This window comes from Mytilus trossulus, chromosome 7 (genome assembly GCF_036588685.1).
Source record: "Mytilus trossulus isolate FHL-02 chromosome 7, PNRI_Mtr1.1.1.hap1, whole genome shotgun sequence".
Taxonomy (NCBI): Eukaryota; Metazoa; Mollusca; class Bivalvia; order Mytilida; family Mytilidae; genus Mytilus; species Mytilus trossulus.
Window position 1 is genome coordinate 4,155,322 of NC_086379.1, and position 65,423 is coordinate 4,220,744.

Here is a 65,423-nt window from a genome sequence, read left to right on the forward strand (position 1 = left end):
AACATAACATACAAAAAACAAATGACTTTTATTCTGATCAATTCACAGCATGAAAGGCCCCTCTCAAGTATATCAGCAAAATGACGTTCATGCTTAACAATCAAAATCAATTCACAGCATAAAAGGCCCTTCTCATGTATATCAGCAAAATGACATTCATGTTTTACAATCAAAATCAATTCACAGCATAAAAGCCCCTCTCATGTATATCAGCAAAATGGCATTCATTCTTAACAATCCAACTCAATTCACAGCATAAAAGGCCCTTCTCATGTATATCAGCAAAATGACATTCATGTTTTACAATCAAAATCAATTCACAGCATAAAAGCCCCTCTCATGTATATCAGCAAAATGGCATTCATTCTTAACAATCCAACTCAATTCACAGCATAAAAGGCCCTTCTCATGCAGACAATTGGAATTCATTCATTATAATAGACTAGACAATAAAATTTTATGATCATGACTCTGATCAAGGACTATTCCATTAGAGTAATCGTGGGAGGACAGAGGGGAAAGTCATATCAATGGACTTAAGTAATGTGTCATTTACAAAAGTATGTCAATTGATGTATACAAAATTACTACAAAAGAATCAAAGTTGTAGAGGGGTTTGACAGTCCCTTAACACACTCCCACGTCCATTTTGATGGAATAGCCTTAACAAGTGTTTGCTTTACTCCTGTATACATTGAGATACGTGATATTTAAGCTCTTTCTTCCTGTGATACTAGTTATCTATATGTTTAAGGATAGGTGATAACTTCTAATTACTTTGTAGAATTATAGATTATCGTTGATCATCTCAACGAGATTGATTTTCTCGCTTGAGCTGGAACAGCGAAAGTGAGAAAAGCAATCGAGTTGAGCTGACCAATGATAATCTATTTATCGCTATTTTACCTATGACGAGGTTGTCAATTTCATGTCAATTTCGTTAGTAACGCCACGTGCCTGCTTAGTTTCTAGTGATAATTTTTCCATCTCAAGCGAGAAGCATGATATGAAAATTATCACAAAAAAAGATCAAAAGAAAAATGCACAAAATAGCGATAATACACACTATTATGAATAACAAAAAGGGATTTCAAAACATTATGGATGATGCTGGAACCTCCCACTCTTTTTGCAACAAAAAGAACCAGGATGTGTGCAGCAGTTTAACAAAAGTTATTGCAAGCAAATTAAAATATTTCTAAAATTAATAAACTACCGTTTTTCTGCTTTAAAACATATATATATGCATTTGGCTTCACAATTGACATTAAATTGTTTACAATGATACTTGACTGTTCAAACATTTGGAGGTCATTTACACAGCAGGAACTTACTGTAAATTCAGAAATTATTGCGTGCATTTATTATTGCAATTTTGTTTGTTTAGACTTAAATGCGATTTGAATTCTTATGATTTTGAAAAAAATCCTGTATAATTCATATGAAATATTTCAAAATACAAGTTTAAATTATTGCGTTTACAACTTTGTCGCATTTTTCGCAATATTAAAAACCCCACATTAATTTCTCAATTTACAGAATACAAAACTGAAAGATATTTTCACAAATTGAACACACCATTCACTCTTCTTGGCTCTCATTATTCATTCTACAGTATTTCATATGCAGTCTTAATAATAAATTAAAGTTGTTGGCGTTACAAGAGATCTCTATGATAGGCATTTAACAATGAACAGCTTAAGGTCAATTTGCCTTGCACCATATTCTATCAAGCCACAAGTCCAGCATTCTTAGCCATCCCAAAGAATAAACTGTTTGAATCTTTCAGTAAGTTATTTGGTGAATCAAATTCTTTGATGACGCCAGCATCTAATACCATTACCCTGAAAGTAAAATGAATAAGCTTTATAATAAATCTGATCAAACACTTTCCTTGAAAGAATCTGACAACATTCTACTATAACATGTGTTGGGACAAATATTATTCACCAATAAAAAGGCTTACTCTAAATTTTTAAAGGCTTGTACCATTGGAACAAAACCTGAGAAGTCTGAAAAGGTCTTTAAAATATAATTTTCATTAAAAAGATTGGAAAACATGATTTTGCAATGTATCATTTTTCTGAAATAAGCCTTATTTTTTTTTTTTTCTTTCTTATGCAAATTAAAATATATCACATATATATAAAGTCTAAATGCTTTTTTTACAATTTGATATTCACTGTTTATTTTCTATGTTTGGTAATTTATTTTGTCTTCATGTTGTTGCTGTCTCATCAAAGTATACTGGTATCCCTTTATTTAAAAAAAAAACAGGCTAAATGAGACCTAAGACATACTGGTTCCTATTCTTACTTTGTATAATCCATTATGGTATTAAGTCTATGTGCTATAGTCAATATAGTACAATCAGAGAATTCTGTCCTGATCGTGTTCTGTATGAGGTCATCTGTCTCCAAGTCTACAGCTGCAGTAGCCTCATCTAGAACTAGTATTTTGGTCTTCCTCAACAAGGCTCTGGCTAGACACACCAACTGTCTCTGACCAACACTGAAATATAAACAGGATTGATGATGAATCTGATTAAACACAACTAACTCTGCAGAAGACAAAATAAGATAAAAGCCTTTTTACCTGTAAAATAAACAAATATTTGTCAATGAATCGTCTTTTAAAAAACCTCCTCCATTGTTTTTATTTTGATTTGGTTAATTGAATATGGGATCACCCACTTTTATATTCTGACCACTGAATGGTCAATACTTGACTGACCAAAAGCAAATATGTTTCAATTGTCTAAAATATTTTGGGAAGTGTTATCCTTAATTGGCTATGAGCTTGGCTCATTGTTGAAGGCCATACTGTGACCTTTAACTGCTAATTTCTGTGTGATTTGGTCTCTTGTAATGAGTTGCTTCATTGGCAAACATACCACTTCTTCTTTTATAATAACCAACATCTGCAGTTCAAACCTCTGTTATAAAAAAGAAGATGTGGTATGATTACCAATGGGACAACTCCACATGAGACCAAAATGATACAGCTTTCAACAGTGAGCAAAACCCATAACACAAAGTCAGCTATAAAAAAAAAACCTGAAAAGACAATGTAAAACAATTCAAACGAGAAAACTATTGCATTCATGATGATTTTCTTCTTATTGTATATAAGATTTTCTCCCCATGTTTCATACAATCTTACCTGAGGTTTTCACCACCTTCACTACATTCATGCTGCAGTCCCTCAGGTAGGTTACTGACAAAAGTTTTAAGATGAGCATGCTCTAAAGCTTTCCATAGGTCCTCATCTGTGTAGGAACTAAATGGATCTATGTTCATCCTCAGACTTCCAGAAAATAACACTGGATCCTGAAAAAAGAAGAGGTATGACCTCAACTATGAATAAACTCACAATTACACGGATTCCACACAATTGCAATTCCATTAGTGAATTGGATTATCTCCCCCTTGAACATGCTGGGACCAGAATTATCTCCCCTCTATCAGTTGGTCTGAAGAAGTACATAGGGTGGTTCTTATATGCCAAAAATAAATTGCAAAACTTTTTCTTTTACTACTAATTCAAGGTAAACCAGTAATAGGGAGGTGTTTCATACAAATCATAAATACAATGATATTTGATTCTTTATAAAGTATTTCTGAAACAAATGTGATTTCAGGCAGTCCTTTCATTATCATAACTCAAAAATTATCAACCTATACATATTATTGACCTTTGACTTCTGACACTTACCTGAGGTATAATGGTGATCTTTGCCCTCAGGTCATGAAGACCTATGGTTGATATATCTATACCATCTATAATGATGTTACCCTGAGATTTCTCCAGAATTCTGAACAGGGCTAAAGTCAGGGAGGATTTACCAGCACCTGTCCGTCCTACTATCCCAATCTGTAAAAAAAAAAAGTCAAAAATTCTTCACATCATAATTAGTTGTTATGTTCTGTGAATATCAATAAAGTAAATATTTACTATAGGTTTGTATACAGACTTTGGCAAAAACTGTGAAATTAAATATCCATGAAAATACAATGTTTCCACAGTTAACCATGTGGTGTCAATGGCAGGTCTTTGACTGTTTCTATTAAATCTTATTGTTGAGACATTTTTTAGACTACAGTCAAACCTGATTAAACCGGACCCTGAATAAACCAGCTTCCTGTACATTCCGGCCGAAAATGAAAGTCCCATTTTTTTCCCTTCAAAGTCTTTGTTAAAATACCCTTTGTAAACCGGACCCTGTGTATTCCGAATTCCGGTCTAATTATGAAGTCCCAATACTCTTACTTACATTAATTATTACCTGTCAAAACCGGTTTGTCTTATTAATTTAACTGATCGATATGCAATCAAAACATAATTGTTTACTTTATACAATATGACTTTTCAGGATAATTAATCAATTAGTCGGGTGTTAAACTGTGAAGTGTACTTTCAATCGTACAGTAGTGAACTGTATTATTTATTAAAACATTATAAACGTGTCAATTAAACGACAAGACACACCGAATATATCTTGGATTTAACTTACGTTTTGTAACGTTAACTTGGATAAACAAATTTAAATCGCAGCATAAGAAATTTACAACGTGATGTCAAAAACCTGGGTTCCCTGCTGTGAACCCCTAAACAAATTACCTTGATAATGAAAACCACCCAGATGTCAACAATCAATGGGTATAGTAAACTGTACGACAACGTTTCAATAGTGATGAGATAACGTTTGATAATATTCTGGCTTTTTGATCGGCCATTCCAACATTTCAAATAAATGATCAAGGAAGTAAATCGAAACTCTCGTCTCACAATCCAAACAACGCGAGCATTAGGATGCAAATGTAAACAATGGAAAACGAAGTGAAAATATTTTAATTGATCAGATATTCTTTACTATCAAAGAGAACTTTTATATGCAAACTATCGGACGTCACAAGTCATTAACTTCCAGTCGATACGGAAACCTGAATAAACCGGCTCACTGCCTAAACCAGCTCTTTTTCATAGTCCCGTAGCCGGCCGGTTTATACAGGTTTTACTGTATATGGATAAATTAAAGGTTGACGTATGATATTATTGTATTGACCCCTGTCCATTGTGGAAGACTGAAAGTTACCCTCTGTATGTCGCTTTTTTTTTTAAATTTTATGTTGGGTGGTTGTTCCTTTGGTATGTAATCAAATATCTATTTTCATTAAAAAAAATCCGATGTTATATATTGAATTATAAATTACAAAATACTCTTTAAAAGGCTCAAAATTCATTTTTGCTGCTCCTCTTTTGAATAAAATGGCAAATTCCATGTTTGCAAATGGACATAGGCATAAAGTTTGAAATAATCTATGGAAGTTTTATTGAATTATGTCATTATTAATGAAGATTAAGGACATTAGATCACATGGCTCCCCTTTTTTTTTTTTATTAATATAGATATAGCAAAGTCAATCTTTTGCAAAGGGAGACCCAATAGGATATGATATACATGAATACTTTGTCTGCAATATTTGTACTTCTTCCATTTTTAAAATCTTGCCTTTTCAGTTGGGTCTATTTTACAGGATATCCCTTTGAGTACCAGGTCCAGACCTTCTCTATATCTGACACCATAGTCATTGAATTCTACACATCCCTTGTCAGGCCAAGAGGAGGCTGGCTTCTTATCCTCTATCTCCCATGCAGCCTGAAACAGCAGAACATAACCAACATTAGTATTATAAATGGGGAATGTGTCCATTGGACACAGATAATGGCGCTGCTTATTTATAAGATTATAATGGGACATAACTCAAGAACAGTTAAAGTGATATCACCCAAATTTGTACTCAATGTGTTTTGTGGTATACTATTTACCTCTGTAGGAGTTTCTGTGTATTCCTTTACTCTTTCTACAGCCACAATATTTGTCTCTAATTCTGTTGTCATTCTCACTAACCAATTCAATGTTTGTGTCACCTGTAATGGTAGTAGTATATTAATCTCCAATATAAACAGAATTAATACGATATTGGTATCAAATATGAAAAGTGTCACATAAAAACATTAGAAGTAACATTTTTTACTTAAAAATAACTAATATTTTTTTTTAAAAGGTACCAATTAAACACTATAGTTAGATCTTTGAATATTTTTTTTATTGGTACTTATATTGATTTTGTTTCTAATAAATCAAAACTCAACTGAAGATGAATATTGTTATGCAGTTATGAAAAGGTATGGTCCTGCATTTTGTACTTATATTTCCGCATTGCACAAGGTCATTCTTTTCTAATAAAATTGAGAATGGAAATTGGGAATGTGTCAAAGAGACAACAACCCGACCAAATAAAAAAACAACAGCAGAAGGTCACCAACAGGTCTTCAATGTAGCGAGAAATTCCCGCACCCGGAGGCGTCCTTCAGCTGGCACCCATAACAAATATAAACTAGTTCAGTGATAATGAACGCCATACTTATTTCCAAATTGTACACAAGAAACTAAAATTAAAATAAAACAAAACTAACAAAGACTGTTTGTGACCTTCTTTACACTATATCCATTGGATGTGCACAGATTGATACTTTTGTCTGGAAGAACATGATTTATGTATAAGTTGATCCTGGCTTTAAATTAGTATTTAGTGATTAAAGGTTCTCTGTGATAAGTAGTTTTTGCCTTTAGTTTTTATGTAAGTTTTTTTTGGCGTTGTACCAATCTGATGGTCAAACCATTTGCAACTGATTTTATAATTTTTTCCTATGATATATTGCAACACCACTGTCCCAGGTTGAGTGCTCATAAATTTGTACTGTTATACCACTGTCCCAGGTTAGGGGAAGGGTTAGGATCCCGCTTACATGTTTAACCCCGCCACATTATTGATGTATGTGCCTGTACCAAGTCAGGAGCCTGTTATTCAGTGGTTGTCGTTTGTTTATGTGTTACATATTTGTTTTTCGTTCATTTTTTTACATAAATAAGGCCTTTATTTTTCTTGTTTGAATTGTTTTACATTGTCTAACAGGGCCTTTTATAGCTGACTATGCAGTATGGGCATTGCTCATTGTTGAAGGCCGTACGGTGACCTATTGTTGTTAATGTTTGTGTCATTTTGGTCTTTTGTGGATAGTTGTCTCATTGGCAATCATACCACATCTTCTTTTTTATACTAACCTGCTACACTAGCTACTCTATACATGCCTATAAAGTGAGATTCCTGAAATCCAGTGGTTGTTATTGGTTGATGTCTATCATATTAGTTTTTCCTTAATTCTTTTTGTCATAAATCAGGATATTAGTTTTTTTGTTTTCTTTTTAAATGTTAACATTTTCCCATAATGGGGCGGTCCTCTTATAGTGGACTATACAGTATACAGTATGGGTATTTCTCATTGTTAAAACTAGTACAGCTCCCTATGAAGCTTAATATGTTATGTTGTCAGATGAATATAAAAAATTCTTACATTTAAAGCGTAACTTATAGACAATCCAACAATCCCTGCTGTCAGGGTATCTCTTCCAACCACAGCAAATAGACAGGCAAAAAATACAATACAATTACCAACAAACTCCAGTCGTATAGCTAACCATCTGAAAAATAAAACAGGTAAAAAATACAATACAATTACCAACAAACTCCAGTCGTATGGCTAACCATCTGAAAAATAAAACAGGCAAATAATACAATACAATTACCAACAAACTCCAGTCTTATGGCTAACCATCTGAAAAACAAAGGAACATAGCATTTTTTGTATAAAATATCACCTAGCTAATCACATTAATAGTGCATTGGACATATCTTCATAAGAAATTAATCCTTTAATTTTAATTCATTTATAACAGTTTGTTGGTTAAACAATGCATCAAATTTTCATTAAGTCTGGAAAATCATTATTGTTCTACTTGTGTTGTGTTAAATTAAATAAAATACACAAAATTTTCTCAATTGAACAAATATAAATTCCGTCAAAAGAGATATAAAGAAAATATTGTGCTTTATATTTATGATCAAACGGTCATGGCAGTTAGACTAGAGTGGTTTACAAGAAGAACCAGACTTCTAACATGCAATCTTACCCTAAAACAAAGATGGTTGTCTCATACTGACCTGTTGGCTATTACACTGGGAAAATAGCAGATATTATTCTCGTCTACCCTTTCTTCTGACTCTGCAATGAATCTTAGTTGTTGTTGATATGCTCTGATAGTTGTTACTCCTGTGATTGTTTCCCCAAAGTGGGAGTAGATAGGGGATCGACTCACAGACTCTAATCGTTTCAACTGACGAGATGTGGCAACATAAAACCTCTGTAAAAAAGAAATATTTAATTTATAAAATAAATAATTTGACTTTTGCTAAAATCTCAATATGTTAACTTCACACCAAAATTGTTTCTTGCTATAATTTTAAACTAAAATATTACATCATAAAAAAGTATTTTGATACATGAAAATTCAAAATATAATCTAAAACTTTCTCAAAAATTAAAAAATTACATCATACAATATAAAAAGCTTTGATGAATTAAATTCAAAATATAATCTAAAACTATTTCAAAATATGTTTGAATCATGATTTAAATTAAAATAAAGTCCAAATATTTATAAAAATTAAATAATTGCTATTAACTTCACTTTTAATTTATCTTCCTACAATTGTCAATTAATGATAGTTATTTGAATATATATATATTGATGCAGGATAAATTTGGGTTAGTATAAAGCAGCATGCAAAGCTAGGAAAATATAACACAAGCATAAATAGCATGCAAAGCTAGGAAAATATAACACAAGCATAAATAGCATGCAAAGTTAGGAAAATAAAACACAAGCATAAATACAGTGATATACAGTGAGCAGAATAGTGACAAAAGCTAACATATAAAAAAAAAGTGAGAGGGTAAAATATTCTAAAGAAAAACCAAGCAGAGCTAAAAAAAATGCCATTCCAACTTTAAAATAGTATGTACTATTAAGTATTGTAGTAACAACTGTCAGAGTCCATTATATACTGTGTAAAACTCTGCTTATTAATTTGATTGATAAATGGTACAGGAGGTGCGTTATGTCACAAGATTCATTGAAATATGGTCCTAAACTATAAAAAAGAAGATGTGGTATGATTGCCAATGAGACAACTATCCACAAAAGACCAAAATGACACAAAAATTAACAACTATAGGTCACTGTACGGCCTTCAACAGTGAGAAAAGCCCATACCACATAGTCAGCTATAAAAGGCCCCGATAAGACAATGTAAAACAATTCATACGACCATGTTTTACTATGGTCATGCATTTGGAATGGATCGATGAATAAAATATACCACAACTGATTTTTTTAAATAACATTTTGATATCTATGCCAAATAATAACATCTTGATTATTTTTCTCACTGTATATCAGATTAGAAACATGCACATGCATATAAGTAAAATATAACTATGGATGGTACTTAGAAATAATTTGTATAAGAAGTAATTTATCATAGTTTTAAACTGTCTTAGCTTAAATTATATTTTTCAAAATATACTGGATCAATAATTATAATATTTCACAAATCTGGAACAATCTTGCCAAAAAATGGAGAAAATTTTAAAACTTTTTTAGTACAAGTTTTAAATTTCAAAAGTGCCACAAGCAATCAGATGGAAATGCTTATTCTGATGGACACAAAGAGCAAGAATAACATTTCATTTCAAGAAAAGTAAGAAAACCTATTTTTTCAACATGAAAGTAATGATATAACTTGAATGATTCAACTTTGATGAGGTTCATACAATTAGTGTTTCTGTTTGGACAAAACCAAATAGGCAACTGAGCTTGAATCCAAATAGACTTTCCAGACAAAATAAGTGCTTCTGAATTATCCCATACAATAGGTCAACAGGTAAAGTAAAATCATAAGAGTTTGTTAGCATGAAGCAACTGAAAACCCCAAAACAAAGCTGATGTCATATAAAGTTTTCTTTAAACTCTAAGCATATATATTATAACAAACCCTTTTCCTTCCTAAATAACAAAGAAACAATAAATGTGGAAGAAACAAATCTTATCAATAATATAAAGGTTCTGCCAAGTTTTATGACCAATTCCAAGGTGTATCATTGTTTGAGAAAACTTGGAACATATAAAATATATGATTCTATCTTATTGTCAGCTTCGGGAAACGAAAAAAAACCTGTTTCTGATAAGCAATACTTTTGTTGGTCAGAACCCTAACAGGGGATTAGGTATTGATACCTGGATATGATACAAGGGTTCACTTTGATCCCTTTTTCCCTTCATCCCATTTATACCATTTCAATCATATGAATGTTTGAATTGCTGATATATAAAGAAAGAAGCTATCATCAATGTAACTGATTGTTATAATTCTTTGACAAAGTATTTAATATCAAGTGATATAACATTCATCCATAATCAGAGCGGGTCTTAATTCCTGATACTATTATCCACAACTTTATAAAAAATCTAAAAAGAGAGATCAAACTCATCACTTAATAATTGTCTATATATAGAGACAGGAAATGGGGAGTGTGTCAGAGCGACAACAACCCGACCATAAAGCACACAACAGCCGAATATTATATAATGTATATATTTTCTTTCATTTTCTTATTTTAAGGTTTGCAAATTTTCTAATTGGGCTCTTGTGACTTTATGTTATTGTCTGTTAATAATTTCAAAATGGATGGATTTTTCTATCAATAAGATTTTCCAATTACAAATATATATCACAAATAAATGGAGCAGAATTAGTAATTAATTTCATAGGTTGTTTTTTTTAATTAAAAAATTAGATCCTTAAAAAAATCTACAAGAGAACTACCATGCTTTCTAATTAGTGTTCTTATTAATCATGCAGCGAGATATTCGTCTATTTTTCAGCAGACACTTTGACAACATAAGATACAAAATGCTAATTTTAAGCCAAAAAAGCATATACTGAAAATATTTAATTTCTTTACCAGACTTTTTATAAAGCAATAAGGCACAGCATTGCAATTCAAAAGCACCACATTAAATACATTTATTAATAATGGCAAAACACTCATTAGTTAATCAATATTCTTGCAACTGGTCATTTCTGTTCAGTTTATTACAAAAGGTATTGCAAATATCAATTGCTATGTATTGAAATCCAAATTGCTTAGGTGAGACACAAGTCTGACTTTTCTATAATTCAGATTTCAACAGCAAGTATTTTTTAAACATCATGCGTAGACCTGATCAGTTGCTAAGAAATTGGTATGCACAATTGAGTGGCATGTGCTGTTATATTTCTTTTAATTTAAAAGTGGGTTATTTCATTTCATAAAATATTGATATCATTTTGAATTTTTCAGTGTTTTAGCTGTTTTATGTCAAAAAATAAAATTTCTTCACTCAAAATAATCAAAATGACTGGGTGCAAATAATTAGTTTAGTTTTATAAGTGTGTACAACAGCCCTCTAGAGATATAGGCATCTAAGCTAGATTATATCAAATTTGAAAAAAAAGAGAATTACCATGACAAAAAAATATAAAACACCCATTGGAATCAGAGCTATTATAAACAATGGTGTTCCCATGGTAATCACAATCATGGCACCTAACACATTAACAAAACACAAGAACCAATTTTTAAACATTTCCGGGACTTGGATATCAATAGCATCCACATCTTTTGAAAATCTATTTATAATTCTTCCAAGTGGTGTTGTATCGAAAAAGCACATGGGTGATCTAAAGACGCCGAGCAGGAGAGATCGGTGAAGCTTGGAGGTAGCCATGTTGGAACCAACTGCTAAACAGATTCCAGCTAACAACGTGAAGATGCCTGCATGGAAAAATAAAATGTAATGATGTTCAAAACAGAGAAAAAAATCATTATTCGATGATAGTTAATCTTTGTTCTATTTCACATTGATTCAATAATGTCAACCAATTTTTTAGCATTAGTTCATTTCAATTTCAATTCTATCAGTCTTTCATTGTACAAAATTGAAATTTTTATAGCTTTTGTAAAAAGCTTGTCTTAGGTTCCTTCACTTCATGATTACCAGTAGAAATAACTAATGGTGATGGTCTTACAAGCAAACCCTGCATTTCTTTAAAGATGACTGAAACAAGATTCAACCAAATACTGTAAAAAAAACACGAGACAGACATGAAGTAAGACAGAGAGCCAAACAAACATCTAATAAACTAACAATTTGCAATCAACTATGAGACAAGGAGTTCAAAGATTTCACATACATTTAAATATGACATTTTATCCAAGAAATACACAGGCTAGCTACCTGAACTCATAAGAAATAATCATAATAGTATGAAGTACATGTTTACTGAAATGAGGGTCCAGCAAAAAGCTGTATTTTACTTGTTAGAAAGTTTATTGGACTAATTACAAAAACATGAAGAAGAAAAAAAGATGTGGTATGATTGCCAATGAGACAACTCTTCACAAGAGACCAAAATGACCCTTAATCATAAAAATGGAATAGGTAGACAGCTCTCTCACATAGTTTGCCAATGTCAAAAAGACCATTTGCATTATTCAATATTTTGCTTGCTAAAAGAAACATGCTGGAGAAACACATTTAAAGCAAGCATGCTGAATATTTTTAAGCCTTGGTCATGATGATGTTAAGCTACAAGCACCATGTTAGAAGTTATTTCAATTACTGAATCAGTTAGTATGATTAAAGGAGATGTGAGTAATATGACCATGAGTCTGTGACACAACACAAAAACAAAATAAGTCTTCTAAACAACTGTCGTACCGACAGGGCCAGAGATAAAAAAAAATCTTTTTTTTTAGTCCAAAACAGGTCTTTAACAATAGGCATGTCAAGTTTGACATTGTCCAAACTAAAGTCTTCAACAATAGGCATGTCAAGTTTGACATCATCTCAAGTCTTTCAAAGATTTGATTGATTATTGGTGTAAAATGCCAATAACAGCAACATTCACTAATATATGACCTCTGTCAGTTTTTACAGGTGGATTATGAAAGGTTGCCTAGTGACAACAACCTCTGGCAGAAAAACTAACAATACTAGTTGATTCAACTTGAATTTCAAATGCATTTACCAAGGCCAGTTAGATAGATATAAATAATTTCAAAATGGGTTCCTCGTGAAATTAAAGAGACATAGAATGACTTTCAATGAGACAACTATACACCAGAGACCAAAGCAGCTATTGGTCATTAAATAAGGCCTTCAATAATGAAGGAAAACCCTTTACTCAAAATAAACTATAAAAGAAGGTAAGAATGTGATGATTGGTCGTAATAATGTTTTTTCCTGAAGAGATTTATAACACATTTGAAAGGTATACACCAAAAGTGTTATAGCCATTATTCTACATTGATACTTGAAGTGTTTTATTTTTTTGCAATGCCACTAGGTATTTAGGATGTGGATATAGAAAATAACATTCAAATTCAGGAAATAATTTTGACTAAAAACCGTAAATAAAATAAATGTTTATAAAATAAAATATACAAAAGATCAGGAAGGGCATACATCAGCTAAGCATTCAAGAAATGTCTATATCTAACCAAATGCTGATATTTGTTAAGAAGCTGTACATGAGTGCAAATAACATCCACAGCAGCATCTGATAAACATTTCTTAAACCAAAAAGAAATTGTGGAAAATATGAGTAGCAACACAATTACCTCTAAAAGATTTTATTTATTTACAAATCAAAATATGTCATTTTCCTTTTGATATCTAATATATTATCAAGAACTAATAAAATTATAGAAAATCAATTGCAGTCAAGTGCAATTTTTATTAAATGATGAAAACAACTAACTAAGAGAACTAGTTATGCTGATCCTTTAAAAGATTATCAACTTTCAATGATATTTTTAAACATCTTGTAAATTCCATTCAGTAATCTATCCTTTTTTTATTTCCTCTATTTTCAAATTTATACTTGTTAGTAAATCAAATGCTACTGAAGAGTTCATGAAAAGGGAGATAACTCTTACAACAAAGACTACCTGAATGATAAAGTAGACAACTCCAAAAAATGGCAGCACTGTTGCAAATAAAGGTGTAGTGTAAATGACCACACCCAGATTTGAAAAGGTTTGTAGAATCACATTCAACATGGATCTCATTGTAAATGGCACCACAAGGTCAATTTCTAAAATGTCAGCCGTGTATCTGTTCATGATACGCCCCATTGGTGTCTGATCAAAGAATGACATTGGTGACCGAAGCAACACAAACAGCAGACGACGATAAAACTTCCTGGAGGCAATGACTCCACCAATGGCCATCACATAGGCAGACAACATTACCAAGAGACCTGTGAGAGAAAAAAAAGGCCTGATAAAGATGCTGACCTAATTTACATCAGACAAATATATGTATCTCTTGGGTGTTAGCCTTCCTAACCTTCACAGTTCAAGCTTACATAAAAGTCTAAATACCTAGACAAAACCAGATAATATAAATAATAGAGAGCTATGGTGAAGTGGTTAGTGCATATGAGTCCAAGCACATAGGTTCCTCGTTTCTATCCCCATTACAGGGAGAAAATTTCAGGGACTGAATTTTCAGCTCTCCTTTTATCCCATTTGAGAGTATAGTCTTAGGACACAATGATAGTCTGTTGGAAGGGGATGATAAATAGTTGAAATACACATTAAGAACAAGCAACATCTCTTCCACTTAAAAGACGATTTTGTAGATTTTGAAAAAGAGCAGGCTAATGCCGCTACAAAGCAGCTCTAACACCAGCAAAGTGGAAAGGAATAAATATAAATTGTAATAACTTGTTTCCAAATCCATTATAAGTAAATAATGTTTAAACTAACTAATAGAAACTATTTCAGCAAGTTAAGAGAGACTGTTTTATTCCTGACACCTGGTTTTTTTAAAGACAAAAAAAAACTCTAAACCTTTTTTAAGGTACTGTTCTGTTAGTATTTCAAGTACAGGGATCAAATACACAACACAATAAAACATAGGATTCAATATGAAAGAAACCAAGAGTTTAAGGAATGTATTTTGGAGCAATGAACTAGTACTAATGGATGTTACAAAAATGTTTAAAAAAAATCATAGTCATATTTGCTTATTCAAAAGAGGTTCAGTTTATATGGTAAACAGAAGTAGAAAATGAAAAGAAATGAATACATGTCATGCATGTCAAACTGTGTCACACCATATAGTATAACCAGAAAAGCTATGACTTGTAGAGAAAAATGTGACCAAATTAGGGACAGATGGAGGTGGAGAAATAGACAATCAAATTGCCCTTCTCCAGAACAGTGGTATAAAATGACGAATTTTCTTACATATAGCAGACATTTTACCTCAAAATTTACCCTATGCAAACATTTCAATGTATTGCTCTGGGCTATGTAACTACAAACAAAAAGTGACCTATATACATTTATGTGCAATTTGGATATTTAGAGAAATGTTGGCATAGTTATGATAGGGGTCTCTGTGTAAGAATTACTAATTCCATGATACATTATATCAAATTTAGAATTTCAATTATTTTCAATGTCCATTTCTTCATAAACATGCTATTTCTAAATTTATCAAAAATTGGGTTCCAAAATTACTTGTACTGAACATGCTTCAATAACAAACATGAGAAACAGTATCTGCCTGGCTGCTTTGTCCATACAGAGAATTAATCAATTTCTTTAATCTTGCTTTCAATATTTTCATTAAGAATAACTGACAGATAGTCAGATTAAAAGAAAGATAACATAACGAAAGAAAATATTTGTTTGTTCATTGTTTTTGAAAATCAATGTGATCAGTCATGACATATGAAGGTCATAGAAAAAATCCCTTTATTTTAACTTCTTCAGAAATTGCAGTTGATTGACTGTATTATTGTTGGAATGCTATAATGGAAACATTGATAGTTCCTTATTTCAAGGCATTGAACAAAAAATTTGTTTATGTGCATATTAAACAATGGACACAGATAAATTCATAACACAATTGTGTTTTGATTATGGTGATGTGTTTGTAGATCTTACTTTACTGAACATTCTTCTTGTTACAATTATCTCTATCTATAATGAACTTGGCCCAGTAATTACAGTGGAAAATATTTTCTAAAAGTCTACAAATATTTATGAAAAATGTAATAAATTGACTATAAAGGGCAATAACTCCTAAAGGGGTCAACTGACCATATCGGTCCTGTTGACTTATTTGTAAATCTTACTTTGCTGAACATTATTGCTGTTTATCTCTATCTAACAGTATCTATAATATTAAACAAGATAATAACCAAAAACAGCAAAATTTCCTTAAAATTACCAATTAAGAGGCAGCAACCCAACAACAGGTTGTTCAATTCATCTGAAATCCGGACGCAAAGTGATGAGAAAAGCTCACTTGGCCCTTTGGGCCAGGTGAGCTAAAAGGGATTTAGAACCCTCAAGTAGGCATCATTAGAACTAAATACATAAATTGCTAATTCATATTGAATTACACTACAGAAACATAGAGAATCACAACACATGTATATATAAAGCTAATGATATTGCTGCTGTTATAATAACTACCACATGTTAAACATGCTAAAGCCTGGATGAGTTTGGTCTGAGTTTGATATTTGTTCACTGAAAATACTGTATATTGTTGTCAGTCTTTACAGACTTTTAACTTTCTGAGATAAGATACTAAATTGAGATCTTGAAAACCTGAAGTGGTTTTGTTTAATAAAATTTTCACATGTTTTTTGATAGCATGAAAGTTCATGATCTTAAAACAAGCAGCAAACAATTTCCTTGCTACACATCCTGGTACCTTTATCATCAATTCTGATCTCAGTTCATACAGTCAACAGATATAAACCCTTGGAAACCAGAGGAATATGTGAGGGGAAACAAAAGTGTATATGTATCTAACACAAATACTACCATTCAAAACCTGCAAAAATTGAGGGAGGAATAAAATCGAACCTGTACGAAAATATATAACACTGCTAGAGGAACAAGAGGAGCGAAAATCAACGGTGTAACGACTCCTATCACTACTGGTACACTGATACACTTCAAAAAGCAACCAAACCAGGATTTCAACTTGTCTGGTAGGACTGTATCTATCACGTCAATATCTCTACTAAATCGGTTGATGATTCTGCCTGTAGGAGTTCTGTCGAAAAACATCATTGGCACTTGCATAATTCTGTGTAGAATGCCAAAATGCAATTTCCTTGATGCTTCAACACAGGCAGTATGGTGAATCAGGCCCTGAAGTAAAATGGCAAGACCTGGAAACAGAATTATTATTTTGTGTGAGCATTCCATCAAAATAGAGGATTGAAGACTGACTGCATCAGTGCACTGTGACATTTGACTTGAGCTAGCTACAGCCAAATAAAGTATTTAACATAAACACAGTACTAGTTACTTACTACTGACAATTACAGCATGCAAACTAAAAGTGAGGACAGTTTCAGAGTGCTGATGGCTCATGGAAAATAGAGAGACAAGGAATTCATTTATTTAAATCCAATATTCAACATTCTTTAATATACAGAATGTCAATATAAGATTAAAAAAAAAATAAATATATATATAAGATGTGGTATGATCGCCAATAAGCCAAATATCCCACAAAAGACCAAATGACACAGAAATAAACAATGATGGATCACCTTAATGCCTTCAACAATAAGTTAAACCAATATATGGCATTGTCAGATTTAAAAGGCTCTAAAATGACCAAAATTAATCAATTCAAACAAGAACACAAACTGCCTGATTCAAATATAGTATGAAAAAAAGTTATGATATACAGCAACAAACGACAACTACTGAATTACAGGCTCCTGACTTGGTACAGGCACATATAGAATGTGGCGGGGTTAAACTAGTTCAAAGTGGCCAACCCTAGCCTGGGACAATGGTGTAACAGTGAAATATAAAAACAAAGATTAAGTCAATATTTTTTTAGAATTAAACATTATGTTAAATATGCTAAAGAATTTCATCAAGCAATTATCAGTATTTAACTGAAGGACCACCTGATTGTCTTGAGGTTTAGATGTAAGTGATTTTAAAAAATCTTGCTCATGGTCAAGCACAAAAAAAATATTGAGGACAAACAATTTGCCTGCCTAGCAGTCTAAAGATACTCATATTTTTTGTATGAAATCTCTTTTGTCTTATTCAATATGTGCTATTACAGATTTCAATTAAATAACTTAGATATTGTCTTCAACTAAACACACAGTCATGTAGAAAAAAAATTGTAAACCAAGGAATGAAAATAAATTGGTAGGAGGTACCAGTGTAAACATACATGAAACAGCAACAGCAAAAACATTTTTCTTAACAAGCTAAAAGACAACCTTAATGACACTCTATACATGTACTAAATCAATGCGAATTACCAAGTATTTTTCATTGATATATGATTTAGTCTATTTTCCAAATAGGTGCCTTTGTTTCCAATTGTTTGTTTTTAATTTTAAACCTTATCTCCTTTCTGATCAACAATTCTTTGTGAGTAGTTATATATCTATTTGAGAGGTTGAATTTCTACTGATGATAGTATTGAAAAATTTATAGTTTAACATTTACTCTAGCCAACCAGCACTACACTGTATTTCAGGGAAATAAAACAACAATGACAGCTTCCACATGCATCCCACATACAAGTTTTACAAAGACAACAAATAAAGTCTTTAAGAAAATTTCAAAGTCTCATAATATAATGTTTTGTTTTTTTTTGTTTTTTTAATAAAACAGCAATAATGGCCATGTGACTCTTTAAACTTTTTTTTATTTTGATATAGATAAATGAAAATTTGTTGCAACCAACTTAGATGAATAATATTCAGTCTCTTAAATGTAATTTCTATAAGGTTTCAAAAAATTTCAAATGTCTACGCCAAATGAAAGAAAGGGGCTAAAAAATATTGACCCAACCAATAAAAATAGTTTTTACAAGTAAAGTCTAGACTTTAGATTGATTTTCTTTTGAAATCTAGTTCTTTCCATATCCAATTTTCAGATACGTTTTAAGATACACACAGGTGGTATTCATAATAATTTAACACAAAAAACAAATACTAACATTAAAGGGAGGTAACTCTTGCCTTTATGGACAGACAACTCTGCACATTTTACCTGGGCAAAATAATAAACAATAATAGCTGGAGGAATTGTTGTGAGAAAAAGAGGGGTACTGTATCCAACCACGATGGGAACAGTCAAAGTCTTCAAGAACTGGAAACACCAACTCCTGAAGTTCCTTGGGAGATTTATATCAATCACGTCTGTGTCGTGAGCAAAGCGATTTAGAATTCTTCCAACTGGTGTGGTATCAAAGAAAAAACTTGGAGCTGCCAATATTGTTGCGAGTAAGTGACAATGGAGGATTTTTCCAGCATAAACACCAGCAAGATTGACAGTGCAGCCTATAGCAAATACTGCACCACCTGAAATTTCAAAATGTATTTAAACAAAGATCTTGTCTTATTTTCTGATGTAAATATTCCACCAAAGAACAAAACTATCATTTGCCTCAATTATCTAATTATCTCTATATCAGAGAACAAACCAACATATAAAAATGAAAACTATATCTCAAAGGGAGCTTACTCTGTGATTCAGCTTTTAAAAGAAAATATAACGTTATGTGGTTTTCCTTAAAAAAAAATTGTCATGTTTATAGACCTAGAGTTCTTGAAATCTTTTTGCCCTGGTGGTTCTTTATGAAAAACTACTAGTCAAATGTGAATGCTTGAAGCAAATTTACCAAAAACATGTGTTAAAGGGATACTTCCTGCATGTTGGCACATGTCCAGTGCTTGGTAAAACGATACCCTAAAACTGTGTATAAGTGTGTATATCTAGGTTTAAAAAAGATGACAATTTCTTATAATTTTTAAAATCCTGAAGCAAATTCAGATTAGACAGATGAACTGATAGTCTGATGGGAAGAATAGGGGAGTATAAAGAAAGAAAGAGACAGAGAGGTTTATATGTCATATGATTAAAAACAATCAGATTTTTAGTTAATGTCAATGTTTTTGAAGGATGAAAATCTAACCATTGACCTACAAAATTTGGCAATGTGACAGTGTGACAAACAATTGGTGCACTTTAATTCAGTGATTTTTACAAAGATGTACCATGCCATTCTCAAGTGAGTGAACATAATAAATAAAACAATATATAAGTTGTGTAGAAATTCTGAGATTTTACTTTTTGAAAATTATTGAACCAAAAATTATGATTAAGAAAACACTTCTAATGGAATTTGTATCATATAAATATGCACTTTTTTATAAAATGAAGAATTTCTAGTCATTATTTCTTTGATAAGAAAACAGCACTGTTTAAGCAATAATAATTTTCTTCTAAAAGCATTATCAAACGTAAAGCATGAAGCTATCTATGAAGCATCTAAAATATCAAGACTTCTACAGAAAGATCAGAAAAATAAACAAAACAGCAGATATTAGTATAACAAAACACACAACAGTTAGACTCCAGAATAAGATGCAAAAGGGTCCAAAAAGATTCAGACCTGGACCATGATGTATAGGACCGTCAGTGGGAACAAAACCGCCAAAAACCAGGGAGTAGTGTAACCAATTATTAACGGCACGGAGACCACTCTCAACAGACAAGCTAGCCAGGATTCAGCCACTCTTGGTATGACTGTATCTAACACATCTATATCTTTACTGAACCTGTTCATAATCCGTCCTAGAGGTGTCGTGTCGTAAAATGCTATCGGCACTTTCATTGTGTTTTGTAACATGCCAGCATGTAATCGCTGGCCCGCCATTACATTACCAACATAAAGCATGATAGAAGATATAACAATGAAAATACCTGAAAATAAATAGTTCTGATTATAATCTGTAAAAGCTGGGTAATACACAGTCTACAACAACCTACCTCTAGACAATGACCAGCTTACTTGGTCATGTGACCTGCTGATCTGATCATGTGACATAAAAAAAACATTGCTACATTTTATAATTTACTTATATCTACTATTCTTGTACATGTTATAAGTAACAATACCCAATAGAAAAACATGTCTATAAATAGTATCGATTTTTGGCATAAATAAAAAATATTCATTAGGATTGATAGTTATGATTAGAAAACTGCCAAACATTTAAATAATATTAACTGAACTCAGAAATTATTGCATTCATTTATTATTTTTTTTTTTTTTTGATGAAATGGACAAAAATGTAAGATTAATAATTGAAACTTCACAAAAATCTGCATACTCATGTTTGTATCAAATATCATAATGTGAGTTCTTATTACAAATATGTATTGTGATACTAATCCAGTAGCATTGTTGCCATTTATAAAACTTAGCAATAATTTCTGAATTAACAGCATTTCATGTATATAAAATGGCAATCAAAGAAAATAACTTTGAGGATTTATAATTGCCACTTGTTGAATAGAATTAAGAAAAAAGTATTGTATTTATTATACTTTATCAGGAAATGCTGTGATTAAAGAATAGATTACAAAATTAAAGCTCTGTTTATTGGGTTTCACATCAGTTCATTTTTCACATTGTTATGCAAAAAAAAAGTGTGTTTGGGGTTTCCCTCCACAAAAATTATAAAATGCCAATGTTTGGTTTTTTTTTAATCACAATCTTGAGTATATTGCATTGACTAATAACCATATCTAAATATTACAATCATCTGAAATTAGTAAGTTGTAAATAATCCCATGTGACATTTTTTTTTATCAATTCTGCCTCAAATTTTGATGTTACAAGCTAAGGGTGTTCCATTCAAAATAATACGTGGGACCCGGGTAAAGCACTTAAATATATCCCCTAGGTATAGGTGTTTTTGTTAAGTAAAAGTGTAAATAATCATTTTAAAATTCCATCAACGGTCATCCCAATTCCAAAGACCCTTCCCTTGGTACATGTAGTAATAGAATAGCCCTGTAAAGTTACAATGACAGATATGCTGGAATCTTTTTTTAAAGCAATTCTCATAAAATGTTAGGGTCTGTCTTCAAATTTGGATTATGTAAGGAAACCCTACATATATTTTTTACCAATGCAATAAATGAGTAGAATTTTTTATAGCTCATGGTCCCTACCTTGGATGATGCCAATAAGACCGTAGATACCAAGTCTCAGGTCCCTTTGATCTGTATCATATGTTCCATTTACTGCTGTCGTGTTGTCGTTACTCCACTCAGCCAGCCATATATTAGAGTAAATACTGGCAGCATTATATAATATGTAGAAAAATATAATAAGCATACTCAGTAGTAGTCCTACAGATCTCAGGTATGCCATAAATACATTCAACTTAACCTGAAATACAGCAATTCATCAATAGTAGTATTAAAACAATATATTACAAAAAGTTGTAATATTAGAGGCAGGTTTAGCTAGCTATAAAACCAGGTTAAACCCTCATATTTCATCAGTATGTCAGTTGTTTTGCAGCTGTTTGATTGGTTGATATTATTGAGCATTTGATTTTGTCAGGTTTTGTGGAATTTATGAATTTACATTGGCCTTTGATATAAAGGTATTTTTGTAAATACATTTTTTAATCAATGTCTTATCAAGAGGATGAAGCTTATTCACAGAACGAGCTTAACCTTGACATTTGTTTATTTGCTTGTCCAAGGTCAACAACAGGCTGAACAAATTCTGTTTAATACATGTTTGTGTTGATGTTTCTTTATATTCACTGGTTGAACGTTGTGATATATTTGTGATCTGATTATCTCATACAGAACTTGTATAAACTTGATTGATTGATTGATTGATAGCTGGTGCTTCAGAATTTTTCTAATTCAACATCTATGCTTGCACCTAATTCTACCTACCTTCCCAGTCTCTACACCTTCAGCTTGTATCAATTTATCTTCCTTTTTCTTTTCTTTGACTTGTTTTTTCAATTTCTCATTTTCAGTGTCAGCAGCAATTACTGACTTCTGTTTCTTAGGTGCCATCTTAGATGTCAGCGCTCCATGGGAACCCTTCCAGGAAGTGCTTAAAGTATCTGACTTTTGACCTTCAGACATTTCAGATTCTGTCCTTGTTCTCTGAGAAAGAACAGACACTTGCCTACAATAACCAAACAAAAAACATTCAAACTTTTATCAATATGAACTGTAATCAAACAATTTGCTGCATTCTGGGTAATATTTTCCAAATCTGACATCAAAACGTTGCAATTGGCTAAAAACATCTCAAACAATGAAAACACAACCAATGAAATGTCCTTATTTTCATCTTGGTGAACCAACAATGAGTGACCAGTATTTTCTAAACTAGAAAATTAGTTAACCCTGACATTACAAAAATGACAAGACAGATACTTGTCAAATAAATAAATTTACAGTCCAGCCCTCACACGTTTGTTTTAAAGGAATAGCACATAAATATGGATTAGCCTAATGTCATAAATTCACTGTAAAAGAAAATTAATTGTCTCCTGCTTAGATGAAATATGAATATTTCTTAGACAATTAGACACTTTTAAAACAGAACAAAAATTGTAAAGACAGCAAAAGTTTTTTAAATGCCAACACTTTGATATTTCTTTCCTTATTTTTTTCAAAAATGATGTTGCCCTTTTTACAAATATATGACATGCATGACAAGTCACATATATCCTAAATGGAACAATTCATATTATTGAGTATAAATCTGAACTACAAATATTAAAATGGCAAATTGGAACCAATGAAATATTCTGCGTTAGTCAACATCACTCTGGGTTATGGTGAACAAACTTCAATTAGAAACGGATATAAATGTACTGCATTTAAAAAATTGTGCACATAAATCTGATTTAAATGCAGCAAATTACTTTTTTCTTAATCTGTTTCTTTATTTCCAGTAAACAATTTGCAATAATCTTTGATTGATGCAATCAAATATTGCAAAACAATAATGTCTTCTTTAAAGTTATTTCCATACAAGAATGTTTTCCTTAAAATAATTTCCATACAACAGTGTTTTCATGCTACTAAAACAAAATAACACCAAAAAAATGATAATTGATAAATACCCTGTCACATTAAAAAAAGAAAATGGGAGAATACATAACTCCTTAGAAGATGTTTTTCTTTAATACTAGTATTGTTTTTTTCTATAGTATATGCACATTTACATTTTCTATTGTCACTATAATATTCAAACTAAAAAATCAATGGTCTATGGTTAGGGAAAACAAACTAAATCAAAAACAAATCAAATTAAATACAAAAATGATATGATATGATAATGTTTCTGTGGTTGTGAATTGGGAATCATAGATACCTCTCTATATCTGTTTCCAATTGGCTATATAAATTAAAGTATAGATAAGATTTTTTTCATCAGACACAGGTTATTACTGTCAATTCAGAAATTAATGGGAGGTTTAAATATTGTGAAAAATGCAACAGAGTTGTAAACCATTAGTTTGAGCTTGCATTTTAAAATATTTTATATGAATTTAACAGGATTTTTCTCAAAATTGTAAAAATTAAAATTGCATTTATGTCTAAAATGACAAAATCACAATAATAAATGCACGTAATAATTTCTGAATTTACAGTACTTAATTGAGACAAAGGAGAGATTTTTCATTTGTTTCACTCAAGTTAGAACAATAGAAAATGGAGTCTCCCTGAAGACTGCTACCTTGTAAACTGGCATGATAAAAATCTTAATCAATTTATGTCATTGTACAAAGCAGGGTTCATATTCATTTCCAATTGTTAAAGCTGTTCCTAAATTTGATGTACGGGGGCATGCGAGGTAATTTTCCCCGACCAAATCACTCAAAATATAAAATTTCACTTTACTACTTTTTACAGAAAATGCAACCACCAATATTTAGTTAGTTTGAGTGTCTCCCTTCCCCCTCCAAGATCAAACTTGGATCAGCCCATGGTACTTTCTTGTCCTGATAAAACATGTAATACTTGCTACTGAATGTAAAGGTACCAATTCATTGTTGGCTTTTTACATCTCTTCCTGACCAATCAATGTACCATGACACATACTTACTGTTTGAGTAATTTAGTCTTATTGTCGTCCATTACATTCTCTAACTTGTTAACCATATCTTCAGCTATTTGTAGATCTGTAAATAAAATTAACTGTATACTCTAAATTCTGAAATTATGGAGAATAAATCTCTTGGGGAAGTATCTTAATTTTAAAAACTTGTAAAAATGTCCTACAAGAAATGTAGCTGTGAAATATCTTACAATTCAATTTTCTATATACTAGTTAATATTTTCAAGGGACATAATTTCTTTAACAATAGTTCATCTGTGCTGATTGTCTAAACAAGTTTAATACCTTATTCATCTAAACACATGCTAAATATATTGTATTACAAATTTACATATTGATTTAATTTCAGATGGGCATAATTCTAGTAAAAAAAAGATGATAGGTGATAATCTTCCAATTCATTGCTGATAAGATGCTTTTTTGAAGGCCATACAGTGTCCTATAGTTGTTAATTTCTGTGTCATTTGGTCTCTTGTGGATAATTGTCTCATGAGCAATCATACCACATCTTCTTTTTTATATTTGATATAAAATTTATAAAAAAAACCTGGCAAGAATTGTATGTGTATATGCAAATATATAATAATAAAGTACATTCAAGTGAATACCTATGAAATAGGTTTTTATTTGGCATTTTAATGTTTCATTTTCAATTTCTTTGTATTTTACACTACCAAAAACAAATGTCAACTTTAAAATTTAATAACTAATTTTCCTGCATCATACTTCACCTTCAATTTCATCTTCTAGATCTTCTATTTTTAATTCTTCATTGAGATAATTCTTGAGAAACTCTGCAAATGCTCCAGCATGGCTGATAAGATCGCTGTATGATCCCATCTCACTTATTTTACCATCCACTAAGGTTATAATTATATCTACTTTAGATAGGAAACTGATTCCATGGGTTACCAAAATTCTTGTCTGGAAAAAAAAGAGAAAATTGTATTAGGAGAAAAGTTATTTAACTCACTAGTTATATACATGCATACTTTTAAAAGGGCTATACCAAATTGATTGATGGGGGGCTGGATGACAATTCTTTAAAAATTTCATTAGTAATTATTTGAAACAAAATGCCTGAAAAATCCAAGGAACAGAATTAATTGACATGAAACTTAGAACTATTCCAGCAGCATCTCTTCGTAAATTTTACGGACACGGTCACAAGTTGGTTGACCTTAATGGAATAACCATTTCACAGAATGTGACCTACCGAATTATACTTTTAATCAGATTTGTTATAACATAAGTAACACGACCGGTGCCACATATGCAGCAGGATCAGCTTACCCTTCCGGAGCACCTGAGATCACCCCTAGTTTTTGGTGGGGTTCGTGTTGTTTATTCTTTAGTTTTCTATGTTGTATCATGTGTACTATTGTTTGTCTGTCTTTTAATGTTTAACTATGGCGTAATCAGTTTATTTTTAATTTATGAGTTTGATTGTCCCTCTGGTATATTTCATTTCTTTTAGTAAATAAATGACCAAAACTGATATTTATAAAAGCCATCATCAAATAAACTGTGGTCACTAGTTACCTTATTTCTCAGAAGTCCATTTGGTCCCAAAACTTCATCAAAGATATGTTTTCCAACATGAGAGTCAACCGCACTGAGAGGGTCGTCAAGGAGATACACGTCTGCATCCTGATAAACAGCTCTGGCTAAACTGACTCTCTGCTTCTGTCCTCCACTCAGATTTATACCCTGTAAGAACCAAAATTGTGATTGTGATAGGATAAAAATATTCTTGTTCTAAATTTGTTGATGTTTGAGTGGGCAATTGAATAACTGGATTATCAAGTTTAATGTGTCAGCTAAAACTGAAAATGTGAATGAACTGCTAATTTCAATTAGATATATACTCACTCAGTATCATGGGCACTGAGTGAACGGATTAAAACAACTAAACAGAAAAGAAAAGTAAATTATAAGTACAAGAGATGAATTCTTTTATTTTCATGGATACCAATTTTTCGTGGATAAGGGAAATCTTATAGGTTCGTGATATTTATTTTTGTGGTTTTATAATATCTGCTAGCAAGCCTATAGTAAATTTGTCATTTGCTGAATATTTAATTTCATGGTTCACCCGTACAAACCAAATCAACTAAAATTGGTATCAAACGAATAATATAATAATAAATCCACAGTATAATAAACAACTGTACGTCAATATCACCTGATAATTTAATAATGAGTACATCACAACAATTAGGGCAAAAGTCACAAATTAATATATGGAATTTTACCTTTTCCCCAATTTCTGTTTGATCACCCCCAGGTAAGATCTCCAGATCAGGTCTGAGTGCTGTGCCATCTACAACTTTATCATATTCACTCTGGTTTAGATTTTTACCAAATAAGATGTTGTTTTGAAGAGTTGTGTTTTGAATCCAGGCTTGCTGGGCAACATAAGCCATACTTCCCTGAAAAAACAAAATCATTTCGTGAATTATTTCATTTTCAATGCAACTAAAAGACGCTTTGTTTAAAAAAAACTAAACTCTACAGAATTTCTGAAAATGAACATATTTTATTACTGCATGGGTCCTGAAATGGTCATAATTGTCAGACATGACAAAATTTGAAATCAATATGTTCTTAAAGACAAATTTGGATTAGGACAAATTATATTTTTTTGCAACAACAATACGGTCATTATGTTCAAATCAGGTTTCTTAATCACCATTTTGAACTTGTTTTTCTTTTGTTGTCCCTTTCCTGTAACAAACCTGCCAATCCAGTATAGTATCATAATCCTGATCCCCATAGAAAAAATATTGGCTAAAGCAAAGACAATTGTCAATTCTGATTTAATAAGTAAAACTCAATTTAATTCAAGTAAATAAAATTAATCTGTCACTAGGAAAAAACATTCTTTATTTACTATGTAAAGCACACACATGAAATTCTCTTCTGCAGATAAGACCCATTTCATTACATTTTCTGTAACCATTTTTTGGTAAATAAACAAACCTTAACATTAACTTTTCCTGATATAGTGTCCATTTCTCCCAATATGGCTGACAGAAGTGATGACTTTCCACAACCCACCTGTCCCACTACTGCCACCAAGGAACCATCAGGGATCTCGATAGACATCCTGAAATATAAAAAAAGATATGTTATGTTCAGATGAAAACTATTCAACTGATGAACACATTTTACTTCTAAGTTCTACAGTTGCTACAAATAATTCTGTGGTGATTATAATATTGGGATGCCCTACAAAAAGGTTATTTTTGATGAAAAAGACAATCTTTTTTAATTTCTATGGATTGTTTATATGCAGCATTTTCTGAAATCCCATTTATTAACCTCAAATTTTTGTCCATACATCAATAAGAGTTTCAACAAAGATATCTTTTATTGCCTAATGCTTTATATGCATTTGTAGATTCACCTATTTAAATTTTGATTTTTTTTTGGTGCTTTTAAACAAGTCTGCAATTCAATTGTTTTTCTGCGTTTGTTTCAACTTAACCAATGATCTTAAAGGGACATGATAACTACGAGATATGCAAGAATTAAAGTTATGATTTTTTTTATCATGTTCAATCATTAATAAAATAATATTTTGCTTTTAGCCAGTTTGGTTTAAAATCAGTAAACATCAATCTGACAGCTAGCCCCTCTTTTAACATATATAAAATATCTGATGTTAAACTACATCATAGAACGACAATACAACTTACTCTTTCAGTGTGGCTGTAGAGTCTTTCTCCCATGAGAATACTCCTTTCTCTATGGTAAACTACATTATAGAACTACAATACAAACTTACTCTTTCAGTGTGGCTGTAGAGTCTTTCTCCCATGAGAATACTCCTTTCTCTATGGTAAACTACATTATAGAACTACAATACAAACTTACTCTTTCAGTGTGGCTGTAGAGTCTTTCTCCCATGAGAATACTCCTTTCTCTATGGTAAACTACATTATAGAACTACAATACAAACTTACTCTTTCAGTGTGGCTGTAGAGTCTTTCTCCCATGAGAATACTCCTTTCTCTATGGTAAACTACATTATAGAACTACAATACAAACTTACTCTTTCAGTGTGGCTGTAGAGTCTTTCTCCCATGAGAATACTCCTTTCTCTATGGTAAACTACATTATAGAACTACAATACAAACTTACTCTTTCAGTGTGGCTGTAGAGTCTTTCTCCCATGAGAATACTCCTTTCTCTATGGTAAACTACATTATAGAACTACAATACAAACTTACTCTTTCAGTGTGGCTATAGAGTCTTTCTCCCATGAGAATACTCCTTTCTCTATGGTAAACTACATTATAGAACTACAATACAAACTTACTCTTTCAGTGTAGCAGTAGAGTCTTTCTCCCATGAGAATACTCCTTTCTCTATGGTAAACTACATTATAGAACTACAATACAAACTTACTCTTTCAGTGTGGCTGTAGAGTCTTTCTCCCATGAGAATACTCCTTTCTCTATGGTAAACTACATTATAGAACTACAATACAAACTTACTCTTTCAGTGTGGCTGTAGAGTCTTTCTCCCATGAGAATACTCCTTTCTCTATGGTAAACTACATTATAGAACTACAATACAAACTTACTCTTTCAGTGTAGCAGTAGAGTCTTTCTCCCATGAGAATACTCCTTTCTCTATGGTAAACTACATTATAGAACTACAATACAAACTTACTCTTTCAGTGTGGCTGTAGAGTCTTTCTCCCATGAGAATACTCCTTTCTCTATGGTAAACTACATTATAGAACTACAATACAAACTTACTCTTTCAGTGTGGCTGTAGAGTCTTTCTCCCATGAGAATACTCCTTTCTCTATGGTAAACTACATTATAGAACTACAATACAAACTTACTCTTTCAGTGTAGCAGTAGAGTCTTTCTCCCATGAGAATACTCCTTTCTCTATGGTAAACTACATTATAGAACTACAATACAAACTTACTCTTTCAGTGTGGCTGTAGAGTCTTTCTCCCATGAGAATACTCCTTTCTCTATGGTAAACTACATTATAGAACTACAATACAAACTTACTCTTTCAGTGTGGCTGTAGAGTCTTTCTCCCATGAGAATACTCCTTTCTCTATGGTTAACTACATTATAGAACTACAATACAAACTTACTCTTTCAGTGTAGCTGTAGAGTCTTTCTCCCATGAGAATACTCCTTTCTCTATGGTAAACTACATTATAGAACTACAATACAAACTTACTCTTTCAGTGTGGCTGTAGAGTCTTTCTCCCATGAGAATACTCCTTTCTCTATGGTAAACTACATTATAGAACTACAATACAAACTTACTCTTTCAGTGTAGCTGTAGAGTCTTTCTCCCATGAGAATACTCCTTTCTCTATGGTAAACTACATTATAGAACTACAATACAAACTTACTCTTTCAGTGTGGCTGTAGAGTCTTTCTCCCATGAGAATACTCCTTTCTCTATGGTAAACTACATTATAGAACTACAATACAAACTTACTCTTTCAGTGTAGCTGTAGAGTCTTTCTCCCATGAGAATACTCCTTTCTCTATGGTAAACTACATTATAGAACTACAATACAAACTTACTCTTTCAGTGTGGCTGTAGAGTCTTTCTCCCATGAGAATACTCCTTTCTCTATGGTAAACTACATTATAGAACTACAATACAAACTTACTCTTTCAGTGTGGCTGTAGAGTCTTTCTCCCATGAGAATACTCCTTTCTCTATGGTAAACTACATTATAGAACTACAATACAAACTTACTCTTTCAGTGTGGCTGTAGAGTCTTTCTCCCATGAGAATACTCCTTTCTCTATGGTAAACTACATTATAGAACTACAATACAAACTTACTCTTTCAGTGTGGCTGTAGAGTCTTTCTCCCATGAGAATACTCCTTTCTCTATGGTAAACTACATTATAGAACTACAATACAAACTTACTCTTTCAGTGTAGCAGTAGAGTCTTTCTCCCATGAGAATACTCCTTTCTCTATGGTAAACTACATTATAGAACTACAATACAAACTTACTCTTTCAGTGTGGCTGTAGAGTCTTTCTCCCATGAGAATACTCCTTTCTCTATGGTAAACTACATTATAGAACTACAATACAAACTTACTCTTTCAGTGTGGCTGTAGAGTCTTTCTCCCATGAGAATACTCCTTTCTCTATGGTAAACTACATTATAGAACTACAATACAAACTTACTCTTTCAGTGTAGCAGTAGAGTCTTTCTCCCATGAGAATACTCCTTTCTCTATGGTAAACTACATTATAGAACTACAATACAAACTTACTCTTTCAGTGTGGCTGTAGAGTCTTTCTCCCATGAGAATACTCCTTTCTCTATGGTAAACTACATTATAGAACTACAATACAAACTTACTCTTTCAGTGTGGCTGTAGAGTCTTTCTCCCATGAGAATACTCCTTTCTCTATGGTTAACTACATTATAGAACTACAATACAAACTTACTCTTTCAGTGTAGCTGTAGAGTCTTTCTCCCATGAGAATACTCCTTTCTCTATGGTAAACTACATTATAGAACTACAATACAAACTTACTCTTTCAGTGTGGCTGTAGAGTCTTTCTCCCATGAGAATACTCCTTTCTCTATGGTAAACTACATTATAGAACTACAATACAAACTTACTCTTTCAGTGTAGCTGTAGAGTCTTTCTCCCATGAGAATACTCCTTTCTCTATGGTAAACTACATTATAGAACTACAATACAAACTTACTCTTTCAGTGTGGCTGTAGAGTCTTTCTCCCATGAGAATACTCCTTTCTCTATGGTAAACTACATTATAGAACTACAATACAAACTTACTCTTTCAGTGTAGCTGTAGAGTCTTTCTCCCATGAGAATACTCCTTTCTCTATGGTAAACTACATTATAGAACTACAATACAAACTTACTCTTTCAGTGTGGCTGTAGAGTCTTTCTCCCATGAGAATACTCCTTTCTCTATGGTAAACTACATTATAGAACTACAATACAAACTTACTCTTTCAGTGTAGCTGTAGAGTCTTTCTCCCATGAGAATACTCCTTTCTCTATGGTAAACTACATTATAGAACTACAATACAAACTTACTCTTTCCGTGTGGCTGTAGAGTCTTTCTCCCATGAGAATACTCCTTTCTCTATGGTAAACTACATTATAGAACTACAATACAAACTTACTCTTTCAGTGTAGCTGTAGAGTCTTTCTCCCATGAGAATACTCCTTTCTCTATGGTAAACTACATTATAGAACTACAATACAAACTTACTCTTTCAGTGTGGCTGTAGAGTCTTTCTCCCATGAGAATACTCCTTTCTCTATGGTAAACTACATTATAGAACTACAATACAAACTTACTCTTTCAGTGTAGCAGTAGAGTCTTTCTCCCATGAGAATACTCCTTTCTCTATGGTAAACTACATTATAGAACTACAATACAAACTTTCTCTTTCAGTGTAGCAGTAGAGTCTTTCTCCCATGAGAATACTCCTTTCTCTATGGTAAACTACATTATAGAACTACAATACAAACTTACTCTTTCAGTGTGGCTGTAGAGTCTTTCTCCCATGAGAATACTCCTTTCTCTATGGTAAACTACATTATAGAACTACAATACAAACTTACTCTTTCAGTGTGGCTGTAGAGTCTTTCTCCCATGAGAATACTCCTTTCTCTATGGTAAACTACATTATAGAACTACAATACAAACTTACTCTTTCAGTGTAGCAGTAGAGTCTTTCTCCCATGAGAATACTCCTTTCTCTATGGTAAACTACATTATAGAACTACAATACAAACTTACTCTTTCAGTGTGGCTGTAGAGTCTTTCTCCCATGAGAATACTCCTTTCTCTATGGTAAACTACATTATAGAACTACAATACAAACTTACTCTTTCAGTGTGGCTGTAGAGTCTTTCTCCCATGAGAATACTCCTTTCTCTATGGTTAACTACATTATAGAACTACAATACAAACTTACTCTTTCAGTGTAGCTGTAGAGTCTTTCTCCCATGAGAATACTCCTTTCTCTATGGTAAACTACATTATAGAACTACAATACAAACTTACTCTTTCAGTGTGGCTGTAGAGTCTTTCTCCCATGAGAATACTCCTTTCTCTATGGTAAACTACATTATAGAACTACAATACAAACTTACTCTTTCAGTGTAGCTGTAGAGTCTTTCTCCCATGAGAATACTCCTTTCTCTATGGTAAACTACATTATAGAACTACAATACAAACTTACTCTTTCAGTGTGGCTGTAGAGTCTTTCTCCCATGAGAATACTCCTTTCTCTATGGTAAACTACATTATAGAACTACAATACAAACTTACTCTTTCAGTGTAGCTGTAGAGTCTTTCTCCCATGAGAATACTCCTTTCTCTATGGTAAACTACATTATAAAACTACAATACAAACTTACTCTTTCAGTGTGGCTGTAGAGTCTTTCTCCCATGAGAATACTCCTTTCTCTATGGTAAACTACATTATAGAACTACAATACAAACTTACTCTTTCAGTGTGGCTGTAGAGTCTTTCTCCCATGAGAATACTCCTTTCTCTATGGTAAACTACATTATAGAACTACAATACAAACTTACTCTTTCAGTGTGGCTGTAGAGTCTTTCTCCCATGAGATTACTCCTTTCTCTATGGTAAACTACATTATAGAACTACAATACAAACTTACTCTTTCAGTGTAGCTGTAGAGTCTTTCTCCCATGAGAATACTCCTTTCTCTATGGTAAACTACATTATAGAACTACAATACAAACTTACTCTTTCAGTGTGGCTGTAGAGTCTTTCTCCCATGAGAATACTCCTTTCTCTATGGTAAACTACATTATAGAACTACAATACAAACTTACTCTTTCAGTGTGGCTGTAGAGTCTTTCTCCCATGAGAATACTCCTTTCTCTATGGTAAACTACATTATAGAACTACAATACAAACTTACTCTTTCAGTGTGGCTGTAGAGTCTTTCTCCCATGAGAATACTCCTTTCTCTATGGTTAACTACATTATAGAACTACAATACAAACTTACTCTTTCAGTGTAGCTGTAGAGTCTTTCTCCCATGAGAATACTCCTTTCTCTATGGTAAACTACATTATAGAACTACAATACAAACTTACTCTTTCAGTGTAGCTGTAGAGTCTTTCTCCCATGAGAATACTCCTTTCTCTATGGTAAACTACATTATAGAACTACAATACAAACTTACTCTTTCAGTGTGGCTGTAGAGTCTTTCTCCCATGAGAATACTCCTTTCTCTATGGTAAACTACATTATAGAACTACAATACAAACTTACTCTTTCAGTGTAGCTGTAGAGTCTTTCTCCCATGAGAATACTCCTTTCTCTATGGTAAACTACATTATAGAACTACAATACAAACTTACTCTTTCAGTGTGGCTGTAGAGTCTTTCTCCCATGAGAATACTCCTTTCTCTATGGTAAACTACATTATAGAACTACAATACAAACTTACTCTTTCAGTGTAGCTGTAGAGTCTTTCTCCCATGAGAATACTCCTTTCTCTATGGTAAACTACATTATAGAACTACAATACAAACTTACTCTTTCCGTGTGGCTGTAGAGTCTTTCTCCCATGAGAATACTCCTTTCTCTATGGTAAACTACATTATAGAACTACAATACAAACTTACTCTTTCAGTGTAGCTGTAGAGTCTTTCTCCCATGAGAATACTCCTTTCTCTATGGTAAACTACATTATAGAACTACAATACAAACTTACTCTTTCAGTGTGGCTGTAGAGTCTTTCTCCCATGAGAATACTCCTTTCTCTATGGTAAACTACATTATAGAACTACAATACAAACTTACTCTTTCAGTGTAGCAGTAGAGTCTTTCTCCCATGAGAATACTCCTTTCTCTATGGTAAACTACATTATAGAACTACAATACAAACTTTCTCTTTCAGTGTAGCAGTAGAGTCTTTCTCCCATGAGAATACTCCTTTCTCTATGGTAAACTACATTATAGAACTACAATACAAACTTACTCTTTCAGTGTGGCTGTAGAGTCTTTCTCCCATGAGAATACTCCTTTCTCTATGGTAAACTACATTATAGAACTACAATACAAACTTACTCTTTCAGTGTGGCTGTAGAGTCTTTCTCCCATGAGAATACTCCTTTCTCTATGGTAAACTACATTATAGAACTACAATACAAACTTACTCTTTCAGTGTAGCAGTAGAGTCTTTCTCCCATGAGAATACTCCTTTCTCTATGGTAAACTACATTATAGAACTACAATACAAACTTACTCTTTCAGTGTAGCTGTAGAGTCTTTCTCCCATGAGAATACTCCTTTCTCTATGGTAAACTACATTATAAAACTACAATACAAACTTACTCTTTCAGTGTAGCTGTAGAGTCTTTCTCCCATGAGAATACTCCTTTCTCTATGGTAAACTACATTATAGAACTACAATACAAACTTACTCTTTCAGTGTAGCTGTAGAGTCTTTCTCCCATGAGAATACTCCTTTCTCTATGGTAAACTACATTATAGAACTACAATACAAACTTACTCTTTCAGTGTGGCTGTAGAGTCTTTCTCCCATGAGAATACTCCTTTCTCTATGGTAAACTACATTATAGAACTACAATACAAACTTACTCTTTCAGTGTAGCTGTAGAGTCTTTCTCCCATGAGAATACTCCTTTCTCTATGGTAAACTACATTATAGAACTACAATACAAACTTACTCTTTCAGTGTGGCTGTAGAGTCTTTCTCCCATGAGAATACTCCTTTCTCTATGGTAAACTACATTATAGAACTACAATACAAACTTACTCTTTCAGTGTTGCTGTAGAGTCTTTCTCCCATGAGAATACTCCTTTCTCTATGGTAAACTACATTATAGAACTACAATACAAACTTACTCTTTCAGTGTGGCTGTAGAGTCTTTCTCCCATGAGAATACTCCTTTCTCTATGGTTAACTACATTATAGAACTACAATACAAACTTACTCTTTCAGTGTAGCTGTAGAGTCTTTCTCCCATGAGAATACTCCTTTCTCTATGGTAAACTACATTATAGAACTACAATACAAACTTACTCTTTCAGTGTGGCTGTAGAGTCTTTCTCCCATGAGAATACTCCTTTCTCTATGGTAAACTACATTATAGAACTACAATACAAACTTACTCTTTCAGTGTGGCTGTAGAGTCTTTCTCCCATGAGAACACTCCTTTCTCTATGGTAAACTACATTATAGAACTGCAATACAAACTTACTCTTTCAGTGTGGCTGTAGAGTCTTTCTCCCATGAGAACACTCCTTTCTCTATGGTAAACTACATTATAGAACTACAATACAAACTTACTCTTTCAGTGTGGCTGTAGAGTCTTTCTCCCATGAGAACACTCCTTTCTCTATGGTAAACTACATTATAGAACTACAATACAAACTTACTCTTTCAGTGTGGCTGTAGAGTCTTTCTCCCATGAGAACACTCCTTTCTCTATGGTAAACTACATTATAGAACTACAATACAAACTTACTCTTTCAGTGTAGCTGTAGAGTCTTTCTCCCATGAGAACACTCCTTTCTCTATGGTAAACTACATTATAGAACTACAATACAAACTTACTCTTTCAGTGTGGCTGTAGAGTCTTTCTCCCATGAGAATACTCCTTTCTCTATGGTAAACTACATTATAGAACTACAATACAAACTTACTCTTTCAGTGTAGCTGTAGAGTCTTTCTCCCATGAGATTACTCCTTTCTCTATGGTAAACTACATTATAGAACTACAATACAAACTTACTCTTTCAGTGTGGCTGTAGAGTCTTTCTCCCATGAGAATACTCCTTTCTCTATGGTAAACTACATTATAGAACTACAATACAAACTTACTCTTTCAGTGTAGCTGTAGAGTCTTTCTCCCATGAGAATACTCCTTTCTCTATGGTAAACTACATTATAGAACTACAATACAAACTTACTCTTTCAGTGTGGCTGTAGAGTCTTTCTCCCATGAGAATACTCCTTTCTCTATGGTAAACTACATTATAGAACTACAATACAAACTTACTCTTTCAGTGTAGCTGTAGAGTCTTTCTCCCATGAGAATACTCCTTTCTCTATGGTAAACTACATTATAGAACTACAATACAAACTTACTCTTTCAGTGTGGCTGTAGAGTCTTTCTCCCATGAGAATACTCCTTTCTCTATGGTAAACTACATTATAGAACTTCAATACAAACTTACTCTTTCAGTGTGGCTGTAGAGTCTTTCTCCCATGAGAACACGCCTTTCTCTATGGTAAACTACATTATAGAACTACAATACAAACTTACTCTTTCAGTGTGGCTGTAGAGTCTTTCTCCCATGAGAATACTCCTTTCTCTATGGTAAACTACATTATAGAACTACAATACAAACTTACTCTTTCAGTGTGGCTGTAGAGTCTTTCTCCCATGAGAATACTCCTTTCTCTATGGTAAACTACATTATAGAACTACAATACAAACTTACTCTTTCAGTGTAGCAGTAGAGTCTTTCTCCCATGAGAATACTCCTTTCTCTATGGTAAACTACATTATAGAACTACAATACAAACTTACTCTTTCAGTGTGGCTGTAGAGTCTTTCTCCCATGAGAACACTCCTTTCTCTATGGTAAACTACATTATAGAACTACAATACAAACTTACTCTTTCAGTGTAGCTGTAGAGTCTTTCTCCCATGAGAACACTCCTTTCTCTATGGTTAACTACATTATAGAACTACAATACAAACTTACTCTTTCAGTGTGGCTGTAGAGTCTTTCTCCCATGAGAACACTCCTTTCTCTATGGTAAACTACATTATAGAACTACAATACAAACTTACTCTTTCAGTGTGGCTGTAGAGTCTTTCTCCCATGAGAACACTCCTTTCTCTATGGTAAACTACATTATAGAACTACAATACAAACTTACTCTTTCAGTGTAGCTGTAGAGTCTTTCTCCCATGAGAACACTCCTTTCTCTATGGTAAACTACATTATAGAACTACAATACAAACTTACTCTTTCAGTGTAGCTGTAGAGTCTTTCTCCCATGAGAATACTCCTTTCTCTATGGTAAACTACATTATAGAACTACAATACAAACTTACTCTTTCAGTGTGGCTGTAGTGTCTTTCTCCCATGAGAATACTCCTTTCTCTATAGTAAACTACATTATAGAACTACAATACAAACTTACTCTTTCAGTGTGGCTGTAGAGTCTTTCTCCCATGAGAACACTCCTTTCTCTATGGTAAACTACATTATAGAACTACAATACAAACTTACTCTTTCAGTGTGGCTGTAGAGTCTTTCTCCCATGAGAACACTCCTTTCTCTATGGTAAACTACATTATAGAACTACAATACAAACTTACTCTTTCAGTGTAGCTGTAGAGTCTTTCTCCCATGAGAACACTCCTTTCTCTATGGTAAACTACATTATAGAACTACAATACAAACTTACTCTTTCAGTGTGGCTGTAGAGTCTTTCTCCCATGAGAACACTCCTTTCTCTATGGTAAACTACATTATAGAACTACAATACAAACTTACTCTTTCAGTGTGGCTGTAGAATCTTTCTCCCAAGAGAACACTCCTTTCTCTATGGTAAACTACATTATAGAACTACAATACAAACTTACACTTTCAGTGTGGCTGTAGAGTCTTTCTCCCATGAGAACACTCCTTTCTCTATGGTAAACTACATTATAGAACTACAATACAAACTTATTCTTTCAGTGTGGCTGTAGAGTCTTTCTCCCATGAGAATACTCCTTTCTCTATGGTAAACTACATTATAGAACTACAATACAAACTTACTCTTTCAGTGTGGCTGTAGAGTCTTTCTCCCATGAGAATACTCCTTTCTCTATGGTAATGGTATGTTATAGAACTACAATACAACTTACTCTTTCAGTGTAGCAGTAGACTCTTTCTCCCATGAGAATACTCCTTTCTCTATGGTAATGGTATGTTATAGAACTACAATACAACTTACTCTTTCAGTGTAGCAGTAGAGTCTTTCTCCCATGAGAATACTCCTTTCTCTATGGTAATGGTATGTTATAGAACGACAATACAAACTTACTCTTTCAGTGTAGCAGTAGAGTCTTTCTCCCATGAGAATACTCCTTTCTCTATGGTAATGGTATGTTATAGAACGACAATACAAACTTACTCTTTCAGTGTAGCTGTAGAATCTTTCTCCCAAGAGAATACTCCTTTCTCTATGGTAATGGCATGTTCTGTAATACAAAATACAGATAAATAATTACCTTGATATAGTATGTTAATTTATTTTATTGGAGAGCATCCTGGTCATCAAAAAAATAATAAACCAATTTCATGATGTATTCCTGCACAAATTCATAAACATGTGAGAAATAGCTCTATAAATAGATATAGGAAGATGTGGTGTGAGTGCCAATTAGACAACTCTCCATCCAAATAACAATTTAAAAATTAAACCATTATAGGTTAAAGTACGGCCTTCAACACGGAGCCTTGGCTCACACCGAACAACAAGCTATAAAGGGCCCCAAAATTACTAGTGTAAAACAATTCAAACGGGAAAACCAACGGTCTAATGACTACAAATGACTACATAAATTAGGCTTGTTTGGAATGTTTTACATTCTCATTTTGGGGCCTTTTATATCTTACTATGTGGTATGGGCTTTGATCATTGTGGAAGGCTGTACGAATACCTATAGTTGTTAATTTCTGTGGCATTTGGTCTCTTGTTGAGAGTTGTCTCATTTGCAATCATACCACATCTTCTTTTTTATATATAGATACAAAAGAAAGTGGAAATTTATATCCCAGTATAAAATTCAAAACTTTAACAAATGGTGACCCTCTTATTAAGCATGTCATGCTTAGGAGTCATATCAAGAGCTATAGTGCAGTAAGCATTTCCAGACTCTTGTGCTATTTTCTTTATATTAACTGCTTGTCAATCAAAGCCTGAAAGGCTGTAAAAGCAATTGCTGCCATGTTTATGTTTTGGGGACTTTTTTTTCATCCACATATATTTAAGAATTAAACATGACAGGAGTGTTGTCTAGTGAGAATTAAGAAGGTTTTAACTTTATATCAATTAAAGACTTTAGCAGAAAGTCATTTTGAATATGTTTTATATTTCACAAGGAGACAACACGTTTACCAGGCTAAAGTTGGGGTCAAATATACATGTGCTGAAACATATAACTCCAAGAGAAATTATAATGGATTATCCCCTAGTAGTGTTTGTAACTGGGCAATAATTTCCTTTATTGATTTAATTTTCATAATTAATTTAAATTTAACACTTCAGTAAAAACATTTCAACTTTCCAGACGCAAATGTTGAAAAACGGGAAAGAAACAAAATATTTTACAAGACATAAACATGTAAAAAATAAATATATATTTCAGCTGACCAAAAATATTTTCATAATGTTACTTTGTCATCATTTCTTAAAAACTAAGTCCCAAACATTATTGCTCAGTTGATATGTGTCATCCTCATGCGGTACGAGATAACTATAATTCTCGTGCAATCCCGAAAAGAGGGGCCATCACAGACAAACATGACATTAAATCGTCATTAAACGAACAAGAACAAAAAGCTCTAAGTTGCTTTGATATTTATCCAATTTTCAGGAAACATTGTGAAAATGATCTTCAATATTTCGAAAACATGTGAAATAAAATTGCAAACACGGTGGACCGTCGAGGGTCAACAAACGTAGTAGACTCGTCCATTGGAAAGACGAGGATAATGGTTTTATCATTTGTCATGCATACCCAGTTTTGAATATGATATCCAAAAAGGATGTACTTTTTTTAATCTATGAAACTAGAAAATTCCAAATTGTAAATATCTCTTCATCTGGACTTAATTGGCATCTATCACGTTTGGACGGGTCCATTTCATTAGTAAGGTGATCGATAAATCTTACGGAGTTATGACAAAAAAGGAAAACAAACTTATTGTTATGTGTTTTTAACAAGGGTTTCGTTCCTCTAAATTGTTTGCGCAAACAAATCAACAAAATAGGTCAGTTAACTTTGTCTATTTTTAGATTACAGGTAATCATTTGACACTACGTATAACCTGATAACCTGTGTAGTGATTTTGATTTTACGATAAATTTATGAATGAACGACAATTTTATGAATGAACAAGAGCACCTGACCTCTTTCTAAAAAAACACCAATTAAACATATAAAACGTATGCTGAAACTTCTTAAATCCACTAACGTTTTTCAAAAGTTTCAAGCTATGTATTGCATTAGAAAACATACATTGGTGTTTAAGAATGACAGACCAGGAGCCTGTTTAACAAAATACTATGGCTTGATCTGGGCGGAGTCTCTGATCTGGGTCACAAAGATGGCCATACGCGACGGCATGAAAGCAATTGCTTTAAAAATCAGAACTTTGTATAATATCTTCAAATACTGCAAAGAAAAGAAAAGATACATTTAATAGAACTTACTAGCATTGATATCCCTTGAGAATGCACTGTAATCTAACTCATCATTGTTAAGGAATGTCTGTATTCTCTTCAATGATACACTTGCCTGGAAAAAAAGAGAAAGTCAATGTATATCTTGTATATATCCCTAAACTTTATTACTTATTTAATGTTTATACACAACTAGAGGCTCTAAAGAGCCTGTGTCGCTCACCTTGGTCTATGTGCATATTAAACAAAGGACACAAATGGATTCATGACAAAATTGTATTTTGGTGATGGTGATGTGTTTGAAGTTCTTACTTTACTGAACGATTTTGCTTCTTACAATTATATCTATCATGAACTTTGCCCATTAGTAACAGAGAACTATATTTGGTAAAAATTTACATAAATTTACCAAATTAATGAAAATTGTTAAAAATTGACTATAAAGGGCAATAACTCCTTCAGGGGTCAATTGACCATTTAGGTCATGTTGACTTATTTGTAGATCTTACTTTGCTGAACATTATTGCTGTTACAGTTTATCGCTATCTATAATAGTATTCAAGATAACCAAAAACGGCAAAATTTCTTTAAAAATTACCAATTGGAGGGCAGCAACCCAACAACCAGTTGTCCAATTCATCTGAAAAATTCAGGGCAGATAGATATTGACTTGATTAACAATTTAACTTCTTGTCAGATTTGCTCTAGATGCTTTGGTTTCATAGTTATAAGCAAAAAACTGCATTTTACCCCTATGTTCTATTTTTAGCCGTGGCCGCCATCTTGGTTGAATGGCCAGGTCATCGGACACATTTTTCAAACTAGATACCCCAAAGATGATTGTGGCCTAGTAGTTTCAGTGGAGATTTTGTAAAAGATTACTTAGATTTATGAAAAATGGTTAAAGATTGACTATAAAGGGAAATAACTCCTAAAGGGGTCAACTGACCATTTTGGTCATGTTGACTTATTTGTAGATCTTACTTTGCTGAACATTATTGCTGTTTACAATTTATCTCTATCTATAATAATATTCAAGATAATAACCAAAAACAGCAAAATTTCCTCAAAATTACCAATTCAGGGGCAGCAACCCAACAACCGATTCATCTGAAAATTTCAGGGCATTTAGATCTTGACCTGATAAACATTTTTACCCCATGTCAGATTTCCTCAAAATGCTTTGGTTTTTGAGTTATCAGCCAAAAACTGCATTTTACCCCTATGTTCTATTTTTAGCGGTGGCGGCCATCTTGGTTGGTTGACCAGGTCACGCCACACATTTTTTAAACTAGATACCCCAAAGATGATTGTGGCCAAGTTTGGATTAATTTGGCCCAGCAGTTTCAGAGGAGAAGATTTTTGTAAAAGATTACTTTAATTTACGAAAAATGGTTAAAAATTGACTATAAAGGGCAATAACTCCTAAACGGGTCAACTGACCATTTTGGTCATGTTGACTTATTTGTATATCTTACTTTGCTGAACATTATTGCTGTTTACAGTTTATCTCTATCTATAATAATATTCAAGATAATAACCAAAAACAGCAAAATTTCCTCAAAATTACTAATTCAGGGGCAGCAACCCAACAACCGATTGACCGATTCTTCTGAAAATTTCAGGGCAGATAGATCTTGACCTGATAAACATTTTTATCCATGTCAGATTTCCTCAAAATGCTTTGGTTTTTGAGTTATAAGCCAAAAACTGCATTTTACCCCTTTGTTCTATTTTTAGCCGTGGCGGCCATCTTGGTTGGTTGACCAGGTCACGCCACACATTTTTTAAACTAGATACCCCAAAGATGATTGTGGCCAAGTTTGGATTAATTTGGCCAAGTAGTTTCAGAGGAGAAGATTTTTGTAAAAGATTACTTTAATTAACGAAAAATGGTTAAAAATTGACTATAAAGGGCAATAACTCCTAAACGGGTCAACTGACCATTTTGGCCATGTTGACTTATTTGTAGATCTTACTTTGCTGAACATTATTGCTGTTTACAGTTTATCTCTAACTATAATAATATTCAAGATAATAACCAAAAACAGCAAAATTTCTTTCAAAATTACCAATTCAGGGGCAGCAACCCAACAACCGATTGACCGATTCATCTGAAAATTTCAGGGCAGATAGATCTTGACCTGATAAACATTTTTACCCCATGTCAGATTTGCTCTAAATGCTTTGGTTTTTGAGTTATAAGCCAAAAACTGCATTTTACCCCTATGTTCTATTTTTAGCCGTGGCGGCCATCTTGGTTGGTTGACCAGGTCACGCCACACATTTTTTAAACTAGATACCCCAATGATGATTGTGGCCAAGTTTGGTACAATTTGGCCCAGTAGTTTCAGAGGAGAAGATTTTTGTAAAAGTTAACAACGACGACGGACGCCGGACGACGGACGACGACGGACGCCGGACGCAAAGTGATGGGAAAAGCTCACTTGGCCCTTCGGGCCAGGTGAGCTAATAAAAAAAAATTTAAAACTGTTAATTCACTTATATTTTAGGGTATCAATTTCCATGGATTAATGAAAAAAATATTTTTGTGGATCTTTGACTTTGTAAATTTGTACTTCCTTGAATATCTAATTTGTAATTTGCTTTATCCACAAACTCTGCAAATATTAGTATTCATTACAATAGTTATTTTAATTTATTTACCATACTTATACTTATAAAAAGTATTTCTTTATACAATTTTAACTTTTACACTTGACTATAAAAAGTCTATATTCTTTAATATGTTATCTCATCCAAAATTTTGAATTTTATGCATTAAAAGCATATTCTGTTTTTTATGTATATTATTTTTCAACTTCTCTGTAACCTTTGTACTTGCATGGTTTTATGAGAATAAACTATCTATATATCTATTAGTAAAAAAAACTCATCATAGATAAATCCACAGTAAAAGAAAAGAAAATTAATGCCCAAATGGTGTTGGTAACACTTATCCAATTTCAACAAACCAAAGACCCAATGCCCCTTAGGGACAACATCAAAAGATCAATGTAGGATAAAAAAAAACTTTAAATTCAGAAATTATTGCTTTCATTTATTATTTCCATTTTATCATTTTCAACTAAAATACAATTTTTATTTTTGCAATGTTGAGAGAAAAATCCTGTTTAATTCACCTAAAAAATTCCAAAATGCTAGTGTTTAAATCATTGCAATCATAACTCTATTTGCATTTTTCGCAATAATATGAATATCACAATAATTTCTGAATTTACAGTATATCAAATAGTTGGGGGGGGGGCTTGGAATTACTGCAAGATATGTTCATTTGATATCGATTTTACATATATCCATATTGGTCAATCAATTTTTCCCAAATTAAGTTTAGAGGCGGTGGGGTCACAGGGAGTCAGTGAAAAAACTATGTGAATTAAGTTTTTTTTTATCCTACATTGAACTTTTGATGTCGACCCTTATTTCACACAGTAATGTTATGAAAAGCTGCTTATTAATCACCTATTTGTTGGCTCACTCCTTCATTTTTGCACAGAGGAAAATTCTATTTACAACTTAAAATTCCTGAGTATATGAAGTCTGTGTATTTTTAAAAATACATTTTATTTTGAAAAAAATATAACTCAAATAATAATAACTTAATGACTTACCTGCACTAACATTGAGATGACCTGAGGCAACATAGACAGGGGGAATCTCAGAATGTTAAACAGAGAGAGTGAGACAAAAGCCTTGTCAGCATCCAGGATATTACCTGGGTCAATCATTACATACACAGCAAATGTCACCAATGACACCTAAAAAATACATTTCACAAATTCTTAAGTAAAGTCACAGAATTTTTGAAAATTGTTAAGAAAAAATTAATATACATTTGACTTTTGTTGGGAGTTAAATACTAAATTACTCCTCTCAGTTAAGAAGGTATCTAACTTTATTTTTTCTTAAATTCATGCTCCAGTGAGCATATCAAAATGTTAACTTGTCTATCCAGAATGGAAATTTTTACAACTTAGCCAAGGATAAAAGAGATATTGAATACCACCACAAGATGTCAGACAAAGGGCTAAGCTTGCTGGTCTGATATTGCCCTACAGCTGAAAACATGGGTCATAAAAAAGTCTTGTTATTTCATAGCATCTGTATATTTTTCCTAGTATTAGCTAACTATCAATGATACAGCCATCGCCCATCAGGGAGTCTGTGTATTGATTGTGTTATTTGATATAAAATAAATTCCTTTGTGCAAGATGGACGTTAAACGGTTATTAATAAAAAGCATACATGTTTATCAGTATTAAATTAACAAATGCCTTTTAGTTTTTGGTATCTATGCTGTTAAGTTTCTCTCTCATTAACATATTAACATACTGTATACCAACTTATTTTCGCGAGCGATTTATTTTCGTGACATTCGTGAGTAGACATATAGCGCAATTTTATATGAATCGTCGCAAATATGTTTAACTTTGATCTTTACTTATCAAACTACATCAAGTAGATAAGAAAATCGCGAAATTAAGTAGCCACGAAGTGGACTAGAAATCGTAAAACGCGAAATAAAGTATCCACAAAGAAATAAGTTGGTTAACAGTTTACATATCACATTTTGTTAATAGAAACCTATGATTCATTTCTAAGATCATGAAGATATCATTTTATAGGTCTTTTTTAATCCTAGGACAATCTTACCAAGAATGGAGCTGTAGTCCATGTAAATGATACAACAGCGTTAAGATACGCCATTCTCCTCAGGACGACTAATTCTTTGTTACGTATGTCTAAAATCTGCTTCTCAAATGACGGCTCCCAGGCATACAGTTTAAGAACCTAAAAATGAAATAAAAGTTTATAATTCAAAGCTCACTTTGAAAAAACATTTTAATTGTGATAAGTTATTATTTTTCGTTTCCTTTTATTCCATTATCTATATACCTAAATACAGGCCATATATACAAACTAGAGTAAAATGCCACTTGATTTGTCACATAAAATGTTGTAAGTTTTCCTTTATTTGAAAAGTAAAACTCTTGAGAGTACTAAAATAGGTCAATGTAATTCCCTGAACTCTTTTTGCAGAATTATACCAATTTTTTTTATTTTAAATTAATCAAGATTTTTAAATCATTTCCAATAAAATGTGAATTTATCTTTGTTTTTCTGTTCTTCAAATAAACAATTCAATAAATGTATTTAAATGGCTGACTTTCTTGGTCCCATCAATCTAGATTTAGGAATTCTGGTTATGATCTGGCATTTCAAAGATTTATTTTTATTACAGTAAACAAAATATTATATCATATATTTACTGAGGTCAAAGCTAGAGGTTGGTATAATTCATTTTGTGGTATATCATAACAGAAATTGTGTTTTATCAACATGTATATAATATTACTTATTTCATTCTTTACTTACTTTTATACCATTTAATACTTCATTCATCAGTTTAATTCTGGAATCTTTTAATCTCATTTGTTTCATCTGGAAAATATAAGTTTATCTTTTTGTTAATAAAATCCTTCAAATTCAAGCAAAATTACCAGTGAACATACTTCTGTTTGAGTCAATTCGTGTGGAAAACACAATAAGTGATACAAAACTGAAAATAAAATTTCAATAAAATTTTAAGCATAAGTTTTGTTTCCTTTGTGTATTTTATTTATTTATGACGCTGCTGAAATGTTCTGAGAGGTACCGATTTTTATATTTTCTATATCATGAGTGTTAGATTACAATATTTCATAAAAGCATGCTTTATGGTCAATCCCATGAATCTTGTTAATGATTTACATTACTCATATCTTAATGTTTTAATTTTTTTTCAAAGAATTTGAGGTTGATTGAATTCTTTCCTTCAATTTATTTATAATTTTGTAACACTACATCAAGTTTTCAAACACTTTCACGAAACAGCCATCATACCTGTAAATCTCTTGACTTTTTGGCAATGACTGCATTAATAGGAATCAGTAGCACCATAACACCAAACCCTGCCAAGATGGACGGTCCAAGAGTCTGCCACAGGAAGTACAATGACAGAGCAATCTGAAATGGTCCAGACCAGATAGTGTGGAAGTAGGTCATCAGGTCCATAAACCTCTGGGCATCGACGGCCATTAAGTTTACTATTTCTCCAACAGTAGCAGTTCTTCTGGCAGAACTGGATAACTTCAACATCTGTAATTAAAACAAGGTAAATTAATACATGTATATCAGAAATTCTGTCTTAATTTTTCTTTACCCTATGAATACACATTATAGCTATTTTTCATTGTTAATGGACATCACTTATGCTCATGTAAAATTAAGACTTCACAGTATGTATGATGTCAATTGTTGAAAATACTGCTTTCACATGTCACTAATTCCCAAAATAATTTCTTTCATTTTCGAGGATATTTGATTTCATATTTTTTTTTCAAAATCTACATACAACCTTATAAATGTAATTTGTTGAACATCTACATTTGTGTTTCATCTGTACCCACATACTACAAGAAAAACTGGTACCAAAGAACTATAATGAATCCATAGTATAGAATCCAGGTGCAGGAGTTTCTTGACGCATTGAAGACCCATTGGTGACCTTCTGCTGTTGTCTGTTCTATGGTCGAGTTGTTGTCTCTTTGACATATTCAGTATTAGAGATTAGTGGGTTTTTTCCTACACAGCTACTTTCGCATAGGTACTATTTCTGTACTAAAAATCTGTAGTACTGGAAATTTACTTTTAATATTCAGTACTATTTTGTCACTTTGAAATTATTGTAATATTTAGGTACCTGTATTTTACAGTACTTGATTTGTACTTAAAATTTAGGTACTACGGATTTTTGGTTACTACCCTTGCATTTTCAGCATTTTGAAAGTTTTTCTATTTCAAATCTCTTAAAATTATGACTTTCAAACATTGAATATTGTATTATTTCTGTACCAAAATATTTAGTACAAATCAAGTACTGTAAAATACAAGCACCTAAATATTACAATAATTTTAAAGTAAAGAAATAGTACTAAATATTAAAAGTAAATTTCCAGTACTACATATTTTTAGTACAGAAATAGTACCTATGCGAAAGTAGCTGTGTATACTGTTCTATGTGAAAGCATTTAAAAAGACATACCTTGTTATAGACAGCAGCTATAATGGACGTCCTCAATCTCATTCCAACCAACTGAGCACCATGAAAGTATTGATGTAAAATTAACGACTGTACAACAGCAACAAGAAACATTAAAACACTGTATAAATATCCTCTCCATTCATACTCTTCCTTGTCTTTGGTAAACCGAATTAATAATCTGAAAATAAAAAAGTAACCATGACAACATTTAATGTGTAGCTAAAAAAAAGTAATGTATATGAGCAGGCAAGAAAATTGTGTTCAATTTTCTTTATTTTTGGCAATGTATAATATGTACTTTAGCATTCATAAAATTTTCTTTATTTTTGGCAATGTATGATTGAGAAAATCACTGTTTCATTTTATTTTTACATTTGATAGAAACAAGTATAATATGCATATAATATTTTTAGCACATACAATTTATAACTTTACAGTTTTAAGAATATTCACTATCAATATTTTCCTATCATCTCATTTTTATTTACCTTAAAATAAGTGGACTAATAAACTGGAGTATATCAAATAACAACTTGTAAAATGCATGTAAGAGACAGATAGGTCCAAACACTTTGATGAAGCAGATTAGAAGTTTCTTCTCTGGAGGTTTGTTTGCTCCATCTTTGACCTCGACCTCTGTATATAATTGTCCATCTTCTGTTCTTGTTTTCATTTCAATGCCATTGGTGTCAGCCACCTCACCATTCTCAGGTCGTCTCTGATTTTTCCTGCAAAAACAAAATGGTAGACTTGTACAATTTCAATTAAATATAGTTCCATTATCCTTAATGTCAAAACAGAAATCTATAAAATAAACTTAAAGGAGCTTTTTTTAATAATTATAAACCTGTCAACAAAGTTTCCTGAAAACTGCTCAATCCGTTTTTTGAAGTATTGTCCGAAAACTAGAACATCCCCATTTTTAAGAATGAAGTCTCATAACTAAGAAATATAAATGTAAAATTTTTAAAAGATCAAGGGAGTTTACATCAATAGATATAACAATTCACAAAAATTCACCAAAGTTGGTTTAAGCTTTTTTGAGTTACTATCCAACACATAGAGGATAGATAAACAGACAGACAAAAGTAAACCATAATACCTACTGTTAACGGGCGTACATATAAATCAAGCTATCTGGTAAACGTGTTCTTTGTTGGTCCAAGTTTTTCTTCAGTGTGGTCTATTGAACTGTTTTTTGTTTTTTTTTAAATTCCAGGGACATTATAAAATTGAGAATGGAAATGGGGAATGTGTCAAAGAGACAACAACCCAACCATAGCAATAACAACAACAGAAAATCACCAACAGGTCTTCAATGTAACGAGAAATTCCCGCACCCGGAGGCGTCCTTCAGCTGGCCCCTAAATTATGGTTGTAAATTTCGAATATGATTGAAAAAAGAGATTTTTTTATTTCTTTTTTGTTCCACCCCTTTTTTCACTTCTGCTGTTAACAATTTATGTCACTAGTACAGCATTCTAGTGAAGTAGTCAAAAAGAGAGGTTTTTTGTTTGTCACTTTGAGGCTCAATTGGGATAATGACACAGATGTCACACTGTTGCAAGTAAAAATATATATTCATCTTATTTTCTTTCATGTATGTCTTCCTTTTTTATCTTGAATGCAGTAACTTACTTTTCTACTCTTTCTTCTTCTTTCTTCCAGTATTTTTCAAATCGAGGAAACACGGAAGATGTGTTGTCATCGTGATTTAATGACCAGAGATTCTCCCTCTTTATGTCACGTTTATATCCTTGTACGACCATACTGAAAAATAATATATATTTGAATGACATGAATTTCTAAACCTTGATTGTCGACAAGTTCCACATAAATTTATTTCTTTTGTGGCTGTCTTAAATTTTGACTAGGAGAATTCTGATAAATATGAATACTGTGGATTCATTTATATTCGTTGGATACCAATTTTCGTGGATTTTGTGGGTACAGGGGATCCACGAATTCAAATGTTCAACGAATAACAAATTTTCTAAAGTAATGGGTGAAGACTTCGTTAAAACAACGAAATTAAATATCCACGAATATGTAAGATTTCCTCAAACCACGAAAATTGGTACCCACGAAAATAAATGAATCCACAGTACTACTAAATAAATTTTGACCAAAAATGGCAGTTTAAATCTCAACTATTTATTTACTATATAAAAATGTATATAAATACAAAATTTCTTTCTACAAAAAGTCTTTTAAGAAATACAAACTGCTCATTCAATATATTTACTACACTGCATACAATGACAAAGTACTTACGAATTAAACCACCAAAATATTAATCTGGATAAAAATGAAGATCTTTCTTCTGGGCAAGGATTCTAAAAAGGAAAAGAGTAATATGATTTAAAACAGTCAATCTTAATTTTTTGAATGTTTGAAAAGGAAAAAGTAGGCATTTTAGCGTAAGTTTTATAATAACACATTTTTCCAAAAAATATTTTAGTTTACTGCAGTATACAATACACTACAGTCAATCCTGCTACAGATAAAGAAAACTTCTATTTAGGAAAAATCTGACTTGTTTCTTTATTCCCGTGATATAGCCTTGTTTGTGCTTATGCGACGTAAAGTAACCAACAATCAATCAAACTCATCTCTTTACGTCTCACTGTAATAATGCATTTTTAACTTCGGTTGAACGGTTTGCACTGGATTCCAATCTTAAGGTGGTACCTAACACTTCAGGGAGATAACTCTTTAAAATCGTCTAAATGTTTTAATTACATTGTGTTGTGTTGTTAAGGGAATATTTAAAACCTTCTCAATGATCAAAATTGGTGTTTGTCAAACTGCTATATAACCAGTGTAATATTTCTGACTATACCGTTGGTTCCAAATTTATTTATTAAATTTTTATGTTTTTGTTAAAGGGTCAAAGTAAATACATTATTAAAATTTTATGAAAATTAAACGAGCCAAATTAATTTTCGTGAAAGTGTTTGGTACCACCTTAATTGACTAGGATTGTGAGCTTTCCTACCAAACGTTCTCTCAGTGCACTCTAACTTCCTCAACCAATAACAACTGACCACCACAAAATAGCACAAAAGTTTGAATAAAAACCAATCAATCAATTGAAAGGTCACCTCTATTATAAGGTCATTTTCTCTGGTTTGTAGGTTGACCATTATATTAAGATTTGACTGTAGTTCACGAAAGTATATAAATGATTTGTGACTTACCTCACTTTGACTAACTTGATATATACCATCTCCTCCATCTACTAATGCTGAAAAAACTAGCTGTACAACAACTAACGGAAAATACAGGAAAAATATAACAAAACGGAACACATCTGATACCCCATCCTGAAAATACAAAACACATGGAATAAATATCATATACATCAGATGTACAGTATTGAAAGGAGAAGAAAATATGGCAATTTAAGAATACAGGAAAATTTTCATTTCCATGATTTCAACAGACGTGTTTATGTTTTTCTTTCAATTTATGTATTGCACACTATGCGATTAGATCAATAAATGAACAAAGACACAAAATTCACATTTAGACTCACAATATGACATAATCATATAACAAGTTCTACAGAAAGCCGTTAGTTTTCTTGTTTGAATTGTTTTACATTGTCTTATCAGGGCCTTTTATAGCTGACTATGCGGTATGGGTTTTGCTCATTGTTAAAGGCTGTATGGTGACCTATAGTTCTTAATGTTTGTGTCATTTTTTGGTCATTTGTGGATAGTTGTCTCATTGGCAATCATACCACAACTTCTTTTTTATATTGAACTTGTTTTGTAGACTTTTTTGTCATTTTTCACCATGGTTTTATGGGTTTCTCTAATTGTCGACAAATTTTGATTTTCCCTTTGTTATTTTGTGCCTCATACAATATATATGGTAATGTTCTAGATAATAACCTTGTTGATGCTTACCTTAACAGCTGCTCTAACTAACGACTGGAATGTAAATATTCCTGCTATAAATAGTAACAACCAGAAAAACAACAAAAATCCAGAAGAAAATACACCTCTTCTTCGTTCATGATGTATCACTAATACTGTTAATATCTGTAAAATATAATATCAATTATTAACCAGAATGCATTAATGTTCTGAAATGGTGAATACAGAGATGCAACTTATTGTCAGCCCTGTCAGACCTGAGGGGCAGAATTTCTGCAGGTCAGGCAAAACTTGTTGCTGTGCAGGACCTGATGGCTGGCAATATTCTAGTCTTCTTGGGTCCCCCAAAACTTAATTCCCTGTCTGTCCTGGTAGAGTATTTTGTTAATAAATTTGTGATCATCTCAAATAAAGGTAAATTTCCTGTTCCCTCGCTTTTTCTAACTTCAAGAACCAGTATTTCTGCCCAGTGATAGTCTTTTCATACCATGTCCATCACGCCCCAAACCCTTCTGCGTATTTCCTTCATGTTTCTGGTTTTAGAAATTCTTTCTTCAGGAAGGAGGTCTATTAAGCATAGTTGATAAGTTTAGGAAATATGTCATGGCTGAGAAAATTTGTAAGCGGGTCTCATTTGATTTTTGAGTGAAAATAGAGGTCCGGCAGAAATGTGATGGGTCTGGCAAAACTTGGTACCATGTAGGCCCCAATGTCTGACAGGGAAAAAAAAGTGTTTGCATCTCTGTGAATAAGACAGGCATACAAATGAACTGTTTGCCCCAATAGATTTATAGTTTGACATATATATAGTATTACCATTCTAGTGTTTCTTTTATGAAAACTGACCTCTTAGAGGTTTTTTTTAGTTTTGAGAAAGCAAGTCTCTGTATAAATGTATTCCCTCATCTTTTTACTTCCTATTTGGAACTACATGATGTGATACGATTAAATACAGATTGAGTGTTTATGCTTTGCATAATACAAGGGCCTGAAAACATTCAGCTTTTTTTTACTATTAAGTTTATTTCATGTTAGAATTCTCCAGATTTTTTTAACTACATGTATCTACATTTTTTTTATGGACGTAATAATTATCAGAATCAAAAGTTTCTTTGTTAGGAAAGCATAAATGCAGGGTCTGTATTTATTCATATTGCTTAAAAATTTACATTATTGTAATGTTGGATTGTTTTCCCATTAACAGTACACATCTTTGCTATTCTAAGTCAATACTAACCATACAAAGACATAAAATTAAAGGTGATACAAAATCTACTGTTGGCACTAAATCTCCAGTGGCTAATTCATGTATACTTTTCCCTATATTGGCTACAGCTAACAGAGCTATTAGTATAGATAAAATCTGAAATGTAAAAAAACTTAGTTAGTCTCAACTAGCATGACTAGTAATTCATGCAAAATCTCATCCCTCTATTTTTTAGTAGCATGCTAACAAATTGTGTTTGAGGCAGGGTTTCAAATCCCTGTTGGTTGAAATCATTGAATGTCAAATTCAACAGTTTTGACTTACCAGTTACTTAGAAAACTTAGTTTACTGGTACATACATTTCATAAGTGGATGTTTTTAAGTACTCTACAAAGGCAGGGTTTTATGAGATTTGAATCTGGGTTTACGTAATAGAGAATGATGGGTTAAAAATATAGAGAATAGAAAAAGAGGGGTCACTGATCATTTACGTTCACAATCTGCCTTCGAAAAAGGCAAACATTTTTGTAAAGGTGCTTTTTTTCTGTTGAACTAATAGGAGAAAATGAAAAAAGAACTTAATTACAGAAATCGCTTAAATTTTACAATTATTTAGTTAATGTATAGCTTATTTGAAAACAATAATAAAAAATATAGGTCACCAATGAGTCAAAAAAAATATTTTTATTTTAATGCCAGAAAATAGCATTATTGCACCAAAGGGAGATAATTTGGAGCTTTTTCAATGATATAAACATTTTAAAAGTCATCTGGGGCCAAATCAAAACGATTTTTTGGGTTAAATTTTGTATTATTTCATGTAGAAATAACTACTTGTGTAATAAATAAAATTTGTTTTGAAAAAAACAAATGTTTTATTTTTTGCTGAAATTTTTGAACCCGCGAGCCTCCTTAAATATAAAGAATAGAGAAAAATGGTATCTTTAATAATTAATCTCCAATAAAAGTATCCACTACCGATATGAACTGATGTGATTTAGAGGTTACATGTATGTTACATTACAGACTTCATACTGTATAGACACTTGTCTATTGATGATGAACATATTTTGTCCTCTAGCTCTTTTTAATTTTTGGTGAAGTTTGGTTGCCGCTTAGCTTGTAGACATATTCACATCTATAAGAAAACACCTCCTTATTTTAATGTTCCAGTTTCTAAAATTGAATAGATATAGGAAGATGTGGTGTGAGTGCCAATGAGACAACTCTCCATCCATTGAAGGCTTTTTTAAAATTATCATCTACTCACTGTTTTTCCTATATTAAGCCATGTAAATGGCAAGGCAGGAACTTGGCTTTTACTCAGCTGGAATATACGTATTGGAGTTCCTAAGACTAGAATGGCACATGGTATCCATAAAATAACTGTCTTCTGAAAACAGGGTGAGAAGTCTGGATCCACAGTGTTCCATGTTTCATTTAAAGCCTGAAAAAATCATGACATTATATGTGAATTTGAATGCTCCTTATTTGAATCATAATACTGCTACATGTTTGTAGTTGGTGTTAGGGTTAGGTATTGGCTAGTGTTGATGTCCAGTGTACATATTCTAGCTAGAAACTAAGAACAGAGTGGCAGTCTTAGAAAAAAGTCACCTTAGTCATGTTAGTACAGCAATCTTTTTTACAACCAAACAAAACATGCAAAATAAAATAAAATTACTTAAACCCTTTCACTAAAACCAATGTGACTTCGGACGATGACGACAACGATGCCAACGTCATAACAATATACGACCGCAAAAATGAGGTCGTGTAAAAAGTTCTCACACGAAATGAGTCCCAATTAGTCTAGAATAAACACAGTATTGAAATCATGAATCCCTACAACAAGGTTGGTCAAAATAAATTTGTACATTGGCTTGATATGGGAAAGTTACAAGGACACATTTGGTTCACATTTGAAGACAAAGGAACACAGCTTTAATGATGATGGTCAGAGCATCCATTTATTTGGTTTAGTATAAACACTGGTGTCAATTGACTATAATCTGAATTTGGTTAGGTCCGCTAAAACAGTAAAATAAAGAGGACCCATGTCAGCATGTGTTTTTGAAGTTTATGTCATCATGACCTTTACACCTGTAGTATCATGCTGCAGGCAGTTCTGTTGTGTTATCTAAGTATTAATTATATATTTATAAATTGATTATCAAAAATTCATTACCCAAAAGATGGAAAACGATTTAACAAACAAATTATATAATCTGTTTCCAGAAAAGAGGCGGTAATGATTTCTCTGTTTTCCACTCTTGAAAACATGGGATGAAAGTGTGTTTGTCACAATTTCGTCATGATCGTAAAGTATATCAACTTTTCGTATTGCATAATGTTATTTGTGTCCTACTTACCAAAAATGGAGAATCACAAAACCCTGTGTCACTGTCCATTGTCATTTTTTGTCAACTGTTGATGAAAGTGAGATTCGGCATTTTCCAAAGGAAGTTGGAGGGTGTGTATAAAAAATTATCGGTTCCGGACTCACAATTCCGATTTGCGTGTGAAAAAATAGAACAATTTATCTATTAAAGATCTCATGACAACCGGACGTAAATTGTGTTAAATTTGAGTGTGGTACATTGATTTTCTTGAAGTATTGTTATTCTGTATATCAAATTGAAGGAAGTATAAAATAAGTGGTTATACTCTTATAAAATTTATTTGACTGATGATCACAGATGATAAAATTAGTGTGAAAGCGGCATAGTTTTATACTATATCTATCCACATCGGTCACTTTCTTGGAATTGATAGTAAATAGAAATACAAGTTATTTGTAGTATATGTATGTTCTCGTGATACAGAAAAGCACGAAAATAAATAATTGAAACTAATAGAAAACGAAAAAATAACTGATATTGAAAAAGGCCCCCCGGGAGGGCGAAAAAAACCTGTCCTGTCCCAAAGTACCTAAGTGTGAAAGTGGATGAGTCAACTTGAAATCGTTGATGTGACCATTATATGATAACAATTAACTTAAATGAATAACTATGAAATTATTGGCCGAATTATTATAATGCCTAACAGACATCAGTTTGCAATTCGATCTGACACCTTACAAATAAAAATAAGAAAATATGGGATCATTGCAATCTGATGAGTAAACTTTTTACTGAACAGAAAACCAAAATCGTGGCCTTCAACATGTCCAATGCCTCCTCAGTTTAAACCATCATCTCATTGAGAAACAGGACAATGCAGACCATCAGAACAGTTTTGAGACCTCCGCCGTTATCATGCTTGATCTGTTAATCATTTACAGACAACGTTAATCGTTCGATTTCTGAAAGGTATTTTCGAACGCGTTTTATTTCAACTTCGGTTTTGGGGGAAGTTATAAGCAAACGCGAAAGTTTTGGAATAAGTTCAAATAAATAAAACAAATTCATGATTTGTAGATCTATGATATTAGTCTTTGTAGTCGTGAGGAGAGATTGATTAAGTAAGACATATATGGAAAGGGGGCCCGGCTTATTTTGAAAATGTTCTAGATCAATTTGATCAAATTTGAAAATATAACTGACTTACACTATATGCAAAACAGCTTTACCCTTTTCCCTGTTGACTTAATTTGTTTTAATGCACCCTTAAAATAAAAATAAAATAACAGTCCGAAATTGCCATTACTGCTTGGGGTTTAGTTTCATGATAAAGACCGCATTCAAAAGGGAAAGTGAGGAGCGGAATGAACTTTCATACTATATGAAATCTCTGCTGATATTGACAATTTATTAAAAATGAGGATTTTGAAATCAATTGCTCATTTCATTTTAAAAATCGTAAGAGTACGGCGGAACCCACTATGTGTTGCCTTCTTTTGTTGTTTGTCGCAGGCTCAACAAAAATGGTTGTGTCTAAAACTTTAACTGGCTGCAGACTGTATGCTTTGGTGGACCCAGGAGGGGGGTTTCAGGGGTTGGAACCCCCCTTTTTTGCCGATCAATGCATATATAGTTGGACCCCCCCTTTTTTTGCCCTGGGTTGGGAACCCCCTTTTTAAAATGGCTATTACCGCCCTTGGTATGTAATGTTAACTGGAAGAAAATATAAATCCATTTATATAAGTAATATTAATGAAGAACAGGAAATAAAGTTTTACAAAATTTCCTATTAGATGCTATAACTTTTTATCATAAACAACATACAAGTTTCTGTCCAAGTTTGGTACAGATCAAGGATATTTTAAGAAAGTGATTATTATTTTTTTTTTTAACTAAACCATGCACAGAGTGAATAAATTTGGAGAATGTAGGATCGATTTGTCTCGCTATTCTACAAAGTTTAAAACAGGCTCCACAAAAATATATATTACATCATTATCTATATGTTTATTTATTTATTTTTAGGATAGTAAATCCCAATCAGAGAATTGTGATTGTCGATATTACAGTAGACATAGTTTTAATTGTTTGAAAAACTATAAGTCCACTCCTTTTTTAAGTCTACATGTGTAATCTATAATTGAGTTTTTATTGATTTCAAGAAAAAGATAGATCAGACAAATGTAGATTATTTCGATACGCGGTTTTATTTATCACGGTTATATATGTATGTATGTAACCTAAAAATGCTTGAGGACATCACAATAAAAATAGATACATGGTACGTAACACCTTTCAGGACCAGCTTGTCGGAGTTGGAAATGATTTGACACTGTCATTCTAAAATGAGATAAAAGTTTTAAATTCCGCCATGTAAAATTTTAGTAGTATTTGAAGGAGTGTGACATTCTTTACATTGTGACGTATCCGGACTTTAATTTTGGTCTAAATATATTTTAGCAACAAGTGCAAAACTATTAGTACTGAAATAGGTTTATAATGTTTTAAATTCACGAGTTTGTAGCATCGATGTGACAACTTTTAGAAAGGAGGTTCTATTCTAAATATAGTAAAAAGTAAAACCTTTTTTTTTATAATACTAACATCCAACTCACATGTGACAGTGGAAAAAGCAGCTTCGTTTATTATTTTGGCCTTTAATATAAAATTCTCAATTTTGATATTTTAGACTTTAATTCTCTGTGTTTTGTGATTTATTTTATTTTATATTTTTGTTTCTATTTACATTTCATATACAGGACTTAAAATCAACATGCTTTGATATGCAATCTAATTCTTAGTTCGGACATTGAGTGACATGTTTTAATATGTTAGGAAACTAGTGACATTGTACCGTATTCATAATGTTTGTTCTTAATATATTCTTCAAGTTCTAAAAATAATTTAATCTTTGTCAGTGAAAAATATTACTCAAATTAACTGTTATTTGTTATGTCTATACTTGTTAATTCAATTGTGTATAAATACTTGTTTATAATTTCTATAAGCAAGATTTGGACTTAGGTCTTTACACTGAACATCTGTAATAAAAGTATTAGTATTCCATGCTGAATTATTGGTTTATTCATCACTAGTTCCAGAGTCTCAGTAGTTATTTTCACCAGAGTTTCAGTATTAGAGTTCTTATTGCTATTCACAGCAATTATTCGTTGTGTGATCAGGTGCATCATACAGTTTCAGTAACAAGAGGCCATTCAGTCAGGCTCTTGTTACACGACCCCACAAGTCATCCTCGTTTCCCCGATGACACATGCACGCAAGTTGTCTCTGCTAAGACACTATATATTATGTGATATTGAGGAATTATTTCTTATAGAAACAAGTCAGTTTTATAACATACTGTATAGTGTATTATAGAACGGACCAATCTAATTAAAATATAGATATCCGATGTCGTTATACTTTAGTATGTATACACGGTAGGTATAGTGTCTGGCTGGGATCGTGGTTTTTCGAGTGATTTGGTCCATTTTTTTTTCAAGTGTAGTTCGGGCTTTTTCGAGTGATAAAACATGCGATAAGTTCAATTAACGGATATTTCGTTATTATAAAAGTTTTAACATTACTACCCATCTTATATTGAATACTATATTATGTTTTGATCAACAAAGAAGCCTTGTATTTTATAAACACAATCAGTTTTTGTTATTAACATGTGATATCGTGACACCAAATCGCCTGCACTGCAGCCGTCCCGCTAGACCACACGACCACCACGGCTCTACAAAAAAAAGCTTTCAGTGGCCGTGTGTTACCTTTCCTCGTCAGTTTTAATCTAGCGGCGTACTACAGTACATGATACATAAGTCATGGAGATGTTTTAGTTACAAATCAGCTAAATTATCTATAGTAAAGTATCCTACAAATTAATGTAAGATACAGTCACAGAAAATACTTATATTTATAAGTAAGTCTGAGTCAGTGAAAACTCTACAACAGATTTATCCATCGGATCGCCATCAATGATGATGTACACAGTCATGTTTCACCATCATTGATGGCGATCCGATAGATAAATCTGTTGCAGAGTTGTCACTGACTCAGACGTACTTATATATTATAATTCAAATTCGTAAGTATTCCGCAGAACACAGTGTCTCTCCTACGTTTGCTGTTAGACGCAGGCTCAACAAAACTGGTGGAAAAATGTTTTACAATCATCTAGATGCTATATATATATCTCAGTTTGATTGTTTGAAGCTTCTGTCTAATTTTGGTAAAAATCCAGAATGGAACAGGATTATGAAATCAATAAATGTTTAAAAAAATTTAACTGCAGACTTATGTAATTTTTAGCTGGCATAATCATAAGTCCAGTAAAAGAAAAGTACGGATAATTAAACATGATTTTCTTCTACAAAATCTACTTCTGGATACTACCTTATGATCATAAACAAGATTATGTCCAAGTTTGGAAGAAATCGACCCCTGATAGTTTGAGAGAGTTCTTAAATTTCAAAAACTTTCACCAAAGAGTGAATATTTGTGGATGTCGATGCCGACGACGACTACGATCACCGAATGTTTGACCGCTTTGCCTCGTTTTTGCGAGAAAAGTTGCATACTCGACAAAACTGTAGCCGATGTGTATCATGTGTAATGTGTGCGCTAGAGAAAAGCATTTGGTCATATTTTTTATAATAGTCACCTGCAAGGTCACCAATTGTTTTTTACTTATTTGTTATCATCAATACATTTAAGCAATGCCATACCACCTCTCAGACTGGTGTAAATTGTGAGTGATGGGCCAAAGGAAGGTAGAGAAAGTGCACAACAGGCTTCTAGAATAGAATTGGTTCACCAAATCAGGTTCAACAAACGGTCCATACTCTACAACACATTGCTGGCAGATTCCATCATTAAGTCTTTCAACAGAACTTAAAAAGCAACGTTTACTCTGAACAGTAAAGGAAGTGATTCATTACTTTTTCTCTTGTCAAAATTAACAGCCATGTGTTGCCTTTTTAACTTCTAGAACCTACATTTAATCGTAAAGGACTTCCTAATTCAAACATTTTGCAGATAACTTCATGTCCAAATTCAGACTTGAAGTTGGTTCTTAATTTTTGAAATATATAAAAGAAAAAAACACATATCAAATAAACATACGAAAATATGAAATCTTTTAAAAATACATAAAAAAACACGATAACCAACACGAAATGGGACCATAAACTAAGGGAGCTACCATTTGATTTTTATGGGGGGGGGGGGGGGGGCTAGGATGGTATTTAAAAAAATAGGCAGGACAGGCGTTTTGAGTAAAAAAAAAGGCAGGATGAGACACTTGCCAAAAAAAAAGTCAGGATAAACTAAACAAAAAAATGCAGGACCGAACAGAGTGAAAAATAAAAAGGCAGGACAGAGATTACAGCTAAAACAAAATGCAGGACAACATTTTCATCCTAGCCCCCTTAAAAATCAAATGGTAGCTCCCTTACAAAAAAGATCGAATTTTACAAATTTTAGCAATGAAAAATCGTTGTGATACAAAATATTATTTATAGATTAAAATGATAGTATCGGTCCGGTTCAATTTTTTTTTACAAGTCGAATTTCAAGTGGAAAACCTGTATCTTCATTTTGTAATGTATACATATTTTGTTTCAATGCACAAGTTGAAATAATGCTTCTGAGATAAATGATTTTGAAATTGTTCAATAAAGGTTTGAAATATCATATAAATGTTGTTTATTTTGCGTGAAAATCAATGATGAAAATGAATTGAAACGTACTCTATTAAATGCAAAATTTAAATAAGCGACTTTTCCTTACTTAGTCACCGTACTATAATACTTGGCTTGATAAGTGTTGGAATTATTGGTTGTCAGAATATTGGGCTGTCGGAGCAATGGGTTGTCGGACTAATGGGTTGTCGGAATAATACCTGGTTTAACAGTATTTTCTCTAAATCCTTTCCAATGATGATGAAAACTTGTACATAATTGATTCTTAACTATAGTATATAAACGGCCAACACTTACATTTAAAGTTTGGTCAGTCTAGTTCTGTCATTAATAATCAATACTAGAAAACCATGTAGTGATATTGTTTGCATGTAACTTTTTATTACACATATATGCATCATATAATAAACCATACAACGTAGAAAAAAGAACTAATTGTCTCATCAAAGTCCACCCTCCCATCAAAATAAAATCGTAGATCTCTTAATCCAGAAACAACTGAGAGGAGAAAGTTGAATTAAATATTTCGATGTGAAACCTAAAGATTTTAAAGTTCAAAATTTTACTAGTGCACACAATTATAAATTCAATGAATTTTAATACATACACATACATGTATCATTGATAACCTAGAATTGATATGGCATAATCAAGAACATAATAATGTACGTGAATACGACAATGGAGGTTATAACAGCTATGACCGGCTACGTGAATACTGATCAGTCCATTCAACTTATAGTACGCGTGTTCTATTTTCGCAGGTGTGAGGGCGAAGGTTTGATTAGGCCAATGAAAACGAATCGTTCTTTAAAGAGTTGATTTAATAAAGTACATATATGTGAACGTCGCACTACCTTTCCCATATAAATGTACTTAATAACTGTCCAAAGATATGTTTGAAGAAGGTATTAATATTGATAAACAAATTGTTTACCTTTCTGACGAACATAAAAGTTACGCAATAAGTGCATGACCCTCGTATGTCCAAAGCTTAATGATATGATAAAATATGTCACAATACATATATACTGAACCCAGATTTTGTGTAATAAATTAATCATAACTATACGTTTTAATTATGAAACGACTTTGCACTGCTTGTCAAAAAGGGGCGAAACATAACAGAGGGACACTCAAACGCATAGATAGAAAAAAACAAAAGAAAAAGACAAACAGTCAAACGAAAGTACATAAGACACAACATAGAATACTAAAGACTAAGCAACACGAACCCTACCAAAAACTGGCGGTGATCTCATTTCACGCTCCGCACGGGTAAGCATCATGCTTCCTATGTGGTACCCTTCGTGTTGCTCATGTTAACAGTTATTACCAACCCGGTAAATAGTCTAATTCGGTAGGTCACATATGTGAAAAGGGGACAGGATTGTAGTAAAAACATAAGGAGCATATCCAATATCATCTGTGAAACTAATATTCCATAACGGTTAATGTACGAAGGAATGATTTCACTTTACCATTTCGAACTCTTGCATAGTTTAATAGCTTCCTTGTGAGCAGCAACACTCTATCAACAAAATTATGATAGAAAATACAAGCCCTGGAATATAGTATCAATAGGGAGCTATATACTCCGTATGTAGGCGCTACTGGAATGTTGCTACTTAGAAATGGAAAGTTCACATTAATTGGGAAGCTGACATCATCTCTATTATAGTAAAGTTTTGTTTTTAACCGACCCTCACTGTCATTCTATAAATGAAAGTCTAGATATGAGGCAGACTTAACTGTATCTGTTTTATCATAGATATAATAGCTATATTATATCTATGGTTGTATCCATTATTATGGAACGCCATGACTGCCTTATGTTGATGATCAGCATTATATATGCAGTGTTCACACCATTATATCCAGTGCTCACACCATTAAATGCAGTGCTCACAGCATTATATGCAGTGCTCACAGTATTATATGCAGTGCTCACAGCATTATAGGCAGTGCTCACACCATTATAGGCAGTGCTCACACCATTATATGCAGTGCTCACAGCATTATATGCAGTGCTCTCACCATTATATGCAGTGCTCACACCATTATATGCAGTGCTCACACCACTATATGCAGTGGTCAAAACATTTTATATGTAGTGGTCAAAACATTGTATATGCAGTGCTCACAACATTATATGAAGTGCTCACAACATTATAAGCAGTGGTCCCAACATTATATGCAGTTGTCGGGACATTATATGCAGTTGTCGGGGCATTATATGCAGTGATCACAACATTATATGCATTGGTCACAACATTATACGTTTTTCGTTGATGAAGGTGATGATCGGTGCATGATGGTGATGATGATGTGTGATGTTAAAACAAAGTTTTGCTCTACATGCATTAGGAAATAAGCTGTAATGATGTTATCCATATGTAAGTGCGACGAGGTGGAAACTTTAATATGTTTTGTGAAAATTGCAGCGTTGGATCTAATATAAAAAAGCATTGCCGTAGAACATATGTAAATGGATTGCCAGATCAAAGCGTAGCATATGATGTTCTGACGAACAGGCCAAAAACAATGGAGGATATAAAAAAGAAGATGTGGTATGATTGCCAATGGGACAACTGTCCACAAGAGACCAAAAATGACACAGACATTAACATTTATAGGTCACCGTACGGCCTTCAAAAATGAACAAAGCCCACCCCGCGTGGTCAGCTATAAAAGGCCCGATATATATGACAATGTAAAACAAAACAAAAATCATCCATCGATCAGTCACGTCTCAGTCATTACAGCTGAACGGACGTGCTGGGCCACTGAGCTCTCCTTTACCCGCTATCTTCGATGAGGGTTTACAGTTAGATATCAACGACTTACTACTTAAGATGACAGAAACCAATCCATGCCGTACAGATAGACGTAGTAGTTGGCGTACCCGCGTTAACATGCCTCCAAAACCATTGTATATTATGGGGAGTGTCATGCCGATTAACGTCCGAGGGCTGTATCCTAGGCTGTTGGGTCATATATACGACCTACATTTCACTGCCTCACGGCTTTGGTCCTGATTATGCTTCCTGTCATCTTTTGAACTACGTCCGAGATCATCTAACAGTACTCCATCATCGAAGCTAGCGGGCTGCCAAGCTGACCAAACTGGCCCTGAAAGCAGCCGTTAGTGAAGAAGTAACACCAAATTAGTAAAAAACAAAATCAACTCAACAAAACCAAGATGGCGGCCTCCATTCGGCGTCCTTTGCTACCCGTTCCTGACCCACGGCACGAAATATTCAAACGCTCACCAATCGCCTTCGGGCACCGAGCCGACCGTGCGAGGGCTGAAAAGCCAGTCAAGGTCGTTAAAAACTTCCATATATACAATGTAAAACGATTCAAACGAGAAAACCAACGGCCTTAATTATATAAAAAAAAAATGACGGAAAACAAATATGTAACACATAAACAAGCGACAATCATTGAAAAACAGGCTCCTATATATACAAACCTATATTCGTTTTTATTTATTAGATAGATTTCTTCTCCTTTTATATATTATATTGGGCCGGTTTTTTGTTGTTGTTTTTTGTTGGTTTTTTTTGGATTGTTTTCGAAAATAATTTTTGGGTCATTTATAGCGTACTTTTCGACATTGAACCTATGACAGCTTACTTTACTAGATTATGTCTTTTTTGGAAAAATGTCTCATTTGGCACTCATACCTCATCTTCTTATTTCTATATACAAAG

At 32.6% G+C, this 65,423-nt stretch overlaps 1 protein-coding gene across 3 annotated transcripts; it reads right to left on the reverse strand.

Annotated features, from left to right (window-relative positions):
• Positions 1-1,053: 1,053 nt before the first annotated feature.
• Positions 1,054-56,183, reverse strand: LOC134724501 (multidrug resistance-associated protein 1-like). Of its 3 annotated transcripts, none has more exons than XM_063587554.1 (31): positions 56,030-56,183; positions 54,928-55,104; positions 53,688-53,813; positions 52,481-52,615; positions 51,767-51,892; positions 50,841-50,902; positions 50,205-50,336; positions 49,055-49,294; positions 48,567-48,744; positions 47,366-47,620; positions 46,859-46,924; positions 46,136-46,273; positions 45,094-45,240; positions 41,492-41,576; positions 39,188-39,254; positions 27,965-28,091; positions 27,238-27,414; positions 26,525-26,692; positions 25,714-25,906; positions 24,971-25,046; positions 22,795-23,035; positions 22,051-22,270; positions 11,471-11,781; positions 8,067-8,266; positions 7,420-7,546; positions 5,830-5,931; positions 5,513-5,659; positions 3,715-3,873; positions 3,163-3,329; positions 2,317-2,511; positions 1,054-1,844 (listed from the first exon to the last, which is right to left on the reverse strand). In XM_063587554.1, the coding sequence occupies exons 1-31, from the start codon at positions 56,072-56,074 to the stop codon at positions 1,730-1,732; spliced, it is 4,704 nt and encodes a 1,567-aa protein (XP_063443624.1). In that variant the 5' UTR covers positions 56,075-56,183; the 3' UTR covers positions 1,054-1,729. The 3 variants fall into 3 exon arrangements, with proteins under 3 accessions (XP_063443624.1, XP_063443625.1, XP_063443623.1); XM_063587555.1 differs by lacking the exon at positions 11,471-11,781 and adding an exon at positions 16,903-17,213; XM_063587553.1 differs by lacking the exon at positions 11,471-11,781 and adding an exon at positions 20,483-20,793.
• Between the last annotated feature and the right edge of the window lie 9,240 nt (positions 56,184-65,423).

Bases quoted from the DNA above. Each gene is read 5' to 3' on its own strand.
- LOC134724501 (XM_063587554.1), bottom strand. From the start codon at position 56,074: ATGACAATGGACAGTGACACAGGGTTTTGTGATTCTCCATTTTTG. The intron at 28,092-39,187 runs GTAAGTTTGTAT...TTTATATTTCAG, and splicing joins TCTACAGCTACACTGAAAGA to GATGTCTATCGAGATCCCTG. The intron at 3,330-3,714 runs GTAAGTGTCAGA...TTCTTTTTTCAG, and splicing joins AGATCACCATTATACCTCAG to GATCCAGTGTTATTTTCTGG.